The 72,089-nt window shown below is 36.7% G+C and overlaps 1 protein-coding gene across 1 annotated transcript; it reads right to left on the bottom strand.

Annotated features, from left to right (window-relative positions):
* Nucleotides 1–46,357: 46,357 nt before the first annotated feature.
* On the bottom strand, nt 46,358–50,062 carry LOC131049634 (uncharacterized). The gene is made up of 5 exons (XM_057983695.2): nt 49,230–50,062; nt 48,718–49,134; nt 48,304–48,595; nt 47,053–47,163; nt 46,358–46,966 (listed from the first exon to the last, which is right to left on the bottom strand). Exons 1-5 carry the CDS (start codon nt 49,590–49,592, stop codon nt 46,782–46,784), a joined length of 1,368 nt encoding a protein of 455 aa, XP_057839678.1. The 5' UTR covers nt 49,593–50,062; the 3' UTR covers nt 46,358–46,781.
* Between the last annotated feature and the right edge of the window lie 22,027 nt (nt 50,063–72,089).

Below are 72,089 nucleotides of genomic sequence, written 5' to 3'. Positions count from 1 at the left end.
TGTCTCAAGGAGAGAATATCCACACCATGGGAGGTTAGGATAAGGAGGTTAGAATGTGCAAGATAGGATAGGGTTAGTTAGACCCAAGATTAGATTGAATGGGTTAAGTTAGGGGATGGTTAGGTTAGTTGGTTAAAATTTAGGAGCCATGTGCTCATTTGAATTTAGAAATTCAAATAATTGGAAAATGGCAATTAATATCAACAAACTTGAGTTTGTTAATCTTAATTAGGGATTAGAAGAATTGATTAATATGGGGAGACATTAATTAATTTAAAATTAATTAATCAAAGGGAGATATGAGATGAACTATATAAATAAATCATTTAGATTTATTTACTAGTAGATGAATAGAGAAATTAATTAAATTGCTTGTGAATTCAATTAATTGGGAAGGGGAATTAATCAAATAACTGTGTATTTAATTAACTATCTTCAGACCATTTTTAGGTGTATACATGTATAAATAAAATAAACCATTGAGGTAGGGAAACACCTTAAAATACTACTTATGGAAGAAGGCACTCCATTCTATCTCTCTAAGAGATCCACAACACAATATCATACTCAAGAAGGATTACTCAACACCTAATATAATTAATTACACAAATTATCCACATGTTATGCAATGTAACTAATTTAAAGGGTATATGCCACATTTAACATCTATATGTACTTAAATAAATTATAATATCATATTCCTATGTGCATAAAATAGATAAATAGGCATTTTGTGTTTTTTGTTGGGATAAAGGTGTCTCGACCTTTGGGAGTCCTAGCATGATTTAATTAATTAATTTATTCCATGATGCATATTTTATTGATCATATACTAAGTGTTAACTTATTGTCCATGGTTCACAATACACTACAACCACAATAGCTTAGAATCAAAATCTTGAAAGAAAAAAAATATAGATCACATTATGTGACTGCATACAGTTACCATTGAAAGTGATACCGAGTAATACATAGCATCATGAACAACATCATAACCAAAACTACACTAAAAGTGAATAGAACTTCTCATGCACTATAATATACTACTAAGATTCAAATTATCAACTATGTTAGGTACTAGAAATAGTGTGTTGGTTAGCAAAAAGACTATTTTTTGAATTTTTTTGGTTTATGCCCTTGTTGATCTTTGGGCCATACCATATATGTTTTAAATTTGGGCATGTTTTATCAAACAATTATAAACATACTATGTATTTACTATATTATTAATTCAAAATTGTCGGCTTCGGCCCTTTGATGATAAAAAAAAACTATGTCAGGTACTCCAAATAATCATTTTATCACTGCAATCGAAATACCAATGTAATATGGTGACCAAAAACAAGGGCCTATCAACACATATGCAACATCTCAAAGAAGAAATACATAATCAATGCTCCAATCTCAACTAACTGAAAGATTCAACCTCACATCAATATCATGCATAACAAAGATAATCAAGCATAACATGTGGATTTCCATGACTAAAACACCAAAATCAATGCTAGACCTGATTTGCCAAACAAGCCCACAGAGGAGTAAGCATAGATCATTAAGAACCTTCCAAGCAGTCATGCAAACTTGTAACTGTTTCCATCCAAAATACCTTGAATCCAATTATACCACAAATATGCATTCCATAGATTTTAGTTAACATGTAAAACCTACAAAACTATCTTTGTAAACCTAAAATATATTTAAAATTCAAAAAATCACATTATACGTGTCATCTAAGCTATGAAAATACCATGTTGGCATTATACACTCAGATGAGAATAGTTGATGTTGTCATTGATGGAAACCAATTAGTAACACGGTTCACAGGTTACACCGGCAATAGACATCATCTACCGGCACTGGCAGGCACAACAAGATTATTCTCACCGGCACCCAGTCTACATCGGTAGAAGATCTTACCGGCACTCTGAGCCGACATGGAAATTATATTGTTTTGTATTGTAGTTATTTAGCTGACATGATGTATTGTAAAGACTCATATATGTATGAGATCTTATAGGTCATTTTGTAAGTGTGAAAAGAATGTATGGTATGTAAGCGAAGTAAGGATATGTAATTAGGTAATGAATATGAGAGCGAATATTTGTATATGCATTTTGATGTAATAATTTTATGAGTGAATAAGAGCAGAGCAGAGTGAAGAAAGGTTTATGGCAGAGGTATTTGACAGAGCTTAAACCGATACTGAATCTAGCATTGTAGATGTTATTTTGAGCAGTACATTGTCATTGGATTTATTCATCCAATTTCGTAGTCAATGTGACTCCTTTTTGTGATTGAGCAGTGAGCTCTAGGTTGTTGGCCTTCCTGCATGTGCAGGCCCCTATTGTATAAGTAATATTTATTCATATTGGCCAATGAGTAAATATTGTGGGTCACAAATCCCACCGAGGTTTTTCCCCTACCGAGTTTCCTCACCAAAAATAATTGTGTTATGGTGTGCATTGATGGTTATATTGTTATTACTCTTTATTATTTTATTGCTTGTTTACCGGTATATTAATTTAGGTTATAAAGTTGCAAACAAGTTTAAATCTTTTGTTAACCGATTAGACATCGATTCACCCCCCTCTCAGTGTCTTTGAGACTGTTCAAGTATCTAACAATTGGTATCAGAGCCTAGTCCTCTATTTGCAAAAGCCTAACAACTTGAGGAAGATTCTGAAACCGGTATCGATGGAAAGTTTGAGACAATAGTTGGAAGGAGCTCTTGAAGATTTTGATGCAAATAAATTGAAGAATATCAAACTGCAAGATGAACTTAGAACTGCTCGGGAATTTATCAAAGCACTTCAAGATAACCTGGTTATAAAAAAGAATAAGGAAAAGAACTACATGTGCAATTGCAAAATCAAGATGATGAAGAAAAAGAAACTCTTAGAGATATTGCAAACAAATTGAGACAAGAGAACAGTAACATGAAGAATGAGATGCAAGATTTAACCATGAGACTATGCAAGGATATTGAAGATAGAAAGAGGAATGAGGAAGATTTGGCCAGAAGACTTAATGAAATATCAAATGAATCTCAAAGGCTTAGTTATGAAAATGATATGCTTAAAACTGATTTGATTCAAATGCAACATGACAAAGAGGAACTTTTGAGACAAGTTAGCACTTTGGAAAGTGAGTTGGTCACTGCAAATGAATACAAAGACAAAATCAAGAAGAGCTCACATAATCTTGATGATATGCTAAAAAGTCATAAATCTGATGGAGAAACAATTGGACTTGGATTTGAACATGGAGAAAGTTTTGGGACTACAAACAATCATGATCATAGAAAACTGGTAAGGCAACCTAATGCTTATAAATTTAATGAAAAAAAAATTAATTGCAACAAATTTGGTCATAGAGCAAATTGGTGCAGATTTAGGAATAATCGGAATACAAACTTACCCACCGATCAATGTTCCAAATGCAATAAAAATGGTCATAACTCAGACAATTGCAGAATGAATGTGAAATGCTATGTTTGCGGTAGATTTGGACATTTATCTAATCAATGCAGAACTCAAACCGGTCAAGGTTATGGAAAGGCTATTCAGAGAAACAATGTAACTTGTTATGCATGTAACAAGATTGGGCATATTGCAAAATTTTGTAGAAGCAAGACTATACCGGCGAACAATAAAGGATCCAATAATAAAGGTAAAGAGAAGGTGACTGGAATCAAGCAAGAATTTTCAAAACAATGGATTAGGAAGAGAGATCAGGGAGGAGATGAATCTATCACTGCACCGGCAAAACAGAGTAATCCTGCACCGGCAAGAGATTCTTCATCTAACTAGGGAATAATCCTTAGGGGTAATGCAAAAAATTGAAAATCATGCATTTACCCTCGGTTGATGGTAAGAAGTTATTTTTCTTCGTTACTGGTAGATATGTGGAGTCCTCACTTCACCGACGAAGCATTTATTGCGGTTGTAAGTCAATTTTTAGTTATAAAGGCATTGTAACCTATCGTTTCAATTCACCAAGCATCCAAGCATTTGAAGAGAGTGAAATTGAGCAAAGGAATTCTAAAGGCAAAGCAGCAAAGGTCTTTTGAGAGCATTCAAAGATTTCACAGTTAAAAGGGTTCACGGAGAATTTATGTGGTTGGACTCAGTATTTAAGATTACCAAGGAAGCTATCAGGGTTGTTACTGGTTTACCCTCCACCGGTTCTAGACCTAACAAGAAGAATAAAATCCCTAACAAGGAAGTTATGAGCTTAACCGGAGCTACATTTGACAACCAGTCACTTAAGGTCGATGACATAAAGGATAAAAATGTTAAATTTGCTAGCATGGTCATTGGATATAAAGTTGGTCACACAAATAGATTGAATTTTGTATCTAGTTCATGCATTCACAATGCACATGAGATGATATTGAACAATGCAAAGATTGATATTTGTGAATGGTTAAAGGATGAACTGTTAGAGAATTTGCATAAGATCAAAGGTGATAAGAAAGGAACCTTCAAATTTGGAAGTTTGTTAGTGTGTTTAATGCTTTACTTTTCAAAAGAGATCCCTGGTATGGGTCACAAGGATTTTGCCTATGATATTTCCGTTGGAAAATAGATAAAGGAGGCAATCACCGGTATGGGAGCTAACAGTGATGAGTTGGTTAAAGATTACTTTAAGAATTTCCAAACTAAGATGAAACAGAGAGAAAGCATTCCACAGAGCATCGTAGATAAATATGACAAACAAATATGCTTTGTAATGAAGAGAGATGAAATTTGGATGGAAGCAGTTAGACCCAGAATTGTATGGATTACTGGAATGGGATATGAGGTGGACTCTCATATCTTGGACTCATATGCAAAAATACTCCTAGATGCTCCATCGGAACCAACAGAGAAAATATTTGGTAATACTGAAACCATTGAAAGTGATGTTGCTATGATGAAGCAGTGGAAGAAAAGAGACAAATTCATGAAAGATGCTTCTAAAATGGTAAAAGATGTTATAGAAGGTTTGATGAATCTTAGCGGTATTGCTGCTAGTGTGACAGAAATTCAATCAGAGCAGATACCAGTAGCTCACATTTCCCCTGTGACTACTTCTTCTGATTTTGACGATGATAGGGCAGTTGAATTCAAGAGAGTGGATAGGAAGAAAAGAAAACCCTCACCGACACCTGCTCCATCTCCCAAGAAGACAAGAACTCAAAGAAAGAAACAATAGGCTATAAGAGAGCCTAGTGGTCCAAAGAAGAAGGTAACTCCAAAGAAGAAATCAGAGCCTAAGGCACTGGATACTCTTACACCAGAAAAGTTGATCAATGAAATCACACAAGAAGGTAACCTTAGAAATGTGAATAAACTTTATCATTATTTCAAGGATTCGGATAAAGACACTATAGAAGAAAGCATTATTTTGTACCTTGACATATACAAGAAAGTTCTTATTGAGGTTGTAGATTATCTGCCTAATGATTTATACTTGAGGTTAGAGGCAAAAATAATGTTGGTAATGGAATTAGATAAGAAATTGAAAGTAGAGGCTCTACTTCTTGTGCATCCTGTTAACTCCAAACAAGAAATTGATGACTTAATATCAGAAGCAAATAGAACAGTTTTTGTGAGTGGTCACCGAGAGGTTAGCCTTATGGCAGGCAGAGTGAAAGAAATAGCAAATGAAATGGTAGACAAATGGGATATATTTTTTGTGGAAAAAGAGAAGAAAGAAGAAAAGGATAGACAGAAAATGGATGTCTTTTGCAAAGGTATATCAGAAGGATAAAGATAAAGGTAAAATTGGTAGTATACCTAATATAACAGTCAAAGATAACCTCCCTCCACTAGCACAGGACACCCCACCAATAACTGCAGAGACACCGATACAAACTGAAAGTCAACCAGAAGAGAAGGCAGAAGAAATGACATAAGATGATAATAATCTGGATTCAAACATTCTTTTTACTATGAATGTGGACACTCGGGATTTCAACATTGTCATGGATAAGGAAACCTCAGAGGTAAAGCAAACTGAAGCTACAAATATTGAGATCTCTGAGTCACCAATCAACACTGTTGACTCTCAGAACATTGAGATACTAGTTGAAGTTAAGGAAATAGATACCATCCCAGATGCTACTCAGCTGAACATTGAGAAACTGGTAGAAGCAGAAATAAAAGCACAAATTGAAACTGGAAAAGGACAAGAATAGAGTATAGCTGAACCGACAATCAGCAAGGCACAAAGCAAGGATGATGGTAAAGTTGAAAACAAAATTGAAACACAGAGTGAGAAAAAGGAAGAAACAGTGAATAAAGAAAAGGTCAATAATGGAAACACGGTAGCAGTAGAGGTTAATGTGCAAACATCCAAAGGTGAGAAGAAACCAACTGTACAACCTCACACTCTACCTAGCACTTCCACTATGGATTACAGACCTACAAATGTAAAAGATGTACTTTTGGATTCCATAGAGAGGATCATAGATTGCAACGCCTTATCATTGTTCCTTGTCAATTGGCGCATTTTATCAGTCAAATCATTTATCACATTGGTCATTTATCAATCCAAAATCAAATCATGATCAAGTCAATTATCTTTCATCAAGACCTAATTCATCCTCTAGGGTTTTATGATTTAATCATTTAACCTTGTGTGTCATTTCCTCCTTTAGGATTAATAAATTATTTATTTATCCTAAGTCTTCTCATTGCAATTAAATGTTAATTTAATTGGCTAATTATTCCTCTTTGTGAATTAATTAATAAATGAAAGATTATTAATTAATTTACCTAATTTCCTAATTCCTCATTTTCTAATTTCTTAATTTTCTAATTCCTAATTTCCTCCTATTTCTCTCCTAAATTCATGGAAATGACATGTCAATTTGTCATAAATTTGTCATAATTGACAATCAATCAATTTTGACATAGAAGTTGTCATAATTTGTCATAAATTATCAATCAACAAATTTTGCATAGAAAGTGCATAATTTATCATAATTTGTCATAATTGACATAATTGATTTGCAATTTCCATTTGAATTGAATCATGCTAATCTTGTCATCTCTCCAATTCTTCTATAAATTGGATGATCTTTGTCAATCAAAGCTAATTGGTAATCAGACTATCGAATTTACGTTTCTAGTACTCTTGATCAAAAATCTCGTCTGCTTGCTTTCAATTGTGTGTGTGCACTTGTAGGGGAGATCCACAACCAAACCATTTGAAGAGGAAAGAAGAACAATGGAGCCGCATGAAGGAGCATTCAAATCACATCTTTGGTTTGCATAATCTTTGCTTTTGAATGTTTTTATTTCATGTCTCTATTGAGTGTTGTTTAGGATAGATCATTGCAATGAATGCATTTGTGATTGAGATTATTACGTTTATCTTGTCTTGTGATGATTTCCTATTTCCTAACGTACAGTTTTTTATCCTTCTTTTTGCCTCTGGTGCGGGTTCTAGGACCTTGAGCTTCCCCTGTACCTTCCGTTTCTGGGTCAATGTCCAGAATTTCCTTTTCATCATCCAGCTTGCTGATGAGAGTGTTGGTGTTGTTGGCTGAAATATTCAAGATATTGAGGCTCTATTCGGCAATGTTCTTCAAACACTCCTCTAATTTACCAATTTTATTGACAGTTTCCATGAGAATGTGGTCGTTAGTGTCAGCAAGATTCTTTCTTTCCAGCAAATCCTTCTCAATTTTTTCGAACCTGGGATTGAAAGCATCTCTTATGTCTTCAGCTTTGGCGATGGTACTTTTCAAGTCCTCTATGAAGTTTGCCATGGTCTTCCCTTCCCCTGTATTGATGGTTTCCAGGATCAAGATTCTGTTACAGAGTTTTTTATTTTCATCCACAGCTTTCTTGTAACCATTGATGAGCCACTCCATTATTTCCATAAAACCATGTAAACCCTCGGGGGGAGAGTTAGAGGGGTGGTCAACTTTTTCAAGAGTTACCATTTCCTCTTTAGGGGTATGCTGGATGGTAGTGTCAACAGCCCTGAGAGCCTCATCCATGGTCTCCTTTTCCGGGTTCTGGTCATCATCCAGGGCCCTTACTTGCTTTTGAACTTCCGGTTCCTTAACAGTCTCCTCTTTTTTCTTGTGCATTTTCCTAGCCTAGGTGTGAGCTTTAGTCCTCTTCTTTAGCCGCCCTTGAGGATTCTCCTCCTTGGAGTCATCTAAAGTCTCTTCTTCTGTAGAAATGCTAATCAGGGGTTTACCTTTAGGCTTTTTGCCCTTGGAGGATGAGGGTCTAGTTTTGATGTATTTCCTCTTCTTCCCACTTTCATAATCCGAGACATCCATGATGTCCTCAGTTTCAGTCGTAGGGTCACTTTCAGACTCCTCATCCTCAGAAAAGGCAGGGTCGGACCCCTCATCCTCAGAATCTGTAGAGGGTTGCATATGAGCAATTTGGTTGGCCTTAAGATGGTCATAGATAAGGACCATAAGGCCTTGGTGCATGGTCATATCACCCCGTGGGTTCTCTTTGTAGGCCTTGAGGGACGCATTCATCGAACATAGCAGAAAATAAGGAAAATTTACCTTATCATTGTGCCTAAAGTGATTCAAAAGGACAAAGTGATATCCATAGACTTTGGTGAACCTACCATCTAGAGTGATATATTGCATTAAAACAAAGAAAACTTCCCGCCAGGGTTTGGCAAAAGTCATGGGCGGGTAGTAGGTTTTGCTCAACTTTACCAGTCGTTTCTTCTCTTTCTCAGTGTCCGGGTATCTTTTGATAGCTTCCCTGGTGACTTTCCTATCTCTGTAGAAGTTGCACCCTTCTCTTGTGAGGCTTGTAGCTTGAGCAATTAAATCCTCATCGATTTCTACAGTCTGATCTCCCATTCTCAGCATACCCTTCTTCCAATTTTTACAGAAAAAACTGGTGACCATGTCGTCACGACCGTGGAGTCTCTCCATGAATTTTGAGAGGCCACCCTTCTGCCGAATATCCCAAACCTCCTCCTTCTATTTCCATTCTTTACAGCTACTTGGTTCATATCGCCTCCTATTACCACCCATTTTGTCGTTGTTCAGCACCAAATTTTGAAACTTGCAGAGAAAATTAGCTGGAGAGCTTTTCAAAAATATTAGTGTCACCCAGAAAGTGTGGGAACTTATGGCATTGATAATATAATAAATGAATATCTCATTATTATAGTGACTCGAAGTACTCAAATTAGTTCTTTTCATGATTATCTTGTCCATCAAGAATCCTAGGAGTACTTCTATAACGATCATAGCAAATGATTTGCCTGACATCTTTGGGGAGTACATGTTCTCCCGTCCATGTAGTCATTACTTCCTTATTAACCGCCGTGGTGGCAGCCCAGTCAGTAGAGCCGTTGGCCTTCCGGTAAGTGTGGGAAATGTAGCTTTTTTGGAAGGTGTTAATGAGGTCTCTAGCAGAGATGATAATGTTGTTGATCGACCATGAAGGTTTTGAGACCCCCTTAAGACAATTTATGATATTGTTTGAGTCCCCTTCAACCCAAAGGTATGGACAATTCCATTTTTTGGCTAGGATGATACCTTGGAGAGGAGCCATAGCTTCGGCTTTATGACTAGTTTGAACCCCAATAGGGGCAGCAACCATTTCCTTACACATTCCTTTGTCATCTCTTAGAACAGCTCCACAACCTGAAGGACCCGGGTACCTTTGGCAGCACCATCAAAATTAACTTTGAACCAACCTTGGGGGAGAGTTTGCCAATTAGCTTCAAGCCTTTTATTATGATAGAGGTTAGATTTGTCAGTACACTTCATGTTCCACACCCTAAGAATTTTTGCTTCCTGAAGGTTGTTCACAAAACAAGGACCCTCATTGATCTCTATATTCTCCTGAATCGCCCATTGGATTTTCTGGAACACAATATCCTGATTAAGGGAAACCTCCCTGAAGATTCGGTTGTTTCTTTCTTTCCAAAGTCCCCAAAGGATGTGAGGAAGCGAGAGCTGCCACAAAGATCTCAAAAAAGAATTAGTCCATTTTATGTTCCAGGAGGAGAACAAATCTGAAATGGTTTTGGGGAACACCCAGGCAATACTAAAACTATTGAGGAACCTTTCCCAAATGGAGGCTGAGAAGGGGCAATGGATGGCAAGGTGGTCCACAGACTCTTCTTCCTGAAGGCAAAGAGCACATCTATTGGGGAAAGCAACGCCTCTGCATTTTAGGTTGTCAAGGGTCAAGACCTTGTTGTGAAGGACGGTCCAAAAGAAGAAATTGATCTTGGGGGTAAGGCCTCTAATCCAGACTTTAGACCAGAAGGAATTTTCTAAAGGATCAGGGGACAAGACACCATACATAGAGGAGACAGTAAGGGTACCTTTAGGATCATGTTTCCAAATCAGGGAGTCGGCTTCTTTGTTCAACCAAACCGTAGATAGATGGATCTTGAACTTAGAGAGGCTTGGGTGGATACTTTCAATGTTCTGCCACTCATTGCTAGTCCAGTACTCAGCAACTGAGGAGCCAAAAGATCTAATACAAGAGGGAGCATAGGGGGCCCATGCATTGATTTCTATTAGAGGTTTATCAAAAATCTAGGGATCCTCCTAGAATTTTACTTTCCTGCCATTTCCAACTTTCCAGATCACTCCTTTAGCTATACTTTCTTTACATTTTGAAGCATAATTCCATATGTGGGAACCATTAATACTGATGTTAGAGTTGATAAAAGAAGACAAGGAAGAGGATAGAAGAGAGTACTTACTTCACCAAATTTTGCATCATTTAACTTATCAAGATGGAACATTCTCCAGACTTGTTTGGACAAAAGGACTTCATTTAGAGTACGGATCCTTCTCAGGCCCAGACCGCCATGACTCTTCGGTTTACAGACTTGTTCCCAAGCCACCAGGGTCATTCTTTTCTTGTCTTCAACCCCAGACCAAAGGAATCTTCTTTGGATTTTCTCGATAGCATCAGCATACTTCACAGGAATTCTGAAAAGGCTAAGAGCATATATCAGAATATTTTGAAGAGAAGCTTTAAGAAGTTGGAGCTTACCAGCCTGACTTAGGAGGGCTCCTTTCCATCCAGCTAACTTTTTCTGGAATTTGTCCACTAGAGAACTCCAGAACGAGTCAGGAGGAGTAGTACCCAAAGGGAGACCAAGGTATTTTGTAGGAAGATCAGCAATCCTACACTCCAGGATTCTACTGATTCTCTATTGTCTTCTCTCGGGGGTGTTGATGAAAACAACTTCGCTTTTAGTCCAATTGGTAAGCTGACTAGACGCAGAGGCAAACTTGCAAAGATTGCTCTTCAAAATTTTAGCTTCAGAAATACTGTTAAAGAAAGGGTGAACAAGGAGAAAAGTGAATTCTTTGATAAAACTATTAAAGATTGTACTGAGCATATTGATTCTTTGTTACCGGTACTTAATTCCACTATTTTGAAATATAAAGAATTGTATAAGGAAGCATGCAAGCCTCACAACCTAACAAAAGACATTGAGGAAGAGATAAAGAAAACACAAAAAGAGATTGATGATATAGAAGACAACATCATAGGTTCTTCGGAACTTACGTCAATTTTTTATCAAGAAATGGCAGTTTTTGAAGAAAAGATTTAGAAATTAGAAAAGGAAAAAGAAAGGATAAGAATGAAGGCCCGAGAGCTAAAAAATAAACTTGGTCCTAGATTAGACAACCTTATAACACAACGGATTGAGTTGTCTAAAGCAACAATTCAAGGAGAAAGATTACCGGAGAAATAGATGCATTATCTGACCGATATGATCCAACAGACTGAAACCATTATTTCTGACAACACCAAATTTATGCAGTCTTAATCTGATTTTGGCGGATATCTCTCAAATTGTACACAGCCGATTACAGGCTATGAGGTAGAATTTTTTAATTCTTTGACTTTTTTTTTAAATCCTTTGTCATTGATGTCAAAGGGGCAGTAGTAGTGTGGAGAAAAATGTACAAAAGAGATCATTTTCTCAGGGGGAGCACTCCTATTTTTGGATCAGTTTTGGACTTCATTTTTGGATATCAGTTTTTGATTTTTTCTCATGAGTGTTGCCATCAATGCCAAAGGGGGAGATTGTTGGCATTATACACTCAGATGAAAATAGTTGATGTTGTCATTGATGGGAACCAACTGGTAACACGGTTCATAGATTACACTGGCAATAGACATCATCTACCGGCACCGGCAGGCACAACAAGATTATTCTCACTGGCACCCAGTCTACACCAACAGAAGATCTTACCAGCACTCTTAGCCGACATGGAAATTATATTGTTTTGTAATGTAATTGTTTGGCTGACATGATGTATTGTAAAGACTCATATATGTATGAGATCATATAGGTCATTTTGTAAGTATGAAAAGAATGTATGGTATGTAAGTGAAGTAAGGATATGTAATTAGGTAATGAATATGAGAGCGAATATTTGTATATGCATTTTGATGTAATAATTTTATGAGCAAATAAGAGCAGAGCAGAGCGAAGAAAGGTTTATGGCAGAGCTATTTAACAGAGCTTAAACCGGTACTGAATCCAGCATTGCATATGCTATTTTGAGCAATACATTGTCATTGGATTTAATCATCCAATTTTGTATTCAGTGTGACTCTTTTTTGTGATTGAGCAGTAAGCTCTAGGTTGTTGGTCTTCCTGCATGTGCAGGCCCCTATTGTATAAGTAATATTTATTCATATTGGCCAGTGAGTAAATATTGTGGGTCACAAATCCCACTGATATTTTTCCCCTACCGGGTTTCCTCGCCAAAAATATCTATGTTATGGTGTGCATTGATGGTTATACTGTTATTTCTATTTATTGTTTTATTGCTTGTTTACCGGTATATTAATCTAGGTTATAAAGTTGCAAACAAGCTTAAAACTTTTATTAACCGGTTAGACACTAGTTCACCCCCCCACCCCCCCCCCACCTCTCAGTGTCTTTGGGACTGTTCAAGTATCTAACATACCACATATCTAAAAAACCCAATAGCTGAAAACAAGCGATCACTGCAACCCAAGAAAGGAAAGGAAAGTTGTCCAGGAGCTTAAACCATATGAAACATATCAACTCCACAACTCTCAAAGTGGTCAGTGGCTTATCTTCCAGTGATTTCATGAAACCATGGGCTAAAATCATGAACCCAACATAAAAAAATAAATAAATAAATAAAACCATTATGTAGTCCAAACAGTTGGTGTATCTCCATGTGACTAGGATGACCATACTCATCCAACATGAACACCTTCTCATTACACATGACCACAAGGTAAAGGAACAAAACCACCAAACAAGAGGATACATATGTATTATCAAACTCTATGAAGATCCATAAGCATGATAAAATCCATGAAAATCCATAAGCATGAGCTTCAAATGCCTAGCATAGATCACATTGATAATATCCATGGTTTCCAATTTCACAAATCTACAAAACATAGTTAGCTCAAAGAACATTCATTGCAACCCCATAAGCCTCCCAACAACCTTTAATTACTTCTAAATGATTCCCACAAGCTTGCCAAGATAAGAAACCAAAAATAGAGGAATACCCTAAACAAGTAGCCTTCAGCTCTAATACCAAATGTTGAGAAATAAACAAGTTCAATACCAAAGATTGTGAAATCGGTCTCTATCCAATAAACTAATCAAAGGATGAGATTCAAGGCTTGAATAGGAGCATCATGAAAAATTGAAACTCATATGCAAATCTAAAAATTAGGTTGCCTTAATTGAGGAAAACCCGTCATTAGATCTTTCTTCTTTATGATGTCAAAATTTGGCCTGTTAACACTCAATTCAAATCAACAAGTGACCTAGCATGCTCATAAAATTGGATATCAGTAAGGCATATGATAAAGTTGATTGGAGGTTCTTATGCAAATGTTTAGAGGCATTTGGATTCTCAAAAATGAGGATCAATTTAATTTTTTATTGTATTTCAACTCCACATTTTTTAGTTTTCTTGAATGGATCTCCTCATCATTTTTTTAATTCTTCTAAAGGTCTTCGACTGGGAGACCCGATCTCTCCCTTCCTTTATATTATCATGTTGGAATCCTTGGGTAGAACCTTCTATCACTATCAACAAAACACTCAAATTAGAGGAATAAATATAACTAATGCAGTGGAGGCAGTTACCCATCAACAGTTTGTAGATGAGACTATGCTATTTGGGCAAGCTGACAAAAGAGAAGCAACCAAATTCAAGAAGATTCTCAGTAAATATAATTCAGCCTCAGGTCAACTAGTAAATCAAGAAAAATTAGAGGTCTTCTTTTTTAACGTCAAAACAAGGATAGAGCATGAGATTCTTTCTCAGTTGAATTTTAAAGTAGGGAAACTTCCTTGCCTTTATCGGGGTCTGCCACTAGATAAAGGTATAAGAACAACCAAATTTTGGAACCCGGTGGGTGAAAGGATGGACAAAAAAATGAAGTCTTGTAAAATAAAATGGCTCTCTTGGGCAAGCAAAATTATTAAGTTGAAGACAGTTCTATCAGCCATCCCAATTTATCTCATGTCTTGCTTATCCCTATCAATTGGTGTTAATTAAAATTTAATGAAGAAAATGGTATCCTTCTTTTGGCAAGGTATGGATGAGAAAGGAAAAATGGCATTGATGGCTTGGGACTTAAGATATGTAAACCCAAAAATTTTGGGGGTGTGGATTTGAAGTATCAACTCTGGCAAAACAAAGCTTCAGGAGCTAAATTAGTATGAAAAATTTATAAGGACTCTAATTGGAAATGGGCAAGAATCCTAAAGGGTAAATATTTGGAGGATATGAGCTTGGAAGATATTTTAGAGTCTGAAATCTTCCAAAAGGGTCTAGAGTATGGAAATTCATTCTGAATTGTAGAAAACTTATCACAGACTAAATTTCATGGAATGTGAAGGATGGAGGGAAAGCTCTTTTTTGGTCGGATTCATGGGGTGGGTATCAGCTTTAGACAAAGAGATGGGGAAAAGTAATTTAAAGGCAATCTCAGAGGCAAGGTGGGGCCTCTTTGTGAGAGACTATATTGAGATGGCAAATGAAAACCTTTTGTTGGGATGGAAATGGAAAATTTGTGAAGTTCTCCCAGCAAATAGAGCATAAGTAAAAACACTAACAGATATTCTTCAGAAGAGATCATTGGGTTTAAAAGAAGGGACTGATGAACGATAATTTGGATTGGAGCAAATTCAGGTAATTATAATTCAAGGGACGGATATAAAATAATAGTTGATAAACAAAATTTTGAAAGAACTGAAATTCCCATCTCTCTATGTTGGGACAAGAAATATCTTCCAAAAGCGGGTCATTTTGCTTGGGCAGCTTTACAGGGCAAAATTTTAATAGCGGAATGGTTCAAGAAGATTGGCTACTCAAGCCCATCAAAGTATGTTCTATGTGAAATTGAAGAAGAATCAACAAATCATATTATATTGGCATGTCCTTTTGCCTCTAAATGTTGGCAATGGTTATGTGCAAAATTAGGTTGGTAGTCTACCCTACCAAATGACAATTTGAACCTATTCAAAAGTTGGCCTAATCTTTATAGTTCAAGTCTATTTAATTAATTATGGATATCCTCCCCATCAGTCTTAATTTGGGAGATCTAGAAGGAAAGAAATAGAAGAATTTTCCAAGGGGAAAAATGTCTTGGGAAACTTTTATAAACAAGTTAGCAGCGGCCATAGTAGAAATAGTGAATAGTGGACTTTTATTCCATGTGTCAGATAAATCCCATTTCTCCTACTAGGACGGTAAAATGAAAGAAAACTGGTTTGGATTAAATACTCCTCCTTTTGTTGGGAAAGAAGGAGAGGAAGTAGTTAACAAAAGAGCTACATTAGTATGGGCACCTCCAAAGGATGGATGGTTTAAATTGAACTTTGATGGAACCTTTAGAGGAAATTCGGGTGCTTCTGGAGTAGGATGCATAACCCATTCATCAAATGGAGGGATTGAAGCTAAATTAGCCAAAGCTTCAGTAGAGGACACTAACAATGCAGTAGAAATTCAAGCAATTATTGAAGGGTTGGCATTATGTAGGGAACTTGGTCTCAAAAAAATGGAAGTTGAAGGTGATTCAACAATTATAATTAATTCTCTAAAGACATGTAAAACACCAAATTGGAGACTTAATTCCTTTTTAAGTAGAGCTATTGAATTACTTAAGAATTTTGAAGCCTTTACTATTAATCATAACTTTAGATAAGCAAATAAAGAGGTAGCTCTGCTAGCCAACAAGGGAGCAGATGGAGTTAACAAGAAATTTATTAGAGCTTCTTATCCTTTGGAGGTTGAAGCCCCAGGTAAAGAGTAATTCATTCTTTTAATATTAGAGATTTTGGTCTTCTCTACCTCAATGAATATATGTAGATTATATTGTTCTGAAAGAATTATATAAAGAAAGTAGGTATAAGTCTGGGAGAAGTTTGAGACTTGTCACTCTTTTAGAGCGGTAACATAATTTTGCTCTACAGATCTCATCTGAGGGTGGTATATGTTAGTTATTTAGAGCAACTATTATACAAAAGCTAAATCTTAAGCAAAATAATTGTTTTTCCTGTTATCGGAGTAGATGCCCTCAACAGTGGGATTTTGATGGGATTGGGGGATTATTATATTGAGATTATTCCATTACTGGAAGGGATTAATGCTAGTGGTTTGAATTTCAAAAAGGTTTTAACGACAGGAAAGTATAAAATGCATCGGATGGGTAGGTGGAGTGCTTAGTTAAATGATTTTGATGCAATCATTAGTAGATATCAAATATTTAACCATCAAATGGCAGATCTTCGAGATTTGGTGGGTTCTGTCAAACTCCCTGCTAAATGAAAGTAGAGGTTATTGGCCTAATGAAAAGTTGAATTTAGATAGTCAATATATTTGGTGGCATGATGGATTGGTAGGAGAGAGTGGATTTTAAGTTAGCATAATGGACATGGCTACTTAAAGTGACGAAAAAAGGAGCATTAATTAGAAAAGATGGAGTATAGCAGGGAAAGGACATGACATCGCAAGTTGCCTTGAGTCGAGGCTTTCCTCAGGGTTTTAAACTGAATTGAAAGCTTCTTAGCTTCTTCATCAAGCCTTTTGTTGGACATATTTCAAAACTTTCTTAATAAAATTTCTCTTCGCAGCTAAAGGTTTGTCTTCTTTGAGTATTGTTGTAGACGATTTTCTTTATGACTACAAGTGCCAGAGAGGAGAAAAGTCAATGGATACCCCTATTTTTATTCTCTCATCCAGGAGACATGGTTTTTTCGAAGCAATTACCAAAAAAAAGGTTGAAGGAGGTTCTCTTTGAATCACATTTTGTCATTTCCAGAGCAGTTAAACAAATATTGGGTGATATGTTAATGAGAACAAACCACAAGTACAAGATCAATATGGAAATCCTGACAATGTTTGTAGCTACTCTCTCCACTTTGCATTGCCAATGGACAAAATAGAGAAGCTCTGCAAGAAAGTATTTGCTTAGTGGTCTGAGAAATGTGTTAGAGAATATCGATGAAAATTTGACACTCCCTTTGCCAATAGATTTCAATGTTACTATCAGAAATGGGAAACCTCCCCCTAGGTTTCCCATTTTATATTTTGAGGATGAAAAGATGTTTAAAGCAAGGAAATTCATCATAAGAGAGAATGTCAATTTCCTTGGGGTATATTCTAGCTGACAAAAACCACTGAGGAAAATTGGATTAGGAAGTATTTAGAATTTCATGGTCTATCAGAATTAGCTCTGGCTGAGAGAGTGGAAGACTGGGAAGCAAAATTGAAATAAGTCTTGTCTCATGGGGGCCCCGAGCCAATAGAAAATATTGAATGCTTTCCAGAAACCCCAAAAAAGAAGATCTCAATGATTGTCAACTGGGTGGACACTTCTATTGCCTCGGGTCCTTCTTCGCCTACATCGAGTCCTTCTTCACCTACCTCAAGTCCTTCATCTCCTACTTCATGAATTTTCAGCTCTACAGCTGCTCTTCATAGCCGAGTTAGGCTATTTTAGTTTGTTTTTCATTTGTAGTCTTAGTTTAAGATAGTTCTTTGGTTTTCCGTCAGACACTTTGTTTTGAGGAAGGTTATTGGTTTAGGCCACTATTGATTTCCGGGCAATTCTTGTATATTTTAATTTGGGTGTGTTTTATTAGACTACTTTTAAACTTTAATTATGTATTTTATGTTTATATTAATATAATATTTCCAGCCTCGACCCTTTATTGATCAAAAAAAAAAACCTCTTATGTGAATTTATAACATCAATAAATAATGATTAACATCAGCATAAGATAGCAACAATAAAGCATAAATTAGCAACATAAAATCCACACATAACACAAGATTTACATTGAGAAACCTTTGTGGGGAAAAACTACACCAAGAAGAGAGAACAAGCATGCATTAACAACAATAAAAATGCTTACAATACAATCACTTTCATTCTCTTCTTTTCCTCCACCATAGCAGCACCTATGCACATGTGAACAACCTCCTTATGCCTCTCATTTGTTATTCATTCCTACCAAAAAAACTACATTCAATTGTTTCACACTCTATTGCACATAAAATCTACATCCAAAGGCTGAATTTATAGAATGGCAAGAGCTACAAATCCACCAATAAAGGTTCCCAAAGAAGACTCCTCATTACTCACAGCCACAACCCTTGGAATGCCTCCACGAAACCTAAAAAGACATCAGTTTAGCTTCTAATACCTTGCCTCCAATAGGGACACTATACTTGCAACATAAGCATTACCTCTTCCATACTCCCACTTGGAGAAGCCCATAGGTCACTCTTTTTCCACTTTCTTAAGTCATTAATAATCTTATTCTAGACATCCATAAATGGTAAAAACAATAATAAATATTTTTGTTTACAACCCACTTTTACCATTACTAGTGAAACTCATCACCCCTTATGAATGTCTTACAAACAATGGTGAGATGGCAACCTAATCCTAGAAAGTAGCATATGTCCAAAGCAACCTTGAGAAAGCCCTTAAATCACTTAAACATGATAGCACACGAAAAAACCTCAAGAGCTTAATAAATATCATAAAGAGCTTTAAAAGGATTAAAATGTAAACAAAAATAAATATTCATGAATAGAAAATGAACCTTAGTACAAATGTGAAACTTGGATGCAAACAATGTGAGCTTTATGATCTAGATTAAGAGTTTCTACTCAATCATAGAGAAACTTATTACCATGAAAAATAGGGAGTTGCCTAAAAAACCAAAGAACCCTATAATTTTGAAAATCGCTCTTCAAAGTACCTAAGACCAATCATATTAAGAAAGTCATCTAGAAGAAAAGATGGTTTTGTTTTTGATAAATAAAGCAATGATAACAAGGGCACTAACCCTTTACAAAGCTAATGGGCTAATTGAAATAAACAGACCAAGCAGGGGTGTAAACCCCAAACAAACAAAGTTAGACAGGCCAAACAAACCCACCTGTCAAACCATCAACAAACCAACTAAGCTCAAGAGTGGGGAGAATCCACAACTTGATGAAGGGGGGGTTGGGGAAGGGGGATAGATTTTCCTTTCCACTTGCGACAAACAACCATCCAGGAAACACTATCATTAGGAATATTCAAAGATAAATTAGGCAGGGGAGACCCCGCAGAGACACTGCCAAACTACTACAGCAGAACACCAGTAGATTGTTGTTGCAGAGAAACACAATAGACTGTTGCTGAAGAAGAACAGAATTGTCAGGAGAAGAGAAAAGCTAAGGATCAAGAGCAATGGATGTAGGAGCCAAGGGGACAGAAGAGTCTACAACAGTAGTAACCTCAACAAAGGCATCATCAGCAGTAAGGGGCACCTCATCTCGAGAGGATTCAACTAAGACAGAGTCAGAAGCATTAATTGTCAAGTGATCTTCAATAGCATCCTTCCACCAAGTAGCATTGCCTCTACAGCGGGAGAGAGAGCAGTTTGAAGCTAAGTGGCCCATTGAGAAGTACCTTCGACAGCGAAAGGGTAGGCCCTCATAATCCAACGATTGAGCCCATGGCTTATCCCCAACCATAAGAACCACATCCCTGGGGAGGGCCAAAGATATGTCAACATCAATTAATAGGCGAGCAAAGGTAGAGTGACCCATGGAGGTCATGGCATCGTCAACCTTCAAGAAACTGCTAATGGATTTACCAATGGCCTCAAAGAAAGAAGGCTCCAAGAAATGGAGGGGGGGATTGGGGAGGCGGACCCAAATCAGACGAATAGATAGAGATTCAGTAAGGGGGTTGAAGGAAGAAGATCGGGGCTTAATGGAGAGAAGGTGATCCCCCCAAGACCACAACTTTCCCAGAACCAAATCACGGTCAAGAGTAGAGGTAAAAGAAGCAATGAAAAAATCTTTAGCACACAGGAAACTCTCAATGCCATAAGCAACTAAAGGCTTCCAAGAATCACTCACCCAATGATGAAGGTCTGGAAGGGAAGGCCAAAACCCAGCAAATCTGCAGACCAAAGTCCTGTGTTGGTAGAAATCGATATTCTTCACAACCTCCTAGCCATAGACCACAACAAGAGAAGTCTTGGAACAAGGAAGAGGACAAACCCCCTTAGAAGGATGGGCAGTAGATCTGGCCACACGAGTAAAGCTACAATTCCCAGCAAAAGAAGGTCGGGGCAGAGCATTAGCAGCCACAGGAGGGTCGTCAGGAGCACCACTAGTATGAGGAGAGTCCTATTAGGATTCCCAAAGATACTGAGAGGGGGGGTGAATCAATATCTTGTAGGTTAATAGATTTTCTGATCTTATTAAACAAATTGCATTCCAAAACAGTGTACCGGTAAACAAGAATTAATGCAGTAAATAAGAACAATAAGCACAACATAGAAAGCACACCATAACACAAGATTTTTAACGAGGCAACCCGATGTGGGAAAAACCTCGGTGGGATTTGTGACCCACAATATTCACTCACTGGCCAATAAATGAATATTACTTACAATAGGGGTCTGCACATGCAGGCAGGCCAACTGCCTAAAGTTCACTGCTTAATTACAAAAAGGAAGTCTCGCTAACTTACAAAATGGATTATACAAATCCAATATAATGTAATGCTTCGGTTCAGCATCTGCTATGCCAGGTTCAGTACCGGTTTAAGCTCATACAATAACCATAAACCTTACTCCAAAATTTGCCTTAATATTCGCATGTTACTTCTGCAATAATCTAACCATGTCCACATCATAAATGATCTACAAGATCTCATACTTATATATGAGTCCTATTACAATTTGCCTTGTCGTCTTACAAAAGATATTACAATTAAATACAAAATGCAATATTCAAAATCATGTTGGCTGAGGTGTCGGTAATAATCTTTGTTGTTGTCAATAAACTATTTGTCGATGTAGAGTCTGTCGGTGTTAGTGCCATAGGATTGCAAGGTTGACATCAATGACAATACCTTCAATCACCTACAATTTCTCATTGGAGTGTGCAATGCCAACAATCTCCCCCTTTGGAATTGATGGCAACACCCATGAGAAAAATCCAAAATATGTTGTCCAAAAATTTTGCCAAAATTGTGTGCTCCCCCTGAGCAAATGATCTCTTTTGTCCATTATTTTTCTCATTCATACTACTCCCCCTTTGACATCAATGACAAAGGTTGTCAAAAATATCAACTGAGTGTAGTTCTCAGCTGGATCCTTGTAACCGGTTGGTTACAATCTAAAATAGATCTGCCAGTAAAAAATTTAAGCTGTCAGTGAACCTTTCACTGTCTTTTAATGTTGTCTCTGTCCTTTGAATTGTACCGGTGAGGGTGTGCATTTTCTCTTCTGGTGTCTTAAGTCCTAGAACAAGTGCCTCTGATATCTCTTTTCTCAAAGAGATGAGGATGTCAAGTTTCGGACCAAGTCTACATTTAAGCTCTTTTGCCTTGTATTGTATTATTTCCTTTTTCCTTTCCAATTTTTCAAGTTTTTCTTCAAAACTTGCTATCTCCATCTCTATAACTGATATGGGTTCTGATGAACCGATGAGATTGTCAGCTATATCATTTGTTTTTGTCTGTATTGTGCTAATCTCCTTATTTATATCCACTGTCAAAATATTTGTCTTACATGTGTCTCTGTATAATTCCTTAAATTCCATTAATGTTTTGTTTAGTGCCTGTAGGAGGGTGTCAATGTGTTCCGTGCACTTCTTTATTGTCTCATCAAAGAATTTCTCCTTTTCCTTGTTCATTTTCTCACTAAATGTCTCCTCATTAATCTGATCAACTATCAATAAGTTGTCGGTGATATACTTAGACAATGTGTCTAGTTGACTCAAAGAATCCTTATTTTCCACATTGCACTTGGGTGCAATCAATTTCAATAAAGGAATTGTATCATCAATAGCCTTATATGCAAGTGCATTGCAATCTGTGATTTTGTTGGAGTCCAATAATACCTATTACATGTGTCGGTCTGAATTATGTTAAGGAAGAACTAGACTATTGTCCAACTACTTTAACAATCTGCATTCCGTCGATGTGAGTAACCTCTTTGCTTATGTTGACCTTTGGTAGGTCAGTTTGTGTCTGTATCTCAACTAGCAAAGGCTTAGGTTTCTCAGTTGTTGTTGGTGGCACTTTCTCTGTCTCAACCTTTTTCTCTACATGTTTCTTAGAATGTACCTCAGTATGTTTCTCGGTGCTTTCTTCTGTCGGTTTCTCTGATGAAGTCTCAGTATTTATTGTCGGTTTATCTGTATGCACCTCTGAACTATCCACTACCAGTATCTCAATTGGTTTCTCTGTGTTATCAGTCGGTTTCTCTAAATCAGTGGGTTTTTCAATGTGTGCACCAGTGGTATCTGTCACCGTTTCATTTCCAAGGGGGTCAATTGATTGTTCAGCATGTGTTTCAACCCCAATCTCAGCATTTCCAATTGTATCCTCAACATGTGTTTCCATTTCAATATTCTCAGTTGATGACTCAGTTGCCACATCTTTCTTCTCATCGGTTTCCTTATCAACCACAATGTTTACTTCTTGTGTATCAATATTCATAGTATATAACACCTCTGAATTAGGATTTGTGTCTTCATGTGTAGTCTCCATACTCTCGATATTATCAATTATCGGTGGTGTATCAATAGTTTGTGCCGGTGGAGTATCAAAAGGAGGTGGGGGCAAATTGTCTGTTACTTTTATGCTGGGAGGACCACCTACCTTGCCTTTACCTTTATTCTTATCCTTTTGATAAACTCTGAAGGCTTTGGGCCTTTTTAAGTTCTTGATTTTCTTTCTCCACAAAGAATATATCCCATTTGTTTGTTGTCTCTTCAATGATTTCATTCACTCTACCAACCATTAAAGCTACATGTCGGTGACCAGTGGAAAATACAGTCCTGTTAGCCTCACTTATTAGTTCATCAATTTCTTCTGCTGATTTCACTGGGTGAACTGCAAGTAATTTTTCTACCTTTATCTTCTTATCTAATTCCACAATTACTAATCTTTTTGCATCTAGTCTCCTATACAAATCACTTGGTAAATCATCTACAACTTCTATCAAAAATTTCTTGTAAATGTCTAAGTGTAGAATGACACTGTTTTCTATGCTTTCCTTTTCTTCATTAGTGAAAGTATTATACAATTTGTTGACATTGGACAAGTTTCCTTCTTCAGTAATTTCATTTAGAAGATTATCAAGTGGAGGAATAACTTGTTTTTCCTTCTTCTTCCTTGATTTTATTTTCTTTGTCAGGGGCCTTACTGCCTGTTGTTTTTGTCTTGTTCTCTTGGGTGCAGGAGAGGGTACCAGTGAAGGTTTCCTTTTTCTTTCCACTCTCTGAAACTTTGTCGGTATTTCCCTATCGGAGGAGATACCAACCAGTGAAAGATGTGCTTCCGGTTGTAACCCTTCCAGGTCACTTTCCTTGATACCAGTCTTATTCAACAAGTCTTCCTTGATTTCTTTTGCCAGTTCTCTTCTCTTTCTTTGTTTCATGGTTTGTACTTTGCTTTCAATGGTTTCAGCATTTCCAAATACTTCTTCTTCAGGTTCTCTAGGGGCTTCGAGGAGGGCTTTAGCATATGTTTCTATTATGTTTTCATCAGCCTCATAACCCATTTCAATTACCCAAATTGTTCTAGGAACCACTGCTTCCATCCAAATTTCATCCTTCTTTATAACAAAGCATATCTCCTTTTGGTATTTGTCAACTATGGATTGAGATAATCTTTCCCTAGTCTTCATTCTAGCCTTAACTACCTGAAAGTATTCAATTATGTTCTTTTCCTTGTCATCTCCCATGTTGGTAAAAATATCCAAAAGTTGTTTGCCTACCGGTATGTCAAAACCAAATTCTTTTCTACCTACACCGGGAACTTCCTTAGTGATGTATAGCAATAGACATACAAGTAAGTTACCAAATCTGAATGTGCCTTTCTTGTCACTCTTGATTTTCTTCAGGTTGTCAATCAATTCATCTTTTAGCCATTCACATATGTCAATCTTAGTGTTACTATTCACCATGTCATAAGCACTCTTGATACATAAACTAGAAACAGAGTTAATCTGTTAGCATGTGTAGTCTTGTATCCTAGTATCATACTAATGAATCTTACATTATCATCCTTTACATCATTTACTCTCAAGGATCTGTTGTCATGGGTTGCACCGGTTAGGGTCATCACAATGTTGTTTGAAACTTTTTTAGTTTTATCAAGCCTGCTACCGGTGGAAGGTAAGCCAGTCACTGCCCTAACTGCTTCTCTTGTAATCTTATGGATGGAATCTAGCCAAAAGAATTCCCCATGAACTCTGCTAAGTACAATTCTTACAACTTCCTTGGGAAAATCAGGAATGCTAAGTATTTCCACAAAACCTAGGGTTTCAATTATCTTGTGTTCCGGTTTCACATTACCATTTCCATCACAAATTATAGTCCTATACATGTTCATTATCTCATCAGCATCAAGTTCCTCAATATGACAATGTATGTAAATCCTAGGGTCTTCAGCATAAGAAACTCCTTTGGGTATTTTAAAAAATTCTCCTAGGGTATCATCATGCTTCGCAACTTCAGGTATTATCTTAAATACAGGCTTAGGGCGTTTAACCACTTCAATTACAGTAGGGTTTGCAATGAATTCAGGTGTAGAGGAGGAAGCCATTTGATAAATACCTTAATCTGCCTTTAGGTTTGAATGTTTGATATATTTTGCTTCACTTCTCGTTGTGGATGCCTTCGCTCGGGTTTTTCGCGCTCTTAGGAAATTTGAACGCTTGGTGAGTGAAAAAGAGTGAAAACACTTGCTTTAAAATGTCATTTCCTTCAACTACCATAATAAATGCCTGTCAGTTAAGTGAAACTTAACTCATCTACCCGTAAAGAAGCATTTCATCTTCTTACCATCAACCGAGGGTAAACTAGCATGTTTTCAATCAGTTGCCATATCCCCAAGGGATTTCTTTTCAGATTGTAGCGTCGTAAATTGTACGCACTCGCTAGGGTGGTACAATTTCACACCTAGTTTAGCACCCGCCTTAGTGCATTTTGCATTCTGCATTGCATTTCTCCTTAAGCACTTAATTAATCAAATTAATTAGGTCTAAGGTTCCATTTCATCATTCTTTACATCACAAAGTTGGGCCCTTTCACTAAAGCGCGCCCTTCGCATTTTATTCCTTCAATGCATCACTTAATCAAAAACCCTAATTAAGTCCTATTCCGAATTTGGGGGCTTGGTTTCGGGGTCAAAACATCTCGAAATCACCTGTAACTTCGGGATTCTCTCTAAAATCATCATATCCGACGGCCCTGAAAATTTGGTGAAAAGTTGCCGGGACCGTGGCGCCCGGTGCACATGGTCCCGGACATTTTTCCCGAAATTTTAGGAGTGCGATCCAATCATAAAATAAAGCTTAACCCCAAGAAATTGGCAGGATATTCAATCTCTAGGTCGGCCAAAATACGAATTTACGATCTAGGGTTTCATACATAAAAGGCTCTCTTTCCTCATTTGAAAGGATCGGATTTTTGTTTCCAGGAACTTCATATGCAGCGAAAGAGAAGATCTTTGAGGACTTCAACATCTTACAACATCTTTCTATCAAGCATCTATCAAATTCATTCATTCACTTAGGGCTTGGAAGACATTGAAGAACAATAGGAGATTACCGACTGAAGATTGGCTTGTACTCCTCCCTTGAGGGTTGGGTATGATTTCGTATTGTTTTCATGTCTTTGCATAAGCTTTGATACATCATTTATTCATGCTTTAGATCACATTGCATCTTGATTTAGAGCATTTACATTATCATTTGCAAGCAATTAGGGTTTACTTTCTAGGTTGCTCTAGTTTGCTTTCTTGCATTTTTGGACCTTGCACACACACTAGGTCTGCACACACAATATATTTTACAAAACAACTTGGCTATTCGTGGAGGTGGAAATCATTGAAGCGGGGGTTTGACTAAGGCAAAACCCTATATAGCCGCCCCTCCCCCTTTTCAGATATTATTGCAGGTTTCGGGATTCGGACGACGCCGCAGGATACAGATCCGGAGAGAGAAAGTTGGGACAGCACTCTATGTGAAATTGCAGAGCAGGAGACCGGGACAGGGGCGCTGGGCGCCCTGGTCCTTGGGACAGAGGCGCTGGGCGCCCTGGTCCTCCGGACAGACAATTTGCAGACAGTCTCTAGACAGTGTTTCGGAGTGCAGAACAGTGGTTTCCGGTGCAGTTTTCAGGACAGTGGCGCCCGCGCCCCCGTCCCGAACATTTTCAGTCCGATTTTGACTCCGGGTACATATCTGCATTCTTATTTCATCCTTGTACTTACAGCTGTTCATTGTTTAATCTCAATTCTGCAATCTTGTTATTAGTTCATACTTGCATTTTGAGATTAGGGTTTGAACTTGCATTACTTGATCTTACAATTTCAACAAGGGAATAGGAATCCTAATAGATATCCCGTGGCTCTCTCTTTCACCAAAAGAAGTAGCCAATTGTGTGATATCTCTAGGCTCTTTCGTATTCCGTAATGTGTGTCAAAGAGTAGGATTAGGGTATGTTGACCTAGTCTCGCTTTTTCCCCCACACATTTTGGTGAACCCGACGTGAAACTATCATTGCTTCCTCTTGCATTACATTTGTTAGATCTAGATCTAGATTTAGTGTGTTTTCATTTTCATTAAAAGAGAAAAGGAAAAAAAAAAAGAGTGTGTTTCTTTGCATTGGGTGTTTAAATTTTATGCAATCTTTTCAAAATGTCAGATTTTTATTTACAAAATGTTCATGCTTTTGATGATTATTATGAGTATAGCCAAGATGAATTAGATGAAGCTTTAGATGAGTTTTTAAACCCTAAGGATGCTAAACCTTCATTTTACCAAAAACTCATAAACCTTGTTACTATGCCATTTAGGTGTGATGAGAAAGATAAGTCGAATGATTCCTCTCGAGGATACATTCCTATCAACTCTTCCCCTGAATCTAGTAGCATTGTTGTCTTCAATAATCCCCTATATGAGGAGATGTCTCCTTTTGAATCAAAAAAAAAACCTTTTAACCGATATGATCATGCTTTGTTGGAGGATGCTCTTGATGACTTTGTGGCTTTGTCGAAACCTATAAACAAAAACAAGACCTCTAAATTGGTTAACATGATAAATTTGAATGAACATAATAAGCCTCTCTTTGAAGTCCAAGGTGCTTATCCTTCTCCTACCTTTCAAATTCCTAAATCACCCCTCCTTACTGTCCAAGGGAGGTATGATCATGATTCCTTTCGTACCCCGAATAAACCAATCATCACTGTACAAGGGAGAAAACCTATAAGTCCTTACAATTATGCTAAACAAATAACTAGAGAGAGTTATCATGCGGTTGCCCATACTTATCATACTAGAAATAATAGGCAACCTAATCCTCCTCCTGTTATTCCAGTTTCCCTTCCTAATCCTCAACCAATTCTTCCTCAAGCTCCCCGTATTTCGCAAGTTATGGGTAAGGAATATGATCTCATAGAACAACTTAAAGCTACCCCTACTAAGATATCCCTATGGGATTTGATTCAAACTTCTTCCGCCCATCATGGAATGTTACAAGATGCCTTGAAAGATTTGAATGTTCCTCCACCGAACACATCTAGTAATATAGCATCTTTTGTTAACTCTGTGATGAATCATAAAGCTCAAATTGTGTTTTCTCAAGAGGAGTTGCCTACTAGTGAAATCCAACAACAATATGATCCCTTGATGATTGTGGTTGTCATGAAAGACACTGCTATAAGACGAACACTAGTAGATAATGGCTCTGGCCTCAATGTGTGTAGCATTAATTTATTGCATAAGATGAATGTGGATACGTCTCTTATGGAGCCTGACTCTCGTCCCATTCGTGGCTTTGACAATGTGGCTAAGACTTCATTAGGTATCATCACCTTACCTCTCATAGTGGGACCTGTTACTTTGCCTACTCCTATCCATGTTATGCCGGGAAATTTAACATATAACTTGTTATTAGGGAGGCCTTGGATTCACAGCATGCAAGCTGTCCCCTCTACATTGCATAGACAAGTTAAATTCGTTTATAACAATAAGACATACACTTTGATGGGTGATACTAATTTTCAAGCTTGTCTACAAACATCTAATTCCAAAGGAGAGTCTTCTAAGCCATCCTCGTCTAGTGATGACTCTTTAAACAAGAAACCTATCGATGAGTCTTCGCTCTCCGATGATCAAAATCCTTCGAATGAGTCTGGAACTCCTGGAGAAGATCCTTCTCGACTTGAAAATACACATAAAAAGGATTTTGATCCTGAGAAGGTCTTCGCAGAAGATGATTGGGGATCTCTTGATTTTAACCCTACCTTTGTGGGTGAATATAAGGTTCCTTCTAGAGAAATTAAAATTGAAAAGAAGGAAGAAGCTGAAAATCATAAAGTTGAAAAGAAAGAAGAAACTAAAAATCAATCAACTTTACCTGAATCTATGAGTAATAATTTTGTCGCTGCTTCTCAAACTTCTTCTCCTCACATCTATAATTATGAAGAGTTTGATTCTTTGTCTTATGAAAAACCACCTTCTCTTCCTGAAATGGTTGATCGTTATGGTCGTGGTTTTCGCATTTTTGCTAAGCATGGGTATCATGGAAAAGGTTGTGGTGCTCATGAACAAGGGATAAGAGTTCCTCTAGAGACTAATTTTCACAATTATGCCTTTGGACTTGGCTTTAATCCCTGCAGACGTACTAAAGCTTCTAAAAGACCATGCATTAGTGTTAATGCTATCTCTACATCTTTATCAATACAACATCCTGAGTATATTGATGGGGATCCTTCGTGTGCCTGTGCTTTGGATATCTTCCCTACCGACGATGCTTTAGCTGAGTTCTTGGGAGCTTATGACACTCTTCCTCGTTATCATCACAATAGGGGACTCCCTTATTGTTTGAACACCGAAGCCTATTTTGGAAAAGAGATTGATAAAGATGAGATTGTGAAAGAATTCCCTCAGTTAAAGGATACTCCTCAACAAAGTAATCTTCTCATAAGTGACACCATTGATGTTAAGATGGATCCTTGCAACAAAGAGAAAGTTATTAAAATTGGGAAATGTTTGGATGAAGAGGAACAGAAACAATATGAAGAACTATTGCATGAATTCCCTGAGATCTTTGCTTGGGCATATTCTGACATGCCTGGTATAGATCCTAAGATCGTTATTCATAATATTGTCTTAGTTCCTGACGCTAAGCCCGTGAAACAAAAGATTTGAAAAATGAATCCTAAGGTGGCTCTGCTTGTTAAAGCTGAGATTGAAAAATTATTGGAGGCTGGATTTATCCGCCCTATTGACTATTCCCCGTGGATTTCAAATATTGTTGCTGTGACTAAACCAGATAACAAAATAAGGATGTGTACCGACTTTCGGGATCTGAATAAGGCTTCTTTAAAAGACGATTTCCCTCTTCCAAACATTGACATGATAGTTGACTCTACGGCAGGACATGCCTTGCTATCCTTCATGGATGGTTTTTCAGGCTACAATCAAATTTTCATAAACCCTCAAGATCAATTCAAAACTGCTTTCACTACTCCTTGGGGTACGTTTTGTTGGATAATGATGCCTTTTGGACTTAAAAACGTCGGTGCAACTTATCAACGAGCGATGACCCTTATCTTTCATGATTATATGCATAAAATTTTAGAGGATTATGTTGATGATATTTTGGCCAAATCCTTTCTTCGCATGGATCATGTTAAAATCCTTCGACAAATTTTTGAAAGAATTCGTAAATATCACATGCGCTTGAATCCCCGAAAATGTGTTTTTGGTGTGGATAGTGGAAAACTATTAGGGTTCATAGTTTCGCATCGTGGGATTGAGGTGGATACTAAGAAAATAGATGCTATTGTTAACATGCCACCTCCTAGAAATGTGTCTCAACTTAAAAGCTTACAAGGAAAGATTCAAGCTATTCGTAGGTTTGTGTCTCAGCTTGCGGATCGTACCTTTCCTTTTACTCAACTTCTTAAAAAGGATATCACTTTTCAATGGAATGAGGTTTGTCAGCAAGTATTTGAAGATTTAAAAGTGTATTTGGCTAGTCCTCCTATTCTTCAACCAGTCGAACCTTCTAAACCCTTTCTTTTGTATACAGCTGCTTCTTCTCATGCTCTCGCAGCATTGTTAGCACAACATGATAAAGATGGTAAGGAATGTCCGGTTTATTACATAAGTCGTACCTTACTCGATTATGAGACCCGATATTCTGCGATAGAAAGACAATGCTTGGCCGTAGTGTTTGCGACTCAGAAATTGAGACATTATCTTTTAAATTCAGAAGTCCACGTCATGGTTAAGTTTGATCCTTTGAAGCATCTTTTCTCTAAAACTGATTTATCAGGACGTCTAGCTAAGTGGGTTATGATGTTAACTGAATTTGACCTTAAATTTGTTTCACAAAGAGCAATTAAAGGACAAGCGTTGACCGATCACTTAGTTGAGGCCCCTTCGCCTTTCTCCTTCCCTAACCCTGAGTCCTTTCCTGATGACTTCATTCTTTCTATAGAGAAAGATGAAACTTGGGAGTTATACTTTGATGGCTCTAAGTGTCGTACGGGATCGGGGGCAGGTGTTGTTCTAATTTCTCCTACAAAGAAACCCATTCCTTTATCATATCATCTAAATTTCCTGTGTACCAATAACATTGCTGAGTATGAGGCTCTTATAGTGGGAATAAAGGCAGCCTTGGCTCTGAATATAAAACACATACATATCTATGGAGATTCGCAATTGATTATAAGACAAGTAACAGGAATATATCAAGCAAAACAAGACAAATTATCACAATATAAAGATCTCGCTATCTCTTTATTACAAAATTTCGATTCTTATACCATGGAACCCGTTCCTCGAAAAGATAATCGACATGCGGATGCAATGGCATGTGTGGCTTCTCTAGTATCTTTAGAGGACCCTATGGTCGATCTTAATTTCGTTATTCACAATCTTATTTCTCCGGCTATTGAAGATGATTCTAGCTTGATAACATGTTGTGACTTTGTAGACTCAGATGAATGGTTCTCGCATATCGTAAGATATTTGACCGATGGTACCTTTCCTGATTCCGCTAATAGGAACACTAGGGCTAGAATCCGCAAGCTGTTTGCTAGATATATCATCCTTTCTAATGTCCTTTATCGAAGGGGTTATGATGGTCTTCTCCTTCGTTGTCTTAACAAGTCGGAAATCCCCGTTGCTCTTGAAGAGGCACATTCAGGTGCCTGTGGGGGGCATTTTGGGGGCAAATCCCTGGTTCATAGGTTGCTTCGTATGGGATACTATTGGCAAACTATGCAGAAGGATTCCTTTTCATTTGTTAAAAAATGTCATCAATGTCAACAACACAATAATCTGATTCATGCTCCGGCCCAAGAACTTCGTTCTCAAGTAGCTTCTTGGCCTTTCTCCGCATGGGGTTTGGATCTTATTGGAAAAATTTCTCCTCCTTCATCTCAAGGACACACCTTCATTATAACTGCAACAGATTACTTTACGAAGTGGGTAGAAGCTATTCCTCTTCGCTCTACTACTGCTGAAGTGATTTGTTAATTTCTTCTAGAAAACATCATTTCTCGATTTGGGATACCTTCCACTATTATCTCAGATAATGGGACATCGTTTAAAAACAAGGATGTGAAGAAATTCCTCGAGAAGTATCATATCAAACATCGATTTTCTACACCATATTATCCTCAATCAAATGGCCAAGCCGAATCATCCAATAAGATAATTGAACAAATTCTTCGTAAAACTGTGAATAAGCATGGTAAGGATTGGAGTAACCAGCTGATCTATGCTCTTTGGGCCTACCGAACGAGTGTACGAATTGCTACGGGAACTACTCCTTATAATCTTGTTTATGGTGCTGATGCTATTATGCCCTTAGAATTAGAGATTCCATCACTTAGGGTTTCTCTCAAAGGTATAGTAGATGATGACTCTTATAGGGAACAACGACTTCAACAGCTTGAGATGCTTGATGAACAGCGCATAAACGCTCTTGAGCATATTCAAGCGTATCACAAAATTCTACAACGAAGCTATAATGACAAGGTTATTCAACGTTCCTTCTCAGTAGGTGACTTAGTCCTTTATGAGAATCAGCGCAATGTGAATGCCTTGCCTGCTGAAAAGGGAAAATTCAGTCCTAATTGGCTTGGACCATACATCGTTATTGAGGATTATGGATCAGGTGCTTACAAAATAGTGGATGTAGATGGTACGCCTCTAAAAGAACCTATAAATGCTATGCACTTGCGTAGATATTATGCTTAATTCTTCTTCATCTATCTTCTTTTTCAATTCTTCAACATTGGATAATATGTTAGTATCTCTTAATTAAAGCAAAATAGAATTAAATGTTATGTTGTTTAATCTATATTGCTTCGTTCCTGACAAGCGTGTCTCCTTACTTTATAGTTTGTCTTGAATTCATGTAAATTGTAAAAGGTTTACATTTCTCATTATGCTAGCATATTATACAATGTCTTTATGTATTAAGTAGAATCGTATCATGTTGTGTTTAAATTCAGAATTAAATCGCATTAGTTATATGATTCTTAGGCTTAATGCATATTTCTTCCTTATTATCAATGTAGTACTTGATTAAACATTTAATTAAGTCACACATGTATCAATTTAATCATGGAGCATTGAGAAGTCAATCACATGGAAATTAAATTCTGAACATACATGTACATTTACCAAATGTATTAGATTTAATCAAAACAAAATATACATTGTTTTAAGCATCAAAGATAACACATTTGAGACAAAAGAGAAGCATGTATATATACATATATATGTGTGGATCGTATACAAATATAGGTCACTGTACATCCAAAATGTGACCTCTCTTTTACATCATAAAATCATCTCCTATCCCTAGGGCTAGTGGCTGGAGAGTGTCGACTGGACGCTCCCTCCTGATCTGGCCGTGAAGGTGGACCCATGGGTGTGTAGCGCGATACAGATCGTGAGTGACTCCGAGAGGAACTCCTGCGATCCCTATCCATAAGGATCGCGCGATAGGTGGTAGCCTCGGTCTGAGCCGCTGCTAGATCTCGCCGCGCCTGCTGGAGGTCCTCTGATAGGACTCTCTCTCTCTGCCGCACCTGCTGAAGGTCCTCTGATAGGACTCTCTCTCTCTGTCGCGCCTGCTGAAGGTCCTCTGATAGGACTCTCTCTCTCTCCCTCCATATATCTACCTGTACTCGGAATGGGAAAAACAAATCCCCATGCCGACCCGCGTTCCCCTGAGGCCTATAGGCAATCTGTGAGGAACTGGGGATTTGTGCTATCATGGAAATGTCTGTCATTGCCTGCTGAATCAAGGAACGCCATTCCTGCACATTAGCTGTGGCAGCAGAACAGATTTTTGTTAGTACCATTCTATGTCATCAAAACATTAATCAATCAATATAAACCTACTATACCTGGATCTCCCTCGCGCCAGTAGGGATCATGATATGGTAGTATCTGCGACTGAGAACCGCTAGGCTCCCCTCGCTCGTATACTCTATCCATGATGGGTGTAGGCTGGACGATACTGGTGACAGGTCTCCGTATCGCCTCCTGTTCCCCCTGTTGGGGAATAAGAGGTGGATCCAGAGCTATGGTATCGTCTCCTGAATGGTGGGGAGCTGCATCCGACTCCTCCTCATCATCTCGATCCTCCTCCTCGTCGTCCTCCTCGTCGTCATCATCCTCGTCCTCATCCGCATCATCACCTACATCCTCCTCGTCCTCCTCTCTATCTGCATCCTCATCCTCTTCCTCCTCGTCACTGGGCTGATCGCCTGTAGGTGGATCAGGATCTCCCGCCTCCTCGTGACCCTCTCCCTCCTCTGACTCCTCTGACCTAGATCCCTCGTCCTCGTCTCGGTCTCCATGTCTCCATGGGCCTGGATAGCCTATCGAATGATCTGGTGGAAAGATAGGACCTGGATATGATCTCATGAACCATGAAACATATCTACGCTGTGCTCCAGGCTCTGCAGAATAGTCGGTGACTACATCCTGATCAGATCCCTCTAAGTCTGTCGTCTCAATATCATCTACCGTCGATCTCGCTACTGCTCCAGGTCTGGGAAGGACCTGTGAGTGTCGAGTATAGATGGGCACATCGGCTGGAACACACTGCTCTAGTCCGAACTGCCTCCGTACTCGGTCAAAGTAGAAAGGGACTATGATGTGTGCATATCGTCCTCACAGTAGGCGGTTCCTCTGTAGACATGCTAACTGTCTCTCCATACCATCCCATCTGTGCATCAGTAGGTAAGGTCTCCACACTATCACCTCGGATGTCAGTCTGTCAACAATCACTCTCCAATACAACAAATCGCCAAATCTCCACTCTCTGGTAAGTGGATAAGCGAACACCCTAGGTCGCTCGCTCGCTGTACTCAGTGGAAAGCCGACGAGCCTGGTGCATGTGAAATGCTCTAAAATCCACACCTGTAGAAGTGTGCATGTCATCAAACTACAACCCTGTCCGAATACATACTCCTCAAGGTCGTGATAGAGATGCGCAAGCATACTCCGACCCCAGGCATACACTCTCCTGTGTCTCTCCATCGCTCTGATACACCATGTGAGGCCCCCATGCATGTGTGTCCCTCGCCCATTAGGGCAGACGGCTAGTGCTATGATGGCTATCATAAGGCGTCTCAGAAGTGGTACCTCCCCTGTAGGATGTAAGAGCCAGCTGACCATGATGCGACCTCTCATCTCGCTCGGCATAACTCTCCCTATGCAATACACCTGCTCTCTCTGATGATCCTCCGCTGACCGATCGGTCGCGTATGTAACTGTCGCTCCTCTGATAGGAAGACGAAGTATACGGTACACATCCTCGAGTGTGACCGTCAGCTCTCCTACTGGAAGGTGAAAGGTGCATGTGTCAGGATCCCATCGCTCCATCAAGGCCATCAGCATCGTAGGATGAAATCGAATGGTCGGCATCAGAATCACGTACCACAATCCTACAATCGATAGTGTGCCTCTCTCCGACTGAGTCAGCCGTGGAATCTGATCTCGCAAAGTGCGAAGAATATGTCTCGCTGTGTGCTCTCTCATGTACGGGAGACCCTGCAAACGAAAACATGACGATAATCAGTACTCGATCATCGAAATCGCAAATGCAAACCGTCGCACATCGTATGCAAGCCCCGAACCCCTCGCCAGGCCCTGATTGGGGACCATGGCGCCCTGATGGGGACCATGGCGCCCTGTCAGGGACCATGGCACCTTGAGGGGACCATGGCGCCCTGCAGGGACCATGGCGCCCCTGTCAGGGACCATGGCGCCCTGGGGGGACCAGGGCGCCCCTCAGGGACCATGGCGCCCTGGGTGGGCCCCGGTCAGCCTTCGAGGCCCGCATACGATCACGAAAAAGTCAAACATGCGAAAAATCAAAAGTCAAACGTTCAGTCAACTCACCTCGTCCAGTGGCTCGTCGTCGATCACGGCCTGGCGTAGGCTCTCAATCCTCGTAGGACGCTCCGGTCGTCGTGAAGGCATGGTGATGGCTAGGTGGGCTCCGCTACACTGAATAGTATCCTGAAATTGACAAAGTGACGAATACAAGTGTCACTTTCGAAGTATATACTCTTGTTCGTTTATTCTTACTTTGTGAAACCCTAATTTTTCCTCTATCATTCATTGTATCATAACTTGAGTTTGGGAGATGCGATTTTCGAGCCGTTCGTTGTGTTGGAATCGTATTTTCCTTCTCTTACTCCTGGGATGTTCCAAAAAAGTGCTCTGATGAAGCCTATTTCGCGAACACCCCTCATCAACACTCTCTTACACAATTTGTCGCAAGTAAACATGCTACCCTGTTTCACCTCCCTAAATAAGCAAGTCGAAACAAGGGGGGCATATAGCTACTCACAGATTTCATCACTTTCCCTAGTAAGCATTAGGTGATTTTGTGATCTAACGTTTGTTTTGTAGGGTGCGGTTCCTAACTGTGTACTGCAGATACCGCTGGGGGCTTCGTCCGACAACTTATGGATATATCCTTTTTTCAAATGATGTTTACTTTTCTGTACTTTAGCTTGCATATGCACGTAGTACTCATATGACCGCTAAAGTGGGGGCTAAATGTAGCGTCGTAAATTGTACGCACTCGCTAGGGTGGTACAATTTCACACCTAGTTTAGCACCTGCCTTAGTGCATTTTGCATTCTGCATTGCATTTCTCCTTAAGCACTTAATTAATCAAATTAATTAGGTCTAAGGTTCCATTTCATCATTCTTTACATCACAAAGTTGGGCCCTTTCACTAAAGCGCGCCCTTCGCATTTTATTCCTTCAATGCATCACTTAATCAAAAACCCTAATTAAGTCCTATTCCGAATTTGGGGGCTTGGTTTCGGGGTCAAAACATCTCGAAATCACCTGTAACTTCGGGATTCTCTCTAAAATCATCATATCCGACGGCCCTGAAAATTTGGTGAAAAGTTGCCGGGAGCGTGGCGCCCGGTGCACATGGTCCCAGACATTTTTCCCAAAATTTTAGGAGCGCGATCCAATCATAAAATAAAGCTTAACCCGAAGAAATTGGCGGGATATTCAATCTCTAGGTCGGCCAAAATACGAATTTACGATCTAGGGTTTCATACATAAAAGGCTCTCTTTCCTCATTTGAAAGAATCGGATTTTTGTTTCCAGGAACTTCATATGCAGCGAAAGAGCAGATCTTTGAGGACTTCAACATCTTACAACATCTTTCTATCAAGCATCTATCAAATTCATTCATTCACTTAGGGCTTGGAAGACATTGAAGAACAATAGGAGATTACCGACTGAAGATTGGCTTGTACTCCTCCCTTGAGGGTTGGGTATGATTTCGTATTGTTTTCATGTCTTTGCATAAGCTTTGATACATCATTTATTCATGCTTTAGATCACATTGCATCTTGATTTAGAGCATTTACATTATCATTTGCAAGCAATTAGGGTTTACTTTCTAGGTTGCTCTAGTTTGCTTTCTTGCATTTTTGGACCTTGCACACACACTAGGTCTGCACACACAATATATTTTACAAAACAACTTGGCTATTCGTGGAGGTGGAAATCACCGAAGCGGGGGTTTGACTAAGGCAAAACCCTATATAGCCGCCCCTCCCCCTTTTCAGATATTATTGCAGGTTTCGGGATTCGGACGACGCCGCAGGATACAGATCCGGAGAGAGAAAGTTGGGACAGCACTCTGTGTGAAATTGCAGAGCAGGAGACCGGGACAGGGGCGCTGGGCGCCCTGGTCCTGCCAGGACAGGGGCGTTGGGCGCCCTGGTCCCTGGGACAGATGCGCTGGGCGCCCTGGTCCTCCGGACAGACAGTCTCTAGACAGTGTTTTGGAGTGCAGAACAGTGGTTTCCGGTGCAGTTTTTAGGACAGTGGCGCCCGCGCCCCCGTCCCGAACATTTTCAGTCCGATTTTGACTCTAGGTACATATCTGCATTCTTATCTCATCCTTGTACTTACAGCTGTTCATTGTTTAATCTCAATTCTGCAATCTTGTTATTAGTTCATACTTGCATTTTGAGATTAGGGTTTGAACTTGCATTACTTGATCTTACAATTTTAACAAGGGAATAGGAATCCTAATAGATATCCCGTGGCTCTCTCTTTCACCAAAAGAAGTAGCCAATTGTGCGATATCTCTAGGCTCTTTCGTATTCCGTAATGTGTGTCAAAGAGTAGGATTAGGGTATGTTGACCTAGTCTCGCTTTTTCCCCCACACATAGATAGATGAAGAATCTCCTACCAGTGGAGTGATACTATGTTCTGTCGGTGAAGGAATAGCCTCATCAACATTCTAATCTATCTTTCTAATCCATTGTTTTGAAAATTCTTGCTTTACCTCATCAACCTTCTCTTTACCTTTCAAACTGGGTCCTTTGTTATTTGTCGGCGATGCCTTACTTCTACAAAATTTTGCAATATGTCCAATCTTGTTACAAGCATAACAAGTCACATTATTTTTCTGAATAGCTTTTCCATATCCTATGTCGGTATGTGTTTTGCATTGATTAGATTGTCCAAATCTTCCACAAACATAACATCTTAAATTCATTCTGCAATTTTCTGAATTATGACCAATTTTGTTGCATTTAGAACATTGATCGGTGGATGCATTAGTGTTCTAATAGTTTCTAGATCTACACTGATTTGCTCTGTGACCATACTTGTTATAGTTAAAGCATTTCCCATTAAATTTGTAGGCATTAGGTTGTCTTACCGGTTTATTGTGATCATGATTGTTTGTAGTTAGGAGTTTTCACCAACTTCAAAGCCAAGTCCATTTGTATCTCCATTAGGTTTCTGATTTTTCAGCATATCATCAAGTTCTTATGAACTTTTCTTGAATTTCTCCTTATGTTGATTTGCAGTAGCCAACTCATTTTCCAAAAAAAATCTATCTCATGAGTTCAGTTTTATCATGTTCCAAGTGAATCAGATTTGTCTTCAACATATCATTTTCATGACTGAGTCTTAGATTTTCATTTCCAGCATCATTGATTCTCCTAGCCAAGTCATCTTCATTCTTCTTTCTGTCTTCAATGTCTTTACAAAATCTCATAGTCATATCTTGCATCTCATTCCTCAAGGTCATGTTTTCTTGCTTCATCTTGCTTACAAAATCATTAAGAGTTTATTTTTCATCATCATCATTCTGTATCTTCTCATGAAGTTCTCTTCTTTTGCTTCTAGCAATAGTAAGATTTTCTTGAAATCCTTGAATGATTTCTTATGCAGCCTTCAGATCATCTTCAACTTTTCTGCATCATAATCTGCAAGAGCTATTTCCAATTGCTTTCTCAAGTTATCCATTTGTAGCGGTGTCAGAATCTCCCTCAAGTTGTTAGGCTTTTGAAAAAAGAGGACCAGGCTCTGATACCAATTGTTAGGATTCCCAAAGATACTGAGAGGGGGGGTGAATCGGTATCTTGTCGGTTAACAGATTTTCTGATCTTATTAAACAAATTGCATTCTAAAATAGTGTACCGGTAAACAAGAATTAATGCAGTAAATAAAAACAATAAGCACAACATAAAAAGCACACCATAACACAAGATTTTTAACGAGGAAACCCGATGTGGGAAAAACCTCGGTGGGATTTGTGACCCACAATATTCACTCACTGGCCAATAAATGAATATTACTTTCAATAGGGGCCTGCACATGCAAGAAGGCCAACTGCCTAAAGCTCACTGCTTAATTACAAAAAGGAAGTCTCACTGACTTACAAAATGGATTATGCAAATCCAATATAATGTACTACTTCGGTTCAGCATCTGCTATGTCAGGTTCAGTACCGGTTTAAGCTCACACAATAACCATAAACCTTACTCCAAAATCTACCTTAATATTCGCATATTACTTCTGCAATAATCTAACCATGTCCACATCATAAATGATCTACAAGATCTCATACTTATAAATGAATCCTATTACAATTCGCCTTGTCGGCTTACAAAAGATATTACAATTAAATACAAAATGCAATATTCAAAATCATGTCGGCTGGGGTGTCGGTAATCATCTTTGTCGTTGTCGGTAAACTATTTGTCGGTGTAGAGTTTGTCGGTGCCAGTGCCATAGGATTGCAAGGTTGCCATCAATGACAATACCTTCAATCACCTACAATTTCTCATTGGAGTGTGCAATGCCAACAAGTCCCTATTAACCTGAGCATCAGCAGCAGCAGCAACAGCAAGGGCATCCAATTCCAAAACCGGATCAGGGACACCAGTCGTGGGGGAACCAACACAACCCACCACCAGGGGAGCATCTCGCACAAAACGCTCAATAGAAAGGAGAGGAGAGGCAACAGTAAAGGGTGCAGAGCAGCCCCCACCGCTACCCACAACAACGGCATCCCTAGCAATTGCACCATTCGCAACGGCAGCGGCACGAGGGTTGTTTGAAAATGCCTGGGCAGGAATCACAGACATTACAATGGTAGGAGAAATTTCTTAGTTGTTTGTGATAAATTAAAAGCTGGTTTTGTTTAGTACTAAGTTTTTTATCATTAAACAATACAATTAGAGGCCTCCAAAAACTATAGAATCAAGTTATCTTGTTAGTAACAAAAGTTTCATTTTTATAAGAGCAAGAAATGAATCATCAACAAAATAGTCATTGACAAAGTGAGCTCCTTTCTTTAAACAATTAATCCTATGGAACCACCTTGGAATCTCTTGCCTTTAAAAAATTCAAAAGCCTCAACAAGAACATATCAAATATCAAAAGAACATTGTTTGATAGATGTTTTTTTAAATGTATCATTGATATTTATACCCATTAATTATAAAACGTTAAGAACCTTCAAGAATATTACACAATTGAAAAGAACAAAGAACCAATTATATATAAAATAAAAAATTATTCAATACAATACCTTCTATACATCAATCTTGTTGAAAGAAAATTATTATGTTCAACATTGGAGTACACTCCATACCTTTAACAATGGATAACACTCCATAACTTTATAGAAAACAATCATATCATCCAAAATGTAGCACTTTTTGAGCTTAAGTAGTTCACTCTAGTTGCATAAATGAATTCAGTAGATTGTCCACCTAAATAGAGAGTTAAAGTTCTGCAACAACTATCCAACTCCTAAAACGCACCAAAACATATATTATGATATAAGGACATGGATGCCTTGATGCATCTTGGGAACTAACAGCCATTTTCAAATTCGAGATTACTAATGGTTATTGATGCTCTGCAAAAAGGATCAGGTTAGTCAATGATAACACAACACAAATAAGAAGAAAAGCCAAGTTGTTAGTGTTAGAAATCATAAACCAAACACTTTCCTACACAAGCATATCAAAAGAGATACCAAAAGCATGATAGAATGTCTAACTAGGAAGATAAATACGATGAGGCATCTCCAAATGCCTCCTAACATGCTCTTGGCTTCTTCTCCCTTATTCCTCTCCTCTCCAAATTCCAAAATAGTGTAGCTCTCAGCAGATTTTTGCACTATGGATGCTTATGGAGGATTGAGATTGTAGTATTGAGCTTTGAATGTGAAATAAAAAGCTAATGCTATGCTATTGATGCTAAACTAATATATTTTAACCAAAATAACAAGATATTAGAGGATTATGCTAAGAATGCTCTCTAAAATGTCTATAGCTTATATGCATACAAGTTTTCAGGATTTGGATTATGAAGAAATGGGCTCTATTTATAGGAAAAATGGAGCAATGGATGGTTGAGATTGAAAGATTCAATCAAGGGTTGAGTTTGAAAGTTGGGGATCCATGTGCACAATTGGCACCAATGAAATGGTGACAAGTGTCAACATAAGGTTGGGTTGAGAAAAGAGGTTGGAGGCATTAAAGACCTGAGAAGACCTCATGGTTATCTAAAGGCTAAGGGTCAAGTCTAAATTAAGCTTACCCACTGGATTAAGAGTTAATCCAAAGATAAACCTTTGTGCAAATGTTTAAGAGATAATCATGGTCAAAGCATTAATGCCCTGATGAGACCCTTGGGTTGGATAGAGGTTGAGTCAAAACAAATGTTTTAACCATGTGGGAGGGTTTGAATTAACCATTAATGGTTATTGGAGACTTTGGCGATTAAGTGGTTGAAGGTTGAAAGCCTTTAAAGGTTATCAAAGACTTTGAGCCATTTAGTGGTTGAAGACTTGAAGCCTTTAATGGTTATCAAAGACTTTGAGGTTTTGAAAAGTGACTTCCCTTTGCTTAGGGATGTGACAAAGTTTAGAGGATGGATTAGGCTAATTAGGAAAGGTTTAGAAAAATCTAGAAGGGGATTAGATTTTGCAAGCGGATTTGGTGGGTGAGGAAAAATAGGAATTTATTAAAATAAAAATTCATTTATTCCAATAAATGTGTGCAAGTTGCATTTGTAGGAAAATGCAAGTGGGGTGGGGATAATGATTTAAATAAATGTTTTATTTAATTTATTTAAAAGAGGAAAAGGGGATTTTAATTATATAAATAGATTTTATTTATTTAATTGATTGAAATTTGATTTAATGAATTAATTAAAATAAATTGAATAATTTATTTAATTAATAGAAGAATATTTGGAGATGAATTAATTAAATATTAATTTAATTAACTGATGGCTAGTGGATTTTAATCAAATAAATACGAAATATTTATTTAATTAAAATGGACAGATTTATGTGACTACAGTTATTAACTTAGTATTTCATATGTTGATAATATCACCGATAGATCCCCCATGCCCGATTGAAAAAATCTACCCCTAAATCACAAATCCATCTGCAGGGGACCACTGGATCTGATCTTGAAAGATCATTGTATAGATTTTAAGATTGAAGTTATTTTGTAGGAGCTTTAATTGGGTTAGTATCGATCTCTTTCTTCCCCTTTGCTTCACACGGATGATATGTCTAAATAAGGTGGGTAAAATATTGCTTATCAGTTAGGAAGAGCTCTTTACGCCCAACAGACAGCGTACTTACAAATATGGAAAACGCTCCTTTTCTTAGATCGTACAGAAAAACTTTCTGACGCCGACAAACAGATCACATTCATTATCATAAATCAGTTCCTCTTATATATTTATCAAATATTTAAATAGCCTGCGGAGGCACCAAATCGGGAGACACCAATAGCCTTAATTGAAGGTTTTGTTTGTTTGAAATTTAAGCCCATAAACTTCCAAATTTTCCCCAATTATTGAGTACAATGACTGTAAATGGGAAAACCTTTTCCATTCCCGTTAAACATTGAACTTGAAAGATGACGGTCTACCAACTGTCAAGGTACAGTAGCAGGAGATTAACAGACCCCCTTGGTAAAAGCCTCCTTTTTGGAGTGAGAAAGAGGGCAGTCATTTCAGTACGACTCAGATCACATTAGGGAGGATTTCGTTCCATCACTTGATCTAGGAAAGAACATGGAAATGGTTGAAGAAGAGGCTGAGAGTGTCCACTAATTTATTCTGTTTCGTGGATCCCACATTATTGCTGGATTTTCCTGGCACCTTCCTTTTGATCTGATGACAACTTGGAACATGATTTTTTATCACTTGAAAGTTGCTTCTTGGAAATAAAGTCACCAAACAAGGTATGTTTAACCTGTTGAACAGGTTAGCACTGTTCCAGAAGCTGTTGAATAATCCATCGCCCTAGGCCACTCATACAAATAGATATACAACTTGCAGAGTACATTAGATTTTTACAATCTATTATGTGGACAATCTGCTGTTTCTGGATCCAATTGTGTGAGATTTTAGAATCAACGTTTCGGATGCTAAAAACTCTCACACAATCCAATCCAGAAACAGCATATTGTTAGCTTGTAGAGTAGTTAAAAACTTGGGTCATTCACCTTTATGCTGTACTTCTGCCCAGACAGACACTGATCCAAAGGTTGTTCAGTAACCCATTGCCCTGGTCCACTCATACAATACATATTTAGCTACCAAACAGAGACTGGACCAAATGCATGTGATTAACACAACTGCCCTACTCCACTCAAAACAACACATTTGTTTAACTGACTAGAATAGTTTAGCATTAAGTAATCACTGATTCCCTGCCCAACAGAAAGCTAACTAACGCAAAGGCATTTGGGGTATCACAATCGTCCTAATCTTATCAGACAGTACATATTAAGCCTGTAGAGTAGTTTACTACTCAAGTAAATTCACTGATTCCCCCTACCCAAAAGAATGCTAAAGCAAAGGAATGTTAAGCATCACAATTGCCCTAATCTTCTCAAACAACACAGGCCTGTAGAATAGTTTAACACAACTGCTCTAATCCACTCGAAACAATACATATTTTTCGCTGACTAGAGTAATTAGCATTAAATGATCACTGATTCTTTACCCAACAAAATACTAACGCAACGGCATTTGGGGGTATCACAAACGCCCTACTCTTCTCAGACAATACATATTAAGCCTGTACAGTACTACTCAAGTAAAATCACTGATTCCCCCTACCCAAAAGAATGCTAAAGGAAAAGGAATTTTAACCGTCACAATCGCCCTAATCTTCTCAAACAACAAGCCTGTAGGATAGTCTAGCACATTGCAGTATCAAATGTCCTCTATACAAGTGGGACACTGACCCCAAAGGCTCTATTGAATAACAGTCTAGATGTTCTACTTGAGGGCCTGCTTCCCCAACTTCAAAGGCCCTATAGATGCAGAGTTACCACTATAGCCACAAGATAGGGTTGCCACAAGCACAGAGCTCCCAATTAAGCTAAAGTCCCCATAAAAGGCTTGGAAAAAAATGCCTTAATAACACCCCAATTACAATATGATTCTCCGAAATTCAGCCTTCATCTGCAATTTAACAAGGCAAGATGCCGAGACTAAAAACAGAAGGTTAAGGAGAAAATCCTCCTCATCAATAAGACAACCTTTTAACAGACATTTCATAGCTCATATTTGCCAGCAACAAGCAGCTTCTAAAGAATCTCATTATAGTTGCTTCTACTAGTTCAACTTCCCGCAAACACTGGTTTCCTTACTCACCCGCATAAACATCTGTAACAAGTCCAACATATAATTAAGATTTCTAGGCTTTAGCAGAGAATATTGTAGATTATTGTAGATTTCTAGGCTTTTAATAGAAAGCTATCAAATTTTTCTTTACTACAAAGCAGCATCTAGAGAATCTCATTGTATTGACTTCTAGTTCAACTTCACGCAAACAACTTAATTATATTTCTCACACTGATTTCCTCACTCACCCGCATGTTTATCTGCAATAAAGTCCAACGGATAATTAAGATGACTATTTATAAACCATGTCAAACATCTCTGATAAGGTTTACTAGAAAATATCGTAGATATATAGGCTTTTAATAGAAAACTTCTCTGTCAAATTGTTCTTTACTACATATTCCATATATTTAAGTGGCAAAAATTAGCAAAACTAGAAATTTAAAAATTCAATAAATCAGGATTTGATCCACATGGATTAGGTTTAGGTTAAGGTTGGTAAAAAAATTAGAAAAATCAGAACCCTAATTTTTTGGAAATGTAATTAGATTTGCTATATTTGAAAAAAACTTGTTTTCCAATAAATCAAGATTTATCCAAAAAAATTGGATTTAAGTTAGGATTGGCAAAAAAAGTATTAAAAAATCATAACAGAAATTAAAAACCAAAAAAAAAACAGAAACCCTATTTTTTTTGGAATATCTGGATTAGTCAGAGCTATTCGATTTCCACAATCCATTCAATCAATGTGTACAGTTTCTGGAATCCATCGAAAAACAAGAAACCCTAATTTAATCCATTTAATTGGGTTGAGGTTAGGGTTGGCAACGATTAGAAAAATCGCAAAACAAACCAGAAACCAAAATCACAAATCCTAATTTTATGGAAAATTGGGCTAAATTGTTGCATAGCCAAAAAGAAAAAAGAAAATTTCAGTAAATCATTCTATTAGTCAATAATAACTGGGTTCGAATTAGGATTGGTAAAAAGGAAAAAGCAACACAAATCAAAAACCAAAAAAGAAACAATCACCCTAATTTTTTTTGACAAAGCAACACTATTGTTAAAAAAAATTAGAAAAAGGAAATCAAAAACCCAAAAAGGGGAAACAGCCACCCTAATTTTTAGGCAAGTTGGATTAAATTGCAATGCTTCAAAAATTCATGTTGAATCAAAAAAATCGCAAGAACTAATTTTTTGTATTGAATAAAGCAAAATCAAGGATTACAATAACAAATAATTCTGAAAATTGCAAGGATCTATCACAATAGATCAGAATTTCTGCAACCATGAATCAAAACAATGAACAAATTTGTGCTTTCTGAGTCGGTAATAACACAAATTCTCATACCAACGCTAGAAAGAACCTTTACTGTAATGAATTTTCATTATATTCGATTTATTACAAAATGCAATAACTGTTTCCACTGAGGCCTTGGAAACACGCCACATTATTGGATAATACTTTGCTGGTGCTCCACTAGCACCCTTTGATGCAATGATGCTTATAACAATGCCAAATTAATCTATCCCGGAAATTTTCACTACTGTACAGCCCAGATAAGAACTTGGAGAACTCTTGACCAAGTACAATACAAGCCACCATCCATGACCTGTCACTTCTATTATGTGTTTTACAACATAAAAACTACCAGACTACTCTCCGGTCTGAGTAGTTCCACCCCCCAAAACAATCCTAAACTTCTAAATTTTCAATCGAGTAGATTAGAAATTATCTGTAGATCCTAAATAAGCATTAGATTAGCAGTAGTAGGTAAAAATTAATAAGTCCACTCCTGAGGTAAGCTTATTTCTGCTGGTGCAGCCTGGATCTGAGAAGTCGCCGAATAGAAAGTGTTAATTTGGTGCTCAGAGAAACCATTTTTAGGGGCAAGTTTGCAATGATCAACAGGTTTCCCAACATACTGTGCTGATGGATGAATTGCAGGTGTTGATGTCAAAGCATCTGCAATATCAAACAAACCAGTCAATCAAATAAACACACAACTAAAGTTAAGATCAGATACCAACAGGGCATAAATTATAACTCACCACGATAGTTGTGAGAAATACTACACTGCAGCCCTGTTTGAGCATTTATGTCTTCAACATTCAGGTTCAGTGCCTGCACAATCCTAGAGGGCAGCAGCACAGTGGAACAAGCTGCAGACGTATAACAAATCAGTGTCAGAAATCCTATACAACAAATATAAATCTACTTTTGACAAAAATACTAGAGGCTAAAACTTGACAAGGTATTCCATTAACAGGGCAACTTAAAAACAGTTGAACAAAACACAGTCGAAGAGACATACAAAATCAAATAAGCAAAATGACACAATATTAGATAGGGTTCAACTATAAAAAAACATCAAGGCAGACAAGTATAACAGCAACCTAAGTCGTTTCCAACCAAGATATGATTCTAATGAAGCAGATTATAAAAGAAAACTAATCCACCCTTGCTAGGATCCAACTAATGGGCAATACAATAAAACCTACATAGATTTAACCATGAACAGTACCAGAAAAGAAACTCGGATAGGATCCGAGCATGAATATACAAAGAAGAAGAAAACCATGAAAAAAGCAACCTAAAGATTACAGCCATGTTCATCCAAAAGAAGCATCAGTAAGCCACCGGCTATGCTGTATTACAACCACGAGCTCTGCCGTACAAATTAAAAAACCAGACACAAACTTAGCTGTTTACAAAGGATAAAAGGACTGATTAAGTAAAATTGCTTTCAACCTGAGTCCCAATCATGAACAAAACCGAACAGCAAATATAGGACACATCGAAACAAAAGTAACATACAGCTATGCTGTATTACAACCATGAGCTCTGCCGTACAAATTAAAAAACCAGACACAAACTTAGCTGTTTACAAAGGATAAAAGCACTAATTAAGTAAAATTGCTTTCAACCTGACTAGAGTCCCAATCATGAACAAAACCGAACAGCAAATATAGGACACATCGAAACAAAAGTAACATACAGCTATGAAACAAACAAAACCCATGTATTTAGGCCATCAAAATCCAACTCTGAACATCAAAAAATATGACACTTAGCTTTGAAGCCGCAATCAAAATTAAAATTCAGCTATGAAACAAAAAGCGCCCAAAAGTTCAAGTCGTCAGAACTCAACTCTGAACATCATAAAAAAACATGAAACCTAGCTTGCACGTATGAGCCTTGGCCCCTGAGACCGTTAAGAAACCCTAGTTTGAAAACCTTACATAATCCCACATTAAGATCTAAAACCATGTTAATAAGAGGGACCTGAGAGCAACTCCTACCTGGCTTCCTCCTTAAATCAGAGTTGTTACCAACACGCCGAGGTAAGAACACGCCAGTGCCTCCGGATTCTCGGCCTGAGCCATTTGGTCCAAGGAAAACGGCTCTCATACCAGACCCGCCCGCTTGCTGCAGGGGAGGCCATGGAGAAGAAGAGTAGTCAACACACTTTGTAGGCCGGTTGCCAACACCAGATTTGCTGCCTGCCCTGGATTGCAAGTGCTGAACTTGTGTGGGTGTGGATTTTGCTTGTCTTCCCCAAGCAGATGTATTATTGTTCTTCGGTTGCCTATACTGTTAGGGAAAAACACATTAAAAAGTACCACTTGTTAAAGATAGTCCCCATATACCTAATAGGCCTAGGATCTAGTTGAAATCAACAGAATATCGAAAACAAGTGAAAGGGCTTTATTTACTTGATAAGAAACATGTTTCCTATCTTCTTCCTTGGCCTTATCACTCCAACTTCTTTGAAGTGTTTGAGACGAGTAAGCTCTATCCTTGGAAGGAAATCCTGAGAAACTGTTGCTCCCGGTCTGGAAGTCCTTGTTGAAAAGAGTTGAAGGATGTGTAGCAGGGGCGTTATGCCGTCTAACAGCTCCTATGATGCCTTGGGCATGTATTTGGGATGTGGGTATTTGCCTTAGACCGTCCATGTCCAGCCTCACAACTTCTCGAGCTGCAGCATACACTAAATCCAATGATGCATCAGTGCTCTCTATCAGGGGAGTTGTAGGAGGGGATGAGACCTGTGAAGGTCCTTTGGAGCTTACTGTAGACCAACTACCCGCTGCCGACAAGATAGATTGCGGAGACCTGGCCATTGTATTGGACTGCAGTGAACAAAAAACGAGAACAAAAATTAGGTCTGATGTTCAAGATTCAAGAAAACCAACCACTAAACAAGGTTAGAAGAAATAGGTACTACCTTGCATGTATCAAAGACATTCGGCTTGGATGCCCACTGCAAATCAGGAATTCTGTAACTGTTATCGTCGTCATCAAGCATGGAATGAGCAATCTGATGTGCTAGACCAGCGACATGTTCGTCTTCTTCATCACTCTCTGTTTCAGTTGAGCCTACAACTGACTCAACAGGGGAGTTATAGGACGAGGAATCCAGGGGAAACCCAAAGGAGTTCCACTCATAGGGTAACTCATAAAGAATATGTGGCTTATTGATTTTATTGCTCTGCATGACTCTTTCCTTCGGCGGGCTTTCATCACTTAGGAAATCAGAAGGCAGCCATAGCTCTCCATCATCCAAGTTTTGGGAACACCGAATATCCATATCTCCCTTAAAAGCCCAAATCAGTTACCAAATCAATGTTTGAGTAAAATTATAATACACTCTTACTCCTGGTACTTGATTGCATCTATAAACCCCAACCAAGTTTTGAACTTTAAGGTTCAGGGACTGAAGTAATGACTGGAGAAGCTCAGTGGAAGACAACTGCAATAGATTTGTGCAGTGGTGTTTGCTGAGAAGAGAAGTAAAGATTTGTAGATCTAAGGGCCATAATTATAATAATAATAATAACACTCAATGGATAATAGAGCACTCCTCCCCATGATCCCATACAGAACAGGCCTTAGGAAAGTATATCATATCAAACATCATGGGGTTTCCCATAGGGACCCAATGAATTGATTATAGCCAGGCACTTGGGTGCCATGTTATAGAGTACAGACCACTGTCAAAAGGAGTCGTTAATTTATTTGGAAAAACCAGTTTTTTCCTAGTAAGGAATGTCTTTGTGCAGTTGAATGCAAACAGCTTTATATAGCATAAGCCCTTCTTAGGTTTCGTGGGTTGTCTTCTACTTTCTACTGTTAACTTAACTTACATCCCTGCTGGCACTCCCATTTCACATGGAAAACCCAAAAAAAAAAAGTTGAACATGGACAAAATATCCACATAGACAGAGTCTTCCATTTCCAAGTGGTGCTTTCAGATTGTTGTCTCCTTTGCTCCCTGCCTGCCAGATGTAATCCTCCTCACACATACCTCCTTCCACACTTCCCCCACTAACTATACATCTTACAAGGAATCTCTAAATCTCCATGCCCGCCCCCTCATTCAAAAAAGTCCCTTCTATTCTACCGTACCCACATGGCTGACCATCAATGACAGTTTTGGCCATCATAGATTTCTCTATATTCCCGCCAACACACTACATATCAACATTCCATCAATGCCAAAAGCTTCGCAAATTTAGTGATGTTATCCGTTCCGTAGCAAATGCGCCACACCGGTAAGCCCTAAATCCTAATCATTCATTCCCTAGATAATAGATTCTCCCTCCAAAGTTAAAACCGCCGATTACCGACCTCTTACAACAGGTAGTTGAGGCCAGGTAGACTGACCACGTCCCCATGGACCATGCCTGCGTGGCAATCCTCTGCACAATCTGCCAATATAACCGTTAAAAACTCTTAGGAGTCCCAAGAATATAGAAATACTTGACCATATGTTGCAACGAGTTTTCATTTTTATTTTTTTCTTTGGCATTGGGTCTAGCTAGTTCAATCAAGAGCAGTTGTCGATGAATTGAACCCACCTTATTTTCCACCAAAATTTGATTTCTTTTGATATCCCACTAAGATTTCTAATGGGAACTTGAACTGAGTGATAAAATTGCACGGCTCGCTTCCAAACTTAGAATGCATTTAGGTGGAGTTAGAAATTTTTTCCTAGAAATTTTTCCCACTGATTCAAAAGTTTCTATTCATATAATGTTATTAAAAATATTTTATAAATTTTAGTTAAATATTTGAATAGAATTTTTTCCTATATTTAGAATGTTGAAATGTAATATTATAGGTTTCTAGGAATTCTATTTTTTTAAATGAATAATTTAGTATTTTTTAATGTAAATTTAATATTATAACAAATTATATGTTAAGATTGTTGGGACGCGTCTATTCTGGGTTTAAAACGGCAGTACGGATTTGGATTCTTCTCATATAAATCTCAAGATGGGTTCTCTCTTCCTCCGTCAAATTATATGTTAAAGTCCCAAAAAATGATGTGGTTGGTTAAGGGCCTTGGATTCTAGATAGATTATCTCTACTTCTACCTCACTTATGTAGGCCTAGTTTGTAGTAAAGTTAGATGCCTCTTACATGAAATACGAGGTAGTAAAATTAGATGCCCCTTACATGGAATACAAGGTAGGGTAGGGTATGTACACCTGCCTCGTTGTGATAAAGTTAGATGCCTCTTACAAGAAATACAAGGTAGAAATACGAGATAGCAAAGTTAGATGCCTCTTATATGGAATTCTAGTTAGGATAGGATATGTATGTCTAACTTTGTAGTAAAGTTATATATTAGTTGAAGTAGTCTCATATATTATATTAGTCAACTGTAGACCCAAAACCTATATCTCAATATCTGAACTATAAAAATATAAAAGAAAATAATAAGAAAAAAAATTAAAAACTTTAATTACAATAGATCAATGTTATTTGTGAGTGAATGTAATTACTAATGAAATCACATTCTATAATAGAAATTGCTTTCAACCCAAATCTTTGATACAAATTATTTTAGTTTTATTACTTCAAATATATGGTTTCTTTTCTTAATTATGTATCTAATATATCTAATAGAATCTACTTAAAAACATGAGTATGAGTTGAAAAAGTTGTTCAAATAAAACTAGTTAAAATTTTAATATCAATTATTTTAATACTTTTTTTTTATTGAGTTTTGAGATAAAATTCAATATGTGTTCTATTAAAATTTAAAAACTCTTATCAAACTTATATTTAATATATAAATAAAATTTGAAGTCAAAATATGAAGATGTCCTAAAATGCAAATATATAATTCCCTCTAATATTTTATTTAAAATTCTTAGTAGAATACTTAAATTCAAACAAATTTAAATATAGTTTTTGTATAAATCAAACTATTATGATAGAATAGTATTTATTTAATAAATGTTAATTTACCTATAATATTTTGTGAGAAATAAAGTAACAATTACAAGTAAAAATAAACTTATTTAAGAATAATAATATATTAGTCTATCTAATAAATACAAATATTTTAAAAATTACATTAATTTATAAATAATTTTGGTAAAATAAATTTTTCTAATAATAATAGCTTGGCATTCTAAATTTGACTATTTAAAAAATATATATCAATGATTTTTAACATGATAAGTCTAAAATTCTTGTCAAACTATATTATAATCTATGAATTTTTTTAATTTTATATAGATTTCATAAAGATACATATGCTAATAATAATTTAAAGATATTATGTTGGCACATTTCATTGTAATTGAAAATCTCAAAAAAATAAAAAAATAAAATAAAATAAATCTAAATGATTCATAAGAAAAACATATTATTATTATTTTTTATTTTTAAAGAATATGTCTCATTTAACTTTCCATTTAAAAAAGATACAAAGACACACCTAAAAATCTTAACATAATAATAATCATCCAATCCTAAGAACATATAAACAAAACCTAAATCTTTTCTTAATTAATCCATAATACATCATCTAAATCCTTACAAACATGAATATAATCTAAATGATTAATATAAAAAACATATAAAAACCTAAATCCTTTCCCAACATTTTCAATATCTTATAACCCAAAAAAATTATATCCAACATCCTCTAAATTAATAGTATCCATCTATAAAACTCCTCCAAATTAGACATTTATCCTCCCCCGCCAACTTTAGCTGCCGGTCCCCGCCAACTTTGGCGGGGCCCTCGGCTTCTAAATTGTACCCTAAATTTTTCTACAGTATAAACGCGGATGCAAAGCGGCAGCGGGTCCCACTCCACCCCTTAAAAACCCCGGTAGTCGGCACAAGATATTTTAACATTTTTTTTTTCAATTTTTTAACCGTTGTTCAAACTCAAAGTGACGGATCTGATTTTTCTGACGGCGACGTGCGTGAAACGGGGGAAATTTTCCCAAGCCGGCGAATGACTGCGCACGAAAATCAAATCAGTGGACGTCAAAAAACATTATGAGGTTTTTAATTTATTATTTTCACGTCAAATCCCCAGGCCGGTGAAAGTGACCGGCATATCGGGTGCCAAGCGTGAGCTTCCTTCCCGGACTCGAGAAATAAAATAAAATAAAATATATAAAATATTTTGTGTTTTTGAAATGTTAAAAAGGTGTGATGTGGTGCCGCCGTAAAAGGCCGCTGTCTGCATTCCGGCTGACCGGCCGGCCGGCACAAAAGTCGAGATAAAAAATTAATAATTTTTCTTATTTTAATTTGAATTGGTTTTCTCTTTTGAATTTTGTTTTTTTCCCCCTTTACACGATTGGCGAAGAACGAGTCAACCGATCTTAAAGGTAACGGTCGTATGGTGGGTGGGTGGGTAGGGGCTGTTTGTACTTTTTAATATATTTTAAGGAATATGATTTTTTTTTAATTTTTCTTTTTTTAATTGGAATATAATTTTTATTTTTTTTGGAATATGATTATTTTGGGAGAGATTTGGAGTTAAGAGTATACAATCTGAGATTTTTAGTTATTTATAGACTAGGTAAATATAGAAAGCAACATTACTAGGGTCATGATTATGTGGTGGAATTATAAATTAATTTTTGTAATAATTTATTTGAGAAATAAATTGTTTAGAATTGATATTTAGGTTCACATTATCAAATATGATGTTACATGAGTATTTTTTTTTTGTTGAGGTGTCATAAAATATAGAGAAAATTGAAATGTAATAGTTGTATATTGAGTCATGTTCTTTTAGGGTGTCCATGTGTCATCATATGATTTACTTTTTAATTTTTTTAATGTGTTTTGTTTTGTTGAGTTCAATTTATTTATCTATTGGGAATAATAGTCAAGAGACTAAAGTTTGAAGTCACAACTAATAGTGTTATATTATAAAAATATAGTAGTTTAATAATGAGATTCTCTAGTGGATCAATTTGAATAAGATATAGAGAATATTCAAATGAAATCCTAGATTAGAATGCAAACTCACATTTGAAAAGAGTATAAGACATTTTTTACAATTTAAATTGTTACGTTGAAGAGAAATGTATATTGTATAATGACGTGTGTAATTGAGTTGTGGGTTAGGTTCTTCTCAACCTATGCCTTATATAGGGCAAGATTTTATACAAGTGGTCATTGAATAGCCCCTAGATTAGAATGCAAACTCACATTTGAAAAGAGTATAAGACATTTTTTACAATTTAAATTGTTACGTTGAAGAGAAATGTATATTGTATAATGACGTGTGTAATTGAGTTGTGGGTTAGGTTCTTCTCAACCTATGCCTTATATAGGGCAAGATTTTATACAAGTGGTCATTGAATAGCCCCTCAACAATATGTTGATAGCTGTCACAAGTGTATGGTGTACTTTTTTGGAGTAAAATAAGAAAATCATCTAATTAATTATCATATCCCTTTTTCTACTTTGACATATTTAAGCTAAAGTTAGGTCATGTGTTTTTTCTATCTCATAGCATAAGATGAGGGTATATGTCATCTACTTTAATTTAATCCACACCTAAAGTTTCATCTAGGGCCATTTCTTTTTCATTTTCTTTATTATAAAGATTTGTTATTGTATATCATAACGATTCATGTTTTTTTAAGATGAATCACCTCTTTGACCTTCATAGCAATTTTGTTAATTTTTCTATCTTTTGTGACAAGTGTTTGATTATAGGTGATCCTTACAAGTTATAGGGTTGAGGAATCAACTCAAACATGGTATCAGAGTTAGGTGATTTTCTGTCTTTTTTGAGATATTCAATCTTAAGCAAGAAATCAATGCATCCTAGATAAAGATGGACCTTCCTATTGAGCCCAAAACACCCAAAAATTCTAAGATTGACTATTAAACAAGATAAAAAGAAATGATTTAAAATGTTGAGTTCTCAAGAACATATCTCTCTCATCTTAGCATTTTTGTAAAACATATAGGGTTGATTAAGGATATATTCCAACAACTACAAACTAGATTGGAGGTCATTTTAAGCATTTCTAAGGAGTTAATATGAATTAGAGTTTCATCGTCATTTTTGAAAATTTATCTAGATCTTACAAATGGCTATGAATTTATCTTAAAATAAATAATAGAGTTGGAGGAGAATTCAAAGAAAGCTACAATCAAAATTTTAACTTTTAGTGATTAATATTGAATGATTTTTTAAAATGTTAGGTTTTTTATTAAATTCACTAGAAACCACATTTTTTATAATATTTGGAAGTTGTTTACAATTTTTGAAAGTTCATAAAATTCATTAAGTTTCTACCCTTTGAATTTTTTATTTTGGGGCTAACATAATTCCTAAACTATCTAACCAAAGTTGGATCAATGGTGAAAATCAAATTTTACATTTTTAAGCCTTAACATGACAAGGCCACAAATTGTAGATTGTGGAAAGAATTGTTATACATTAAGAAAACTCTAAATAAAGAAGATATATATTTGAATTTAGGCTCATGTGGGAATTGATTCATGATGTCAAATCCATTAGATGATAAAATGCTCCAATTAGAATGGCATGCGAGGAGAAATCTAGCTAACATGCAAGGAAATTTAGTGAACATCCATAAAATAGTATCATCTATCAAATATTTAATTGAGATGCTATCATAATCACAACCAAGTACCAAACCCCTTTATATAGCCCACTCAAATGTTTCAATCAATCAAGGTGGGTCATTCAGACATCTAAATGTTATCACTTATTATGGATCTCAAATTTGGCACCAAAAGTAGACATATGGAAGTCCAATGAAAATGATCTAGTCACTTGGATTAACCAAATGGATAATATTTGTATATATACCAAATCTCATCTAAATTAAAGATTACAATGGCATCCATGTATCTATGATTTGAGCAATTCAAGTTTGTTATATATGGGTTTGTGCTCAAAAGAAGAAGAAAATTCTCAATGTCACCCGGTCAATTTTTATAAAAGAATGTAATAATGTATAAGATAATTATTTTGGTTAGTTAGCCAAACTATAAAAAAACATGATTTATTAGGAATTATATTCAATAACTTTAAAACCCATCATTGCAAGTAAAAACAATTACAAAGGAGAACTCTAATGACTTGTTTATTTATGGGCTCATGGATCGTATCCAATATGTCATGTGCATGTTTAATCCTTACTATATCTAATTCTTTTATCATCATATGTAAAGAAAAGTAAAAAATAGGGTCCTAGAAGGAAGGGGTTCAATAGCATAAGTGAGAAGAGATTCCCAACACAACCATTCCCTTAGCCTAATAGATCGACTCCTTGACAAATTGAAGAAAAAAGGGCAAAAGTTTTAACTAAACTAGCAATTGCAGTTGAGGACATAAATGTATTAAAAATAAAGTATTACACATTGAAGGGACCAATGAGGAAGAAGATGATGAATATGAAGCATTATAGGTCATTGAAGAGCTAGAAGGGGAATCAAACAATACCCAACCAAATATTTTTTATCACAAACTCTTTGGAATTGGCACCCACAAATTTCCAATATAGTCATATTCTTGAAAAGAGGGAGTAACAATCTCAGTGGAATTAGGAAACACTCACAACTTCATCAATAATAATTTAATAAAACACTTCTTATCTAAATTGTCTTATCTACTCAACCCCATAATTCATACCATGATTGCAAATGATAGTAGAGTTAGTTGTTTAATGAAATGTTGTAACATTAAAATTTACATGGGAGAACACTAACTAGATTGCTCTACATTTGTTATCACTTACTCTATTTGGAACAATTGAGATGCGCTTCTAGGATATTTTCGTACATTTTCACTTAAGGGATAGGATAGTCAATTTAGAGGGTTGTGGAAAAAAATCCCATAATTAGCAAGCTCCATTAACATAAAATATGATTAATAAGGGGGTAGATATGGTTGTAGCCTAATCATTTTAATTAGAATTGAAAAAACAAAAGGTCCCTACATTGCTAGATTTGTAAGAAATTTTAATTAGCCACTTCGTAGTTTTAAGAGATGATGCCAAAAGGCTTTCCTCCAAAAAGAGTTCATGATAATACCATTCAACTAGTAACAAGGAGCCAATCACCCAACATTAGTCCCTATAAGTACCCATATATATATATAAGTGAGATTGAGAAGATGACGTGAGAGATGTTATATGAAGGTGTTTTCAAGCCCAGTTAATGTGCTTAAACTCTTCCCTTTAAGTAATGGTTTACAAGAAAGATGACGCCTAGTAGATGTATCTTGATTATAGGGATCTTATCAAGTATACGATAAAGATAGTTTTTAATTTCGACAATCGTTAAATTATTAGAATCCGAGGTAAATAGTGATATTTATTATACCAAACTTGATATTCATCTTAGTTATAATCGAAATAGAATTAGAGATTAGGATGTACATAAAAACTTTCCAAACTTATGGGAGCCACTATGAAATTTTGGTGATCCCTTTTAGCTTCACAAATACACCATATATATTTAAATGTTCGATGAACTCTATATGTCAACCATATCTAAGGGGAAACAATTTGGTTTCCTTTTACAACATATTAATTATTATTGCAAAACTCAAGAGGAAAAATTATAACATGTGTATGAGGTTTTGAATTCTTGAGTAGCATCAAAATTATGCTAAGCAAATATTATGATTTTTTATTCAAAGAGGTGTTTTACCTAGTCATATTATTTTACATTAGGGAGTCCAAGTGGAACCTCATAAGATCAGGGTTGCAATAGAATAGAAAATTCTTAGAACCCCTAAGAAACTATGAGATTTCTTAAGTATTATTGCTTACTATTGTCAATTTGTTAGCTCATTATTGTATCATATCAATATTACTCACAATATTATTGAATTAAAACTTCTACTAGAGTGAAGCAACCACCACAATAATTGAGAATACAAAGGAATCCATGTGTGTAACTAAAGTTCTAGCTACCCTCAAATTTTCTAAAGCCTTATTATGAAATGTGATATTTTTGGTTATGGCATGAGAGCAATAATCCTATAAGAGGGAAGACAACTAGAAATTGAGAGTCACTAATTCAAAAGTAATAATTCGTTAATACCTTTTTTATGAGAAGGAAATTATGGATATCTTAAATGAAAACCTTATCTAGTGGTAAGATACATTAAGTAAATACATATAATGCTAGTCTCAAATGCTTCTTGGAATAAAGGTTATCATTTGAAGAGCAATAAAAATGGGTTACAAAGTTGGTAGGATATGTATTTGAGATCATATACAAGAAAGGGAAAAGAAAGTGGTGTGGTTAATGCTTTGTTTAGGAGGGATGAACTACAAAGTCACTAGTGTAAGTCATTTCTACATTGCAAGAAAATTAGGTGGATAAGACCTAAAAAGATGGGAGGACATGGATACACAAACACTAGTTTGAAAAATCCAATAAGATTCAAATGTGTCAACAAAATTAAATGAAAATGAGAAGCTTTATAGTACAAGGACTTGAGCTATATCTATGTGAGAACTTAGACATTTTAAGTTTAAGGTTTTGACAAAGCTTGATGCTTCTCTAATAGGTGAGAATTTAGGCTTCTTAAAGACTTGGCACATAATTGAGAAGGATATTTGGGAGTGGACTCAGAGGGGATATCCAAAATTTATGATAGAATGCATGGTATTCCAATCAAATAAAGGAGAAACAATGAAGATATGGGCTTTTTCAAGCATTAATTATTCCAAACTAGAGGTGGGAATGTTAGAATTCATGAAATGTGAATCCCATAAGCCCAGTTGTCTTCTGCAAGAATACCTATCACACATAAAGAGGGAATTGAACAACAAAGAATAGTTGAAGACAATTAATAATAATTGAATGTATTGCTTTGAAATTGCTTATTGCTTATTGCTTGAGTTACAATGAAGGATATTACATCCTTATAAAGAAATATAACTCTAAAGATAGAAACCCTAAATGGTGGAGTCTACAAGATAGATCGGGAGTTAAAACATAATGCATGAATCAATCATGTATGCACAAATAGCATAATAGACTAATTAATGCATGAAACTCTCAAAAATCTAAACATAGTTTGCTTTTCCTATTTGCATTATGCATGGAGATAAATATTAATTAATTATTCATAATTAATTAATTAACTAAATTAATGCAATTAAGTGAATAATTAATATATGAATTATTTACTCCAACACCCCCCCTGAATGCACAACTGGGGAGAGAGGCAAAAAAGATGCAGGAAAAAAAAACATGCAAAGATGAATTCATGATGGGTCCCGACATAAAGCCTGATGAGGTACCCAAGAACAAACATGCAAGTTTCTCAAAAACAAAGAAAAGGAGAAAACCTTGAATGGGAACAAAAATCCTCTCCAAAAGAGAAACAAAAGACAAGCATGAAGAAGCTGCAAACATTGTCGTAGAATGAGTGCGATGATGTCGAAAATCTAACCTCTAGAAATAGGAATGCAAGAGAGTCGATATGGTAAGTATTCCATCTCACTAACAATGCATGGGTAAATGGTCGTTGCATCTCATAGTACATAGGAACGAGTACATAAGTGCTCCATCTCACAGACAATGCATGGGTAAATGGCCCTGCATCTCCTAGTACATAGGAACAAGTATTGAATACATATAACACTCTAACACAAGACCAAGGAAGCATTAGCACCAACAATAGAAACCCCCCCATAATGTTGACAAGGGATAGGTATGACAGGTACTGGTAATCTAAATTCTATTCTCCATGATGCTAAAAAAAAAATATGTGCCAAAAGGATGGAGCTCGGATCACTGGAGGGCAGAATAGGGCCAGGAAGTCACTGATTACTTTGGAAGGAAGAGATATTTAGATAGAAATCTATCTGCAAAAATGGACCTGAGATCTAGATAGAGCTCTAAATCGCCTTTTCGATGATATCTCGTTTGCAAAAAATGAAGTCTGGATGCACAAGATATACCCTCGAGAGTGCAAACTACAACTTCTGACTTCAACTAGAAAAAACCCTTGTGAAATGAAAAAATCAAAAAAATATACCTCCGTATCTGAATTGAGCTTGGAAAGAGATTTCCAAAGGTATATGGTTTGCGCAATTTTGACTCCGTATGCTCAAGTTATGAATAAAATACCAACCCCCTCTTTTAAGGGCACAAGGAGGGTCAAAGAGGGGCATGCATGTTGACTGTATTGTTGATTGTACCGCTGACATCAACATAACGTCATGCTGACATCAAAACTGATGCAACGTACTTTTACAACTAGTTAATTTTTTAATTTTTTTGGAAAATATTTCTGAGGCAGGTGCAAGTATGGTTGTACGGATTTTCGTGCCTCAAAAAACATGCCAATAAAAAATCATGCCCTAGATGCCCTTGTCACCAAAAATAGGCAAATTATATATCAAAATTCATGGAATTAGCCTTATGAATCCAATTGTGAGGTCCTTTTGGGCCCAAAAAGCTTCAAATTTTCAAGTACCCTCTGGAACAGAGAAAAATCCTCGAACTTCGAACCCCTGCAAAATGGACTATGTGTATCGGATTTCAGCGAAACGAAAGGTGATCTTGACTTTCCTGAGCCTTCTATAACTGATGGTGAGATCCAAATTAACCCAAGGTGAACAATTTTATATGTAAATTCAAATAATCTAAAAAAAATTAAACATGAATCTTTAGATCTAGAGCTCTGATACCATGTTAGAATTCGTGAAATGCGAATCCCACAAGCCCAGTTGTCTTCTACAAGAATACCTATCACGCATAAAGAGAGAATTGGACAACAAATAATAGTTGAAGACAATTAATTTTGGTATTATGGATGTGTTGCACTAGTTTTGTCATTGATGTCAACACTTATCAGCACTTATCTTTCTGGAGATCTTTGGTTGTGTTGAACCGACACATTATGTTCATCGACATGTTCAGTGACTTATGCATAGTCATCGATATCTGGTTCACCAGTAGGTTATATTGTTCATCGGCATAGAGGATGACTTGTTATCATCTAGAGGTTACTTGGTTATGTCGAAGACATGGTTTGGACACTTGGTTTTGGTGATTTGGTTATTGGTCTAATCAACTTGGCATATTTGTTGTTACCGACAAATTGGTCTAGGTTATGGACCGACATGCATTATCTATTCCAAATCAGCACGGCACATTATGGAGATGATTTATTGATTGGTTATTATTGTAAATGCATTGAGCCGACATGATGCATCACATATTGATTCATTTGTAATTGATTTAATTGTAATATTCTTAGTGAGTCGACCTACACATTTGGTCTTAGGTTTTGGTATATATGTAAGATCTCAATTGTGAGATTGAGATATAGGATAGGAGATGAGATAAGGTTGTGATATTCGGTATATGCGAATATAAGCAGAGCTACTCACACAGACATCATTTGAAGATTCAAGGAATGTATGAAGAAGATAATATGAGCCTAACTGGTACTGATCCAGCATATGAAGATGTTATTTTGAGCAGTACATTATCTAGGATTTAACCATCCTATTGTAGTCAGTGTGACTCTCATTTTGTGATTGAGCACTGAGCTCTAGGCAGTTGGCCTTTCTGCATGTGCAGGCCCCATTTGTACACACATACTATCTGCAGTAGTATCATTTGATTGTGGGTAAGGTTTCCCACTGTGGTTTTTCCCCTTACGGGGTTTCCACGTACAAATATTTGTGTTATGTGTTGTGGTTGTTATTTCTCTTTCTGTTTCATGCATTAAGCTTCATCGGTATTGCTATTAACTGTTAAACTATCAACCGACATTAAGCTTGGTTTCCGGATATTATGCATCAAGTTTGATTAAGTTATATTTGGGTTGAAATTAATAGACAACTGATTCACCCCCTCCCCCCCCCCTCTCAGTTGCCTCTGGGTCCTATCAATTAGTATCAGAGCTAAGTCCTCTTTTTGCAAAAGTTTAACAACTTGAGGAGATTCTATGGCAACTAACTATTTCAGGAATGACAGTCTGAAACTTGATGGAACTAACTATGGTATATGGAAGATCATAATGGAGACACATTTGAATTGCATTGGAAGAGACATATGGGATGTTACAAAGAATGACTATGTTGCTCCTACATAGAGTCAACCTAATCCACCAAAATTGGCTAAAGATCAGGAGAATGATTGCAAAGCAAGAGAAACACTTTTGAGCGCATTGTCAGATCAACAAATCATGGGATTATCAGACAGATCTACTGCTAAAGCTATTTGGGATAAATTGGAGATTTTGAATGAAGGTGATACCACTGTCAAAATTGCAAAACTGGAATGCTTCCGGGTTAGGTATGAAAATCTGAAAATGGAAGAAGATGAAAGAATTTCTACTTTTATGGAAAGAGTTAATGAAATTGTTTTTGGTATACAATGTTCTGGAGGATCCTTAAGTGAAGATGAGATTGTTTCTAAAGTTTTAAGAGCATTTCCACCGACATACAAAATGAAAGTAACTGCTATTAATGAATTGAGAACAATGCCTAATACATCAGTATCTAGAGATACTTTGGTTGGAAAACTTTCAGCTTTTGAGCTTGAGGAATTTGGTCCTGTTGCTACAATTAAGACAGATTTAGCTTTCAAAGCATCATCATCATCATTTGCAGCATCATCTAAGAAATCTGATTGGAAAGCACTTTATGCAAAAGAACTTGAAGACATCATAAGAGAAAATGAAGAACTTGAAGAGCTTGAAGCACTATTTGCAAGGAAAATGTCTAAAGGTCCAGTTGGAAGTAAGTATGAAGGTAAAGCATCATTTAAATGTTTTAACTACAATAAAATTGGTCATATGGAATCTAGATGTCCGGATAGACATGCAAGATTGAGAGAAGAAGCTAAAAGAACATATAAGCCTAACCCTGAATATCAGAGATACATATTTAAGAAGAATAAAAACAAATCATGTTACTATGTTGATGAAGGAGTTACTGATGATTCTGATGAAGAACCTGATAGTTCTGATACTTAATATAAGTACAGATCTGATAGCCAACAAGATGAGAGGGGGGGGGGTGAATCATACAAACTCAATCATTAATGAAAACATCAGATTCAACCTCGGTAACATATATCAGTCAAAGAATAAAAACTGTCAAACATGCAAACTCAAAAGCATATGAACAATATAAACCTCATAACACCAGATTTAACATGGAAACCCAAATAGGGAAAAACCATTGTGGGATTTCGGACCCACTAAGAAATATACTCTTCTAGAGTATGCTCGGTTAAAAGCCAATCCTGTTAAAGATTACAAAACACATTGCTAGATGTGACCCGGTTAAGGGATTTCCCTCATATCTGTTAGGATCTTCACTTTGTTAGAAGTGACCTTGTCAAAGGATTTCAAACACTCATTTAGAATGTCACCTTGTTAGAGGATTTACTTATAAGACTGTTAAGTCCACTCGGTTAAGAGATTTCCTGTACAACTCGACGAATACTAAACTTTACTCGGTAGACATTATGTCTTCATTAACCGACTACGATAACCTTAGGGTTTACCGACTAGGTTCCTTAGGGTTTACTGACTAGGTTCCTTAGGGTTTACCGACTAGGTTCTTTGGTTGATAACATAGTGTAGTATTAACCTTTACATTTTACAACATATGTATGATGTTAAAACAATCTAAAACATCAAGATCTCATCATTGTCTGACTCGGTAGAGTTGCCCATTGAATAACTTATCCCTTTATTCATCATATTCTTTCCTGTGTCTTTACCGACTTCTTTATAATCTTCATATCATATTTCTTAAGATATGGCAACATCATACTGAATTATAAAATCAATTTCTTGACATCAATGACAAAATAATAATATCAAGACAGTAAAACATCTTTAATCAATTATGTCCATAATCATCAACAACCTTCTCAATATCCTTGTTATATTGCCAACAATCTCCCCCTTTGGCATTGATGGCAAAACCAATTGATTTGACTGTTAAGAATTCAGATTGCTGTGATTCTGAAATGCTGAAATGCTCTCCCCCATACATCAGACTTCTCTTCTAGTTTTCTCTGAATCTTCTCAGGTCTTCTCCTCCTGGCAGGTCTTCTCCCCCTTGGGTAGGTCTTCTCCTCCTGGTAGTCTTCTCCCCCTTTGACAACAATGCCAAAAAAGAAAAGAACTAAAACATAAGTTGTTTTTGTAAGAAGTTATTTCCTGCTGATGTGTATCAACTGAGTCTCGGTCAGAGCATTTGTTTACAATTCTTGTTCCCTGTATCATTTTCTATATTATCCCAATATTGTTCCAGTACACTTTTAGAAAAGCATTCTTAAAGTGTATCACTCCAGCATCAACTCCCTAAAAGATATTCAATAGATTCATCGAAGTGATGCTTTCACCGAACTTGGTCAGTGAGTAGGAGATAGGGGTAGGACCCCTAACTTACTTCTGAGATATTCAAAAGTGTCCTTTGGTAGTGGCTTGGTGAAGATATCAGCTATTTGTTCCTTTGTGTTAACATATTCCAACACCACTTTCTTTTCATGAGCTTCTTCTCTAAGATAATGATATTTGATAGATATGTGCTTTGTCTTAGAGTGCATAACAGGGTTCTTTGAAATATTAATGGCACTAGTATTGTCACAGAATATAGTTATTGGCTTGGTAACTTTCTCATTTATACCTTCCAACAATTGTTTGATCCATGCAATGTTGGTACAATTCAGTGTTGCAACAACATATTCAGCTTCAGTTGTTGACTGAGAAACACATCCTTGTTTCTTGCTAAGCCAACTCACTAGTCTTTCTCCTAAGAAGAAAGCTCCTCCACTTGTACTTTTCCTGTCATCAATGTTGCCTGCCCAATCAGCATCAGTATAGACTTTCAAATCAAAATCATTTCCTTTCTAATATGCTAAGCCATAATCTTCAATGCCTTTCAAGTATCTAAAAATTCTTTTGATTGCTGTCATTTATATTTCCTTAGGATCTGCAGAGAATCTTGCAACAATACCTACTGCATGTGTTATATCAGGCCTGTTGTGAACAACATATTGTAGTTTTCCAATCATGGATCGGTAGAGTGTCTCATCAACAGATGCAGATTCATCATTCTTTGATAGTTTGCAGTTTGTAGTCATAGGAGTACTTACTGGCTTTGAATCCTCCATTCCAAATTTCTTCAAGATTTCCTTTATGTATTTGGATTGAGTAATGAAAATTTCATTTTTCATTTGCAGTATCTGTAAGCCTATAAAATACTTTATCTCACCGATTAATGACATCTCAAATTCTTTGCTCTTTCATTACCAAAGTTCTTGCATAAAGAGTCATTTCCACAAAATATAATATCATCAACAAATATGGCTGAGATTAGTATTCCATTTTCATCATTCTTCATGTACATGTCGATGTTCTCACTTGTCCTTATAAAACCAATCTTAATCAAATAAGAGTGCAGTCTTTCATACCATGCTCTAGGTGCTTGTTTCAGACCATATAAAGCTTTGTTCAATTTACATACCTAATCTTTATTATTGTCTTCAACAAATCCTTCAGGTTGTTCAATGAAAACTTCTTCTTCTAATATTCCATTCAGAAATGCAGATTTGACATCCATTTGATATACCTTGAAGTTTTTGTAAGTAGCATATGCCAACAATGTTCTAACTCCTTCAAGTCTAGCAACAGGTACAAAAGTCTCACCATAATCAATTCCTTCTTCTTGGGCATAACCTTTGCAAACCAATCTTGCTTTGTTCTGAATGACCTCTCCTTTCTCATTTATCTTGTTTCTAAAGATCCACTTTGTACCGATTACATTTTTGTCCTTAGGTCTTGGGACTAGTGTCCATGTGTCATTCTTCTTGATTTGATCAATCTCTTCAGTCATAGCATTTATCCAATCTTCATTGTTGAATGCCTCTTTTACTATTCTTGGTTCAAATTCAGATATCAAATATGTGTTCTGTCTCAGTTTGTTCCTTGTCATCACTGGATCATCCTTATCTCCTATAATCTGACTTGGTGCATGATGTCTTCTGACATATTTGGCTAATACAGGCTCGGTAGGCTGTGTATGATCCTCTTCATCACTCGGTAACTAGATATCTTCCTCATTTCCTTCAACAGTTATCTCGGTAGGACTTTTCGGTTGCACATAGACAAATTCATCATAGTCTTCTGGTTCTTTGGAATTCCTGTCATCAGTTCTTTCTGCAAATTCATCAATTTTTACATTTGCACTTTCTACTATTTTGTTAGACGATTTGATCAGACATTTAAATGCTTTGCTTCTAGAATATCCTAGAAATGTTCCTTCTTCACTTTTCTGATCAAACTTGCCATTTCTATCATCTTTATGAACATAACATTTGCTTCCAAAGATCTTAAAATAACTTACGTTAGGTTTCTTGCCATACCAGATTTCATAAGGTGTCTTCAAAGTACCTTTCTTCAATTGAACTCAGTTCAAGGTGTAAACAGTTGTGCTTATTGCTTCTCTCCAAAAATTTTGTGGAACCTTCTTCTCAATCATCAGTGTTCTAGCACAATCCACAATAGATCTATTTCTTCTTTCAGCTATTCCATTCTGCTGTGGAGTCCTCGGTGCAAAGACTTGTCTTTTAATACCATGATCATTGCAAAATAGGTTGAACTCATCAGATGTGAACTCTCCTCCTCTATCTCATCTAAGACATTTCAGTTGTCTTCCTATTTCATTTTCAACTCTAGCCTTGTACCATTTAAACATTTGAAAAGCTTCTGATTTTTCCTTTAAAAACATTACTGACATCATCCTTGAATAATCATCCACAAATAATATGAAATACTTATCACCATAATAACTTTGAACTTTCATAGGACCACAAAAATCAGTGTGTACAAGATCTAGAATTCCCTTAGAAGTGTAGGACTTACTTGTAAAGCTGGATCTTGTCATCTTGCCCATTTGGCATCCTCGACACATAGCATTCTTAGGTTTTTCAAGACTCGGTAAACCTCTTACTCTGTGCTTCTTACTTATCTTGATTAGATTATCAAAATTAACATGACAAAACCTTTTATGCCATAACCAGGTGTTATCAATCTTTGCATGCAAACACTTATTGTGAGTTGAGTCAAGGTGAAATGTATTACCTTTTGTTTGTGTCCCGGTAGCAGCTAACTTTCCATTCTTGTCATGAACTTTGACAATTCCTTTCTGAAATTCTATTTGGTAACCTATGTTGTTTAGCTGTGCTACACTCAACAAATTATATTTCAAACCTTCAACCCAATAAACATCATTGCATCTTGCTTTATCAAGAAGTGTTATGGATCCTTTACCTCTTACCGGACATGGTGCATCATTACCAAATCTAACATAGCCTCCATCATAATCTTCTAACATAACAAACTTGTGTTTATCTCCTGTCATATGATGTGAGCATCCACTATCTATAATCCAAGAATCATTAGTGTTTATGTGAGATATTAGGGCTTTTTCTTCATACCTTTCTTCATCTGATCCATCCTTGATAGCCACATAAACAACTTCCTCTGTATCAGTCTCATCTGATTTATCATCTTCAGATTCCTCATCGAAAATTAAGCAAGTCTTTCTATCTCTTCTTCTGAAGTCTCGGTGACCTCTGTAATGATTATCTTTCTGTCTGTCATCTCGGTAATCTCTCTTTTTAGTAAAATCTTTGTTAGGACAGTTAGAAGCCATATGTCCAATCTTATCACAATTGAAACATTTCAAGGGTAGTTTTCCCTTATACTTACCTTTGCCTCTTGGTAACCTTTTGGCCAATAGTGCTTCAAACTCTTTTTGCTTTCTGATTTCTTCATACAGTTTGTGTACCTCCTCCATGTTCTTCTGAAATCTTTCACTTGCTCCACTATGATTTCCTTCAGAATACTTATACTTTCTTTCATTGTAATCATTAGATTCATTTAGATGAAAAGAACTAAATGCAGATTCAACTTTATTTACCGATGACCCACTGCTATCAAAATTACTTAACTCAAATGCATGTAGCTTACCAATAGTAGCATCCAAGGAAACTGGCATATTAGGTACAGACCTCAATTCATTGATTGTAGAGACTCTGATTGCATAGGCAGGTAGAAGGGTTCTTAACAACTTACTTGTCACATCCTTTTCTTCAATAGTTCCTCCTGCTCCTTTGATTTGATTTACAATCTCCTTTAGTCTTGTACTGTACTGGGTTATGTTCTCACCTTCATTCATCCTCATAGATTCAAGTTGTCCTCTTAGACTATCAACTTTTGCTCTTTGAACATGTTCATCTCCTCCATATACAGATATGAGCTTAGTCCACATAGCCTTCGCATCATTGTAGCCTTCTAGATCATTAAACTCAGAATCGGTCAATGCAGATGTTATTTCAATCATTGCTTGAATGTGTTCTTGCTTTGCCTTTATCTCTTCCATAGTCAATGGATAGGTGCTCAGTGCAACAAAATCATTCTCCGGATACTATATAGCATATTCTCCAACTCCTGATAGATGTAGCTTCATCATTTTCTGCCATGTAGAGAAACTTGACTTATTCAGCTTAGGTGCATCCCTCTTATAAATCTTTGGATCTTTAACTCAAGTGCCTTTAAACTTTCCTTTCAGAGTCCAAAGCTCTGATACCAATTGATAGTTCTGATACTTAATATAAGTACAGATCTGATAGCCAACAAGATGAGAGGGGGGGTGAATCATACAAACTTAATCATTAATGAAAACAACAGATTCAACCTCGGTAACATATATCAGTCATAGAATAAAAATTGTCAAACATGCAAACTCAAAAGCATATGAACAATATAAACCTCATAACACCAGATTTAACGTGGAAACCCAAATAGGGAAAAACCACTGTGGGATTTCGGACCCACTAAGAAATATACTCTTCTAGAGTATGCTCGGTTAAAAGCCAATGCTGTTAAAGATTACAAAAGACATTGCTAGATGTGACCCGATTAAGGGATTTCCCTCAGATCTGTTAGGATCTTCACTTTGTTAGAAGTGACCTTGTCAAAGGATTTCAAACACTCATTTAGAATGTCACCTTGTTAGAGGATTTACTTATAAGACTGTTAAGTCCACTCGGTTAAGAGATTTCCTGTTACTTTCACAAGCTAACAGTAATACAATCTATCTGCAACTTTACATCTAAAATGCTAAAGCAGATTCTTATTTGTTCAACACAATCTAGACATAGAACTATTCTCGTCTATCTGCTGGGCATAAATACTCTGTTATTCCAACAGGTTTTCAAGCTTCTGTGCTTGGCGATCACTATGTAGCATCCCTATGCATACACTTGCCCGCATACATTGTTTATCAACAGTTTCCTATTTATAAACAATCATCTAACTGCTTAATCTCCTTGATCACATTTCCCATGATCAATCATAGCCATCAGATCTTCAATCTTGTCCAAGTTCATTGTATCTTATGATCTGAAAAATGTTTTACCCTACCTCAGAACTTGCACAATCATCTTGGAACTTGTGTTAGGGTAATGCGGTTCAATCTGAGTTGTAGATCTTCTTGCCGACTTTCCATTGCCTTAGATTTGTTAACAAACTTCTTCCATGGCTTGCCAATCATTGATCCGCTCTAGCTCGTCAGCTTCTTTCATTAAATATCACATGTAACCATTTAATGCATTCTGTTATAGCTCGGTTACAACTCGATGAATACTAAACTTTACTCGGTAGACATTCTGTCTTCATTAACCGACTGCGATAACCTTAGGGTTTACCGACTAGGTTCCTTAGGGTTTACCAACCATGTTCTTTGGCTGATAACATAGTGTAGCATTAACCTTTACATTTTACAACATATGTATGATGTTAAAACAATCTAGAACATCAAGATCTCATCATTGTCTGACTCGGTAGAGTTGCCCATTGAATAACTTATCCCTTTATTCATCATATTCTTTCCTGTGTCTTTACCGACTTCTTTATAATCTTCATATCATATTTCTTAAGATATGGTAACATCATACTGAATTAGAAAATCAATTTCTTGACATCAATGACAAAATAATAATACCAAGACAGTAAAACATCTTTAATCAGTTATGTCCATAATCATCAACAACCTTCTCAATATCCTTGTTATATTGCCAACAGAACCGACAGACAATGGATGGGATTTTGTTGCAATAACAGAAGATCAACCGGCACCTACTGTACAACCGGTAGAGCAGGCCCTGGCAGCTAAAATTGAAGAAAAGGATGAATGGATCATTGATTCTGGATGTTCACATCATATGACTGGTGATAAAAGTAAATTCTTAACTTTTCGGGAATACAATGGAGGTCTAGTAAGATTTGAGGATGATAAAGCTTGTTTGATCAGAGAAAAAGGCACTATATCTTTTGATGGTAAGCACAATACTGGCAACATTTATTATGTTGAATGTTTGAAGCATAATCTTTTGAGTGTTGGTCAATTAGTTGAAAAGGGATTTCAGTTACAATTCAAGAATGGTAAATGCAAAATCATGAATATAACTGGTTTGGAAATTGCAACCGGTAATCAGACTAAAGGTAATATCTTTCACTTGAATAAAAATGAGAAAACATGCTTGATTGCACATATTGATGAAAGTTGGTTATGGCATAAGAGACTTTGTCATGTGAATTTTGATTGCATTATAAAGATCAATACAACTAAGGCAGTAAGGGATCTACCTAAGATTGTAAAACCTCACAATCCGGTATGTAAGGAATGTCAATTTGGAAAGCAAGTTATAACAACTTTTAAGAGTATTCCAGAAAAATCCAATAATGTTCTTGATTTAATTCATAATGATTTATGTGGTCCGGCAAGAACTAGAAGTCTACAAGGAGATAGATATTTTATGCTAATCGTTGATGATTATTCTAGAATGTGTTGGGTTACTTTTCTCAGGGAGAAATCAAAAGCTTTTGGGAATTTCAAACTATTCAAGGCAATGGTAGAGAATGAAACAGGTAAGAAAATCAAATATTTAAGATCAGATCAAGGAGGTAAACTCACATCTAAGGAATTTAAGATATTATGTGAAGTGAATGGAATCAAAAGACAGCTATCAGCACCTCGGACACCCCAACAAAATGGAGTTGTGGAAAGGAAAAATAGAACAATTCAGGATGCAACTAGAAGCATGATATCAGAAGCAAACCTACCCCATGTATATTGGAGAGAAGCAGTGAATACAACGGTTTACACATTCAACAGAGTTCACATCAAAGGTGAAACCAATAAGACACCTCATGAACTCTGGTTTGGTAATACTCCTCTTAAATATTTCAGAATATTTGGAAGCAAATATTACATTAGGAGAGATGAGTATATTGGTAAATTTGATCCTAGAAGTGATGAAGGAATATTTCTTGGTTATTCATCTAAGAGCAAGGCATATAGATATTTTAATAAAAGATTGCAGAAAATCATTGAGAGTGCAAATGTGAAAATTGATGAACACTTAAGAAGAGATTCAAGGTCTATGGACTCTGAACCGACAATTGAGATAATCACAAATGAACCTATACAGAGTGCACCGGTACAGAATGTTGATCCAGTCACACTGGCATCATTAGAGAATTCCACAGTGACTGAACAACAACAACAAGTGAATACACCTAGGTATGTAAGATTGAATCACTCTGAAAGTCAGATAATTGGGAATAAGTATCAAGGAGTTATGACAAGAGGAAGACTGACAAATGAAGAGGTATGTTTAATTTCTCAAATTGAACCAACATCAGTTAATGAGGCATGTGAAGATAAATATTGGATTAAGGCTATGGAAGATGAATTGGAACAAATTGAAA

This window comes from Cryptomeria japonica, chromosome 8 (genome assembly GCF_030272615.1).
Source record: "Cryptomeria japonica chromosome 8, Sugi_1.0, whole genome shotgun sequence".
Classification (NCBI taxonomy): Eukaryota; Viridiplantae; Streptophyta; class Pinopsida; order Cupressales; family Cupressaceae; genus Cryptomeria; species Cryptomeria japonica.
Note: the sequence above shows the minus strand (reverse complement) of the source record. Positions and strands in the feature narration are given on the sequence as shown.

Coding starts and splice junctions, on each gene's coding strand:
- LOC131049634 (XM_057983695.2), bottom strand. CDS start 49,592: ATGGATATTCGGTGTTCCCAAAACTTGGATGATGGAGAGCTATGGCTG. Junction 49,135..49,229: donor ATGTCTTTGATACATGCAAG/GTAGTACCTATT, acceptor TGTTCACTGCAG/TCCAATACAATGGCCAGGTC. Junction 47,164..48,303: donor TGATTTAAGGAGGAAGCCAG/GTAGGAGTTGCT, acceptor ATACGTCTGCAG/CTTGTTCCACTGTGCTGCTG.